This window comes from Crotalus tigris, unplaced genomic scaffold, assembly GCF_016545835.1.
Source record: "Crotalus tigris isolate CLP2741 ecotype Arizona unplaced genomic scaffold, ASM1654583v1 scf7180000017666.379230911805:20528666, whole genome shotgun sequence".
Classification (NCBI taxonomy): domain Eukaryota; kingdom Metazoa; phylum Chordata; class Lepidosauria; order Squamata; family Viperidae; genus Crotalus; species Crotalus tigris.
The window spans coordinates 10,693,322-10,754,269 of record NW_024096552.1 but is presented as its reverse complement, the minus strand read 5'-3'; the positions used below and the strand labels follow the sequence as shown (position 1 = coordinate 10,754,269).

At 38.3% G+C, this 60,948-nt stretch overlaps 1 protein-coding gene across 1 annotated transcript; it reads right to left on the bottom strand.

The window, feature by feature from the left end:
- Nucleotides 1-1,628: 1,628 nt before the first annotated feature.
- Nucleotides 1,629-41,004, bottom strand: LOC120305227 (cytochrome c oxidase assembly factor 1 homolog). Its single transcript, XM_039336690.1, has 5 exons — nt 40,695-41,004; nt 19,409-19,501; nt 10,977-11,128; nt 9,217-9,293; nt 1,629-8,608 (listed from the first exon to the last, which is right to left on the bottom strand). Exons 1-5 carry the CDS (start codon nt 40,732-40,734, stop codon nt 8,521-8,523), a joined length of 450 nt encoding a protein of 149 aa, XP_039192624.1. The 5' UTR covers nt 40,735-41,004; the 3' UTR covers nt 1,629-8,520.
- Between the last annotated feature and the right edge of the window lie 19,944 nt (nt 41,005-60,948).

Below are 60,948 nucleotides of genomic sequence, written 5' to 3'. Positions count from 1 at the left end.
GTGGCCATGGGCTGCGTAGAGCATCCATCCCCTCCACTCCTTGAGAGAAGCGTGAAAAGAATCTGGAAGTTGAGCATTCTCCGGTGAGGCAAACAGGTCTACAATCGGATGGCAAACCTGTCTGTGATCTCCTTGAAGAGATCCGGGTGCAACCGCCATTCCAAATGGTCCACTATTGACCTGCTGAAGTCCGCCTGCCGATTCACTTCTCCTGAAATATGCTCGGCCCTGATGGAAAGCAGGTTGGTCTCTACCCAGGAGCCCAATGCCCGAGCCTTCATCATGAGGGACCTGGAACGAGTGCCCCATTGCCAGTTCATGTGAGCCTTTGCGCTTATTCGATGAAATGGACAGCCATATCAATTTGTTACATAAATGTGGGTCTGCCTGTAGAACTATCTTTGAGTAAGACAGGTTTTACTAACTTTACATAATTTAGGAGATCAGTACACTAAATGTTTATTTAAACTTGAATACCTAAACATATGTTTATAAATACGATACATGGTTGATGTTAGCATGGAGGACAGGTACAAAGCTTCCTAAAATGGCAATATTTTGGCCAATTTAGTACACTTACGAACATTTTATTTTTTTTCCCCTTAGGGCAATTTGTATGTGCTTATACATATTAAGTGCAACACTGCATTTGTGTAAATATGTTATTTTCAAGTGCACAAAACTCAGTATTTCTCCTTCTAAAACTTATACAGATAGTCCTTGATTTACAAATATTAACTTAGTGACTGAAGTTACAATGGCACTGAAAAAGTAATTTATGATTGTTTATCACGGGATCATTGCAGCATCCCTATGGTCAATCAAAATTTGGATGCTTGTCAATTGGTTCATATTTACAATGGTTTTAGTATCCCACGATCATTTGATCTGGTTTTGTGACCTTCTGACAAGCAAAGTCAATGGGAAGATTCACTTAACAACTGTGTTATTAACTTAACTGCAGTAATTCACTTAACAGCTGTGTCAAGAAAGGTCATAAAATGGGTAAAATTCACTTAGCAACAAAAATTTTGGGCTGTACATTGTATGATGCATAACTACTCAGAATGTATTTATTAAAGATATTTCTATTTCACCACAATCCAAAAAAGGCTGTTAATGGTAGTTAGGGTTGGACTTGAACCTCTCCTGAAAATGAGAAACCTTTCAGAATAATTTTTTTATTAATATATTCTATGTCTTTATTAGGCATTCAAAATCTTAATTCATATTATTATAATAAATCTTGCCTATTAATTGTGGAAGAGGGGTACAGATGACAATATAGCAACTGAATACTGCTACAATGGTGTTGGGAGCAATTGATTAAAGGATTGAACAATAACATCACCGTTGCCTGGGGAACACCCAATTGGGGACTCCTTTCATGTACCCATTAAGATGCCCACCGATGTGGTACCCATCTATCTACTTGCAGTAGCCAGCTTATGAACTGCTGGGTCAGCAGAAGCTAGAGCATATGATGGGAACTTACCTCACCTCATGTCAGCAACAGGTTGCAAACATGAGCCTGCTAATCGTTAGCTCATGTCCTAATCAGGTGAGCCACTGCACTTTTAGCATTTGAATAGCTTTTTTAAAAAAAAAAATATGAACCATACACCAAATATTATATTTCAAAAATTTATACCTATTCTTTGACTGTACAGTGTATTGCAGTGTTGAAGACAAGTAGCTTTTGTTTATTTTTAATTATTTATTTTTATTTGTTAGATTTGTATACTCCCTTCAAGAACTCAAGGCAATATATACAGCACAGTCTCCTCCAGTTTTTCTACATTACATTTGTGTGAAGCAGGTAGGGCTGAAATAGCATGCTGGCCCAAAATTATTCAATGAGCTTCCATGGTTGAGAAGCGGCGTTGTCTTACCTGAATGCCTTTTCTTGGCATGACGATGGAGAATCCACCAATGGGTTCTGCTTGTCTTCTTCCTCTTGAGATGCCCCTTTCCCAGTCTTGACTGAAGCGAAAGCTGTTGGCTATGTAATCTTGTGTTGGCTCAATCTTCTCCCTGCATAGGACCTGACTGGCCCTAAGGGTGGGAGTGGATTCTCCATCGTCATGCCGAGAAAAGGTGCTCAGGTAAGACAACGCCCCTTCTCCAGCATGACGAGTGGAGAATCCACCAATGGGACATACCAAAGCCTCCCTATCCCTATGGGCAGGGGTCAGTCTGGGTCCCACTCTTTGAAACTACACTCTGGAGGACTCTCCTGCCAAAGGAGGCCTCCGCAGATGCGAACCTATCTAACTTGTAGTGTCTTATAAAGGGGGAAAGTGATTCCCACGTCGCCGCCCTGCATATCTCCTCAATCGGTGCCTGAGTCACCCAGGCTGCTGAGGTGGTAGCGCTGCGAGTGGAGTGTGCAGTGATTTGCCTGGGGACTGCTAATGACTGTCCCCTGTATGCCTCTGCTATGCACCTCCTAATCCATCTTCCGATTGTGGAAGCTGTGACCCTTTGACCTCTTGTGTGAGAGTGGAAGGAGACGAACAGGGCTTCCAACTTACGGAAGGGTGCCGTCAGTTTAATGTATCGTCTTAAAGCCCTGCGAACGTCTAAGGTGTGCCACTTGCACTCCAATTCATGGGAGGGCTTGGGGCAAAAGTCTGGTAGCACTACCTCCTGTGTTCTGTGAAACAGGGAATTGACTTGGGGATGAAGGAAGAGTCCAAACGTAGGACCACTCTGTCCAAGTGGAAGATACACAGATCCTTTCTAACTGATAGTGCTGCCAACTCTGAAATGTGTCTAGCTGAGGTAACAGCAACTAGAAAGGTGACCTTAAGTGTCAAGTATTGTAAGACGCAGGTCCGAACTGGTTCAAATGGGAGTAAGGTAATTGCCTGTAGGACCTTAGACAGATCCCAGGAGGGATATCTGTGGACTGCGGGTGGACTGTCATTTGTTGCGCCCTTAATGAAGGATCGTACCACTGGCCAGTGGTTCAGAGTTGCCATAGGTAAGAATGGTAGATAAAGCTGTCTGCGAATTGTGTTGAGCGCTAGTCCCTATCCAGGCCCTCTGCTAGGTAGTCTAAGATCCTCGGAATCAAAATACTAAAGGGGTCTAGCTGCTGTTTTGTGTACCAGCTGCAATAATTTCTCCACGTGGAGTCATAGAGTCTGTTAGTTGTAGACCTTCTAGAGGCCTGGATTGTCCTGATGACTCTTTGTGAAAAGGTTTCCTCCTCTAGGGTGCTCCGTTCAAGTGCCAGGCGGCTAATTGGAGCCATTGTGGCTTTGAATGAAGTAGAGCCCCCTGGTTGAGGGAGATTTGATCATGTGGAATCCTCCATGGTGGGGATGTAGAGAGACTTACGAGGTCTGCAAACCATGGCCGTCTTGGCCAATGTGGTGCAATGAGAATTACCTCTGCTTGTTCCTGCAATATCTTTCTGATGGTTGCTTGTATCAGAGGAAGTGGTGGGAACGCGTATAGCAGCCCCTCTGGCCAATGCCCTCGAAGTGCATCTGCTCTCTCTGCCCCTGGTGATAGAAAGCGGGAGAAGAACCTCGGGAGCTGAGCATTCTTGGGGCTGGCAAATAGGTCCAGCACTGGGTGGCTGAATCTCTCTGATGTTTCCCTGAAGAGAGCAGGGTGCAGACTCCACTCTGAGTGGTCTATCGTTGCCCTGCTTAGGAAATCCGCCTGATGATTTGCTTCTCCTGATATGTGCTTGGCTTTGAGGGAGGCTAGGTTGCTTTCTGCCCAGGTTCCCAGCGCCTGTGCTTTGGTCATGACAGCCCTGGATCGCGTGCCCCCGTCGATTGCCATGGGTTTTGGCCACCACATTGTCCATGAGAACCATGACATGCTGATCTGCTACTGTGTTGTGAAAATGGCGAAGGGCTAGGTGAATGGCTCTGAGCTCTAACCAGTTTATGTTGTGTTTTAGGTCCTCCCTTGACCATTGGCTCTGTGTCAGCTGTGATTGTAGGTGTGCTCCCCAGCTGAATAGACTGGTGTCCGTGGTCAGAGTGACCCGGTCGGTCTTCTTGAACATGTGTCTCTTTCTGAGCGCTGGAGAAGCCCACTACTGGAGGAATTTCAGGACCCCTGGTGGTATCTTTATTCTTTGGTTGGATGAGCTCATTCTCCTCTTTTGGAATGGGAGTAGGAACCACTGCAGATCTCTGGAGTGTAGTCATGCCCAGGGCACGACTGCAAGGCATGAAATCATCTTTCCTAGTAATTGGGAGAGTGTGGCCAGTGTTGTGGCTTGCTTCTTTCAAACCAATTTGACCATGGTTCGAATGCTGTCTTGACGATCTCGAGAGAGGTAGACCCTGCACTGGAGTGTGTCTATCAAAGCTCCAGGATGTAAAAGATGGGTCGATGGGACCGTCTGACTCTTTTGGAAATTTACTGAGAAACCGTGTTCCTGAAAGGTTGTTAGGGTTAGTGCTAGGTCTGACTATGCTGTCTGACAAAGACTGGATGAGAATGTCATCCAGATAACATTGAATACCCACAGGAATTGTTCGCAGATGTACCTTTGTGAATACTCTGGGAGCTGAAGAAAGTCCAAAAGGCAGGGCCCTGTATTGAAAATGCTGCCCTGTGTGGCAGAATCTGAGAAACCTCCGGTGTTCCGGAAATATGGGAATGTGAAGGCCTCTGTCAGATCTATGGACATCAGGAGGTCTCCCTTTCTGATGCTTGCTAATATTGACTGTAGGGTTTGCATTTTGAACTTTCTGTAAGCCAAGTGTCTGTTGAGGCTTTTTAAGTCTAGGATTGCTCTCCACCCCCCCCCCCCAAACTCTTTGGGACTATGAACAAGATGGAATAGAATCCCTGTCCCCACTGGTCTTTCTCTACCAGTTCTATGGCCTGGATGTCCAGTAGATGCTGGATGGCCTCCTTTATAAGGTTCCTTTTGGTTGGATCATTTGGAGATGGACAAGGAATGAAGTGGTTCAGGGGGATGAAATGAATTCTAGTGAGAGATCGAATCTGACGGTATTTAGTACCCAGAGGTCCATGGTGGTGGCTTGCCATTTGTGAGCGAAGAGAGCTAACCTGCCACCAATGGGGAAGTCCTCCCCACCGTCACTTGAATATTCAGTAGGGGCGACCTCCCGCTCCCTGAAAGGGCCGCTTTGATTGGAACTGTTCTCTGAACCGGTTCTCTCACCCTGTTGGTCTGACCTAGGCTGATAGGGGCAAAAAAGGAACCTTGTTCTGTGCCTGTGTCAGATCGAAAGGACAGTCTGCAGGGGTAGGAGGAGACTCTCCTCTCCATTCTCCTTGTCAGGTGTGCCAGAATCTTGCGTTTATCCTTGTTCTCTATCAGATAAGGATCAAGGGCCTCACCAAAAAGACGGCCGCCCTTGAAGGGGGCTGCCGCCAGTCACCACTTTGCCTTCATGTTGGCTCTCCACTGTTTGAGCCACAGCAATCTGCGTGCTCCGATGTTGTACGCTATTGCTCTAGCAGAATAGTTTGATGTGTGCAAGGATGAATCTGACATGAACTCCGCTGCCGCCACTAACCTTCTTAAGTTCTTGTGGGTTCTCTCCTCCGGTGAGATACTCGCCTGGAGTTGGCGCAGCCAGAGTAGTGAAGTCCTAGCGAAAAAGGATGTAGATATGGCTGCCTTGATTGCCCACGCTGAGGCCTGGTGTGCCCTGCGGAAGGTGAGGTCCATCTTCTTATTTTCTGATTTCAGGGCCTCCACCGCATCCCCAGGTATCGTGGATGGAGAAAAAAGAGCAGCTATGGGTTCATCTATTGTCAGAACCTCTATTATCTCCGACAGTGCCGGATCTATGTTGAACATTTTCCTGTCTGTCCCCCCCATTGGGAGGAAAGACTCCGGTGCCCCTATGTTATTCTGAACTGAATCAAAGAAGAGAGGGGGGCAGGGGATAAATTGTGTGTAAATGGGCTGTGAAAACACCTCGTTGTTCGTTACCTGACTAGTTGAAGATCCCTTCTGAGGAAGCAAAGCTCTCTAGATCTTCGCAGTGCTGCTGGCCTTGTGAAGCAGGGGTTTGAAAAGAGACGGGTTAAAGAGGCCCATGAAGGTGGAGGAACTTGGGATACATCCCCTTCCTCTGACAGCCCCTGATCCATCAGCTCATGGTCCTCCGCAGGAGACCTCCTGCTTCTGGAGGACCGGGAGGGGGAAATTGAGTCCTGATACACAGAGGCTTCCTCTTGGGAAAGATGGGAGCCACCCTTTGAAGCCACAGACCCTGTTCTGGAGCGATGGTATCTTGAAGAGGCCATGGTCTGAGCGACAGCCTGAGACTGCTCCATGATTGTCTGAAATACAGGTGCCTGTTTCCGTCCCCGAACCTCCAGGCTCCTCACATAGGGGAGATCCGCTCCCCTGCTCTGTGTCAGCCTCTGCTTCCAGAGGTTCCTGACTAGGCCTTCTCGGATCGAATATTTCCTCCTCCTTGTAACTAGATGGTTCTAGTCCTTCCTCCACTGAGCTTTGCCTCTTCTCAGCTCTAGAAAACTGTTTTTCCAGAGCCTGGTGACAACGTTTGGCCTCCCTATCCACTGTCTTAGAAGGTCTTTTACCAGATATTGCCCTGGCTTTGATCCTGCCAGCCGCCTCCTGCTTGGAAGATTTTTGCCTCTTATGATCAGGGGGGCTAATGGAGGCTTCCTGCTCTGACTGGATAGTGTTTGTGTCTGCCATTTGTCAATGGGATATATCCCGATGCAAGTCTGAGAGAGGAGGCCTTGTGAATTGTAGTCCTGGGCCGATCTGGACTGAGCCTTGCAGTTATTTTATTTTATTTTTTATTTTATTTATTTTTTCAATATTTAATGTTTAATATTTTTGGATGGAGGCTAGGGATAGTGGAGGAAGATTCTGACCTTGAATAGATTTCCTCAGCTCGGCTGAGTCCCCCGAGCTCATTAGAAGCCTCCTTGCTCTCTGCCTGCTGGCTGAGCTCCAGGAAAACAAAAGAAAGGCGTGTGGCAATTTAAAGCTCCCTGCTGACCGGCTGAGCTTGAGCTTGAGAGAGAGAGAGAGAGAGAGAGAGAGAGAGAGAGAGAGAGAGAGAGAGAGAGAGAGAGCTATTCAGCTGGACTAAAAGGTAGAGCCACGGGAGATCTGAGCTTCGGTAGACTTCGGGGAATCCCGCGGAATCCCGGTCCCTGTGACTGCTTAGATTTTAAAATCCTTGCTGTTCCAGAAGGAGGGGAACTAAGGTGATCCCTGTAGTTGGAGGTGTGGAGGGGGATGGTGATGGTGAATCCTTCCTTGATCCTGGAGCCCATGCAGAGCCAAAATGGCGTCCGGCTCTTTGTTCACCCTCTGGGATCGGCTGTCCTAAAGGCAAGCCTCGTGGCTGCGCTGTAATTTGCCACAATGAATTTGCTACAATGAAAAAGGCAGGGAGGGGTGTATCTCCAATTGTCCTTCGCTCCCCCCCCTTTGGGTGAAATTAATAGAAGCATACAACCTGATTTAAAGTCCTTTAAGTCTGGAGCCAAGAAAAACCTGTTTGTCCGGGCTTGAGACTAAGTCAAGACTGGGAAAGGGGCATCTCAGGAGGAGAGGCAGAGCAAAAATTTGGCTGACTTAGTCTACAGGCAGAAGACAAGCAGAACCCATTGGTGGATTCTGCACTCGTCATACTGGAGAATCTCCTGCTCTAACACATTGCCTGCTAAACCACACTGGCTCATTTATAAGACACCTGAAATCAAAAATTATTAGAGAAAACATTTTGGATCTTACAAAAATATAGGAGTACAGCACTTTTTGGCTACTAATTAAAGCAGTCATTCCTCTTTCAAGTTCCCACATCAGCTGAGAAAAATAGTTAACAATTTTAATATCCTATCTCATTAATATGATTTAGTATCTTTTTTCAGGCTCCCAGAGAACACTGCAGAAAATCATAGTTGCTTCAATGAATAGTAGACAGGTGCTGTGCTTAGACAAGTATGAAACATTAATCTCAAATTATTTTTAAGCATTCACAGCCCTAATACCTGGGGAATACATGTAAATTATTTTAAAACCATTCAGTATATAAAAATACAAGCCAATTAAAATCTAAATATGCCTTTATATGCCTTCAGTTGTTTTAGTCTAAACCCCAAAGAGTCAGTTAAGCAGTGTCACTTTGTGGCATTCAGGAAGTGTACCTCCTCAGTGATGGCTCCTGCCCATTGGAATTATATTTCCACTACATAGCTTCTATCCTTTTGACTTTCTGCAAGGATGATGGTCAACTTCATCCCCATGTGCTTTTTTTTACTGTGTCTTCTGTACAACTACATTCTTATCTCTAACATATGTAATTTTATTTTACATTTCTTTTACATTTGTAATTGTAAGCCATTCAGAGTAGTTCTGAAGGCAAGCAGCCTTAAACTTTAAATAATAAATGATTCATATGTTTTGGATGTTGGTTAGATTGTTTATGGAATTTGAATATTCTAATACAAATATAATAATAAAATGATGATGATGATGATGGATGACGACAACAACTCAGTTCTATATATTACATCTTTTTATCTAGAAACAGTCTTCATAGAAGAAACATACACCGGAATTCTGTGGCCATTGCAGAGCTGTAGCGTGACCTCCTGTAGATTCCAGCTAACAGAAAAATTTGTTAGAAATGATATAATTGAACATGGTAGAAATATAATAGTTAAGATTTTAATCTAGAATAATTCATTGCTGCAATCCTCCCAATACATCATTTGTTTTAGGTTATTTAGGTAAATACTATTAAGGATAAGGCATTAATTTTACAGAAAAGCTTTAAATTGTTGATACTCCTAATGAATTAATATTTTTTTAAAAAATACTTATTTTTGTATTGCCCAATCTGGTTCCCAATGGATAAATACCTACTATCTGGGGAAACTATACAGTCTAGATGCAAACCAGTGAGAACCTATGCTAGTAGATGGATGTAGTAGACTACTACATGAAACACTTTTGGAAGTCTATATTAGCAATCCAATTAACAACATGTCTTTATTTACATCAGCATTTTGTACTGGTTGATATAGAAATAGATTGCAAGATATACACAGTTCTGAATTTTATCAGTTTCATTACCCATTTTTTAATCAAACTGCAATATCTGTTCTAAAGCTATTAAATATAGTACATTATTTAATGTAGAATAACTATCATACACAGTATGATTGTTCAAATATCCAATATTTTTTAAAACACTATCTTTTAAAACTTACCTGTTGAGAGAAAAATCCATTTCTGAAATAACATGAAGATAACCACCTGACTTTTTTCCAGATAGTGGTATTTTTACCTATAAAATAAATCCTTTTGGTGAACTTTCACAAATGTGAATCTTTTTGAAGGTAACACTCTTAATGCAGATTTAAAATCTAGTGTCTGAAAAGTCTTAAGCAAAAGTTATCTTCATTCAATTTGGCACTTCTTTATACATGTACACACCAAGTTTATATGCACACTAATTCTTTAGCTGGCTGAACTACAGACTTCCTTTCTTCTTTTTCTTTTTATCTATCTATCTATCTATCTATCTATCTATCTATCTATCTATCTATCTATCTATCTATCTATCTATCTATCTATCTATCCTTTCCCACTTTTTTCACTATAATACATAACCCCAAAATGGAGCACTTTTCATGACTGCAGTGAGGACTTCCAATGCTACAAAAACTGTATAGATAATCCTTGACTTATTCATTTAGCAATTGTTCAAAGTTACAATGGCACTGAAAAAAGGTTTTCACACGTACAACTTTTGCAGCATCCTTATGGTCACATGATCAAAATTTGAGTGCTTGGCAACCAATGTGTATTTAAGATATTGCAGCATTCCAGGGTCATCTGATTGCCTTTACGACCTTCCTAGCTGGCTTCTGACAAGCAAAGTCAATGGAGGAAGCCAAATTCATGTAACAACTTCAGTGATTTGCTTAACAGCCAAGACAAAAAAGGTCATAAACTCAGGCGCAATTCACTTAACAACCACCTTGCTTAGTAATAGAAATTCTGATTCCAACTGCAGTCATAAATGGAAGACTATATGAAGATTTTTAAATCTTTCAGATTAATGGTGGGAATCGTGTCTTCATCGAGTTGTTTCCAAATGTTTAACAGCCATAATTAACACAGCTGATAGGGAGTTCAGAAACATTTGGAGGAATAAAAATCCTCATTCTTGAATTCTGATCTAGTCAAATCAGCACCTACTTCATCACATGGATATCTAGAGATATAGACAGAGAGGTTCTTCCCATTTGCAAATTATCCATCCATATCAGTTAAAGCCAAATTAGTCTTATATAGAATGAATTTATTGACTAAAGTCTACTCACAAAATTCCTGAGACCTAAGAAAAATAGCTTGCTTTGAATTTTTTTTTTTAAAAAAGAAATTACTAGGGGACATAGGCCAGGATTTTTTAAATGCAAACATATATTCTACCACTGAGTGGTGAATCTCAGCACTGGTGCACTTCCAATTCAGTTGTACCTAAAATCTTCCTTTTGGGATGGACAAGTTATGTTTAAAGAACCAATTTCATTTTCCTACAACTGCAAATGATTTTCATATACTTTGGCTATTATTGTTATTGTTAATTTTCTAATCAAATTAATATCAACTGAGTGTTGAATCCAATGATTTGGGTCCTAGCCAAAGAATTAAAAGTCATGGAAGTACTGCCATAAAATGTATACTGCGCAAAGGTAATCTTTTGCAAATTTAGGGACATTAAAATCAATATGACAGGTAATTTTTTATTACTACTACAAGTACTACTGTTTTCAATTACTAAATAATAGCTCAATAATAATTTCAAATTTTCAAAAATCCTGGAAATCTGGCTACTCAGCATAGTATCATTTTCTGCATTGACTTTAAAAACATCATATAAACCTAGTCAAACTGAAACTTTTGTTGTCATGACTCCTGTTTCCTTACTTCCCCATCAGCTCTTAATGCATCTGCTGGTTACCTGAGCTGTTGACTTATCAACGTAGTTGCTCTTGTCTCTCAAGCTGATGTAGTGAACTTTCAGAGGGGGAGCACCAAGTGCTTCTAGGGCTAAGGGATCTGCTTGAAGCTGCTTAAGAGCATCCTGATAGTATTTTGTTCTAGAGAAAACCCCTGAATAAAAAAGCAAAAAAGAAAAACAGTAAAAAAAAAAAAAACAGTTCTGGAGCTGAAGAAGCTTCTTAAATGAGAAGTGAAACTTTTTCAAGGAAAAACAAAGTCCAGTTGCCTCTTGAAAAAAGCACCTTTGGAACAACCATGACCTGGATAATTGAGAATCTCCATAGACATTTCCATTTACAGATGCTAAAAAGGTGTCCTTCAAATATTAGAAAATCATTATACATTGACTAAATGAGGTGTTGTTTATTACTCATCCATCCCAAATATACAGGGCCTAAGTAAAATAAGGATTAAATTGCTTACTTCCAGCTTGGAATAGAGAATTCAAAAATCTCTGGGTAGCTAAAGTCACTGTTGCTAATCACATTCTTTTCATTTCAGTTCATTATTTCATTGCCCTTTCTATCAAGAGTACCCTGTGCTGCTCTCTGCTTTAAAGTTCTCTATTCATATCTATAGGCCGGGAGATAATTCCCCAAGGCTAAGACTCAAAGGCCTCTCAGAAGTCAGGCAGAAATATTTTAGATGTATCATATGGAAAATCTCCTCATTCATGAAATATCTCTTAAGAAATGAGGCAGGGACATAGTACACCAACATCAGAATTGGATTTTTATTAATTTCTTCCACTATAACTAATGAAAAAGTAATGAATATAGCCTTGAAAAACAACATTTAGCACAAATGTAGACCCATGAGGTTCAGTTAGCCTGACTGATTGGTTGAGCAAAAATTCTAACCTGTACTGAAGTTTTAAAAATCTATTTGAGAGGAGCTTCCGGTGGGAGGCGACGGCGATGGCGGCTAGCTTTTAGCCGTCCAGCTGGGGAAGTGTTAGAGCCGCGGAGCGCAGCGCGCATCAGCTGGCCCGCGGCTCAGAAATCCCTTCCCGGGCAAAGGGAAGGGACAGAGAACGCAAGAGTAGAGGTAGAACCCCTGAACCCCCTCTGGATTTATTTCTAGAGGGGGTGGAAGGAGTGTTCCCTCGGAGCTCTTGCTGATCTCCGCCTCCCAGCTGTTTTTGCTTCCTAGGAAGCAAAAGAAACCGCCGCTTCTATCTCCGTGTTTACAGCATTTTGGTGAGTAATTTTTAAACGGACGGAGCAGTTTAAAGGATTTTTTGTTATATTTTAGGTGTTTATTTTTTTATCTTTTGATTTTTACTATTTTTCCTCCTTTTCTTTGTTATACTAGTGAAAGGATTTAAGATGGCGTTTTGAAAGTGTCGGAGTTTTTTTTCCTTTCTCTTTTGTTTTACTTTCCCTTTCTAAGGACTGTTTTTTGCTTTTGCTTTTGCTTTTGGTTTAGAATTTTTTCTTTTGAACTGTTTGCTCTTTTACTACTTATTCTTTGGATTTACTCTGGACTTTTAATGACTATAGTTTGTCTTTTTTTAAAAATTTTTTATTTTTTTTCTTTTTTTTTCCTCCTCCCTTTTTGGCTGGAGGGAAAAGGGAAGTGACAATTGTGCTTTTTAAAATGGCTTCAAAGAGGCAGCAGCCTTCCTCAATACCCAAGGTTATTTCTTCTCCTATAACTTCCACTGCACAGCTACAACAACAATCTAAACATGTACCACCGGCTCAGCCACCACCCTCCCCTCCTCTACCTGGACTTTCAGTACAAGAGGTTAGAGGCATAATGGGAGAGATTGTAGTTCAAATGAGAGAGGAAATGAATCAATTTGTTTCACAGATTAAATCAGAAATTAAATCTGATCTCAAAGAAGAGATAACGGGGATAAAGTCTAAATTGCAAGAAAATAATAATGAACTACGACAAGATATATTGGCAGCTGTTTCAGGTTTGGCTACTGTGGTGGTTAAGCTCGATGCAAGGCTTGAGGAAGTGGAAGACAAAGTTGACTCTTTGGATGACAAAATTCAAGACGTGGAAAGGAAGGTGGACTCCTCACAAGAAGATATTTTGATGTTTCAGTACAGACAGATGGAGTATGCCCTGAGGATTAGAGGCCTCAAGGAAGATATCAATCAAGATTTGGTGGAGGTGGTCCTTACTGATCTGGCGCTGGCCTTGGATATGGATAAAGGAGAATTACAGAGAGAAGTGGAAAAAATTTATAGACTCAACTCCTGGATTGCTAAGCAGAAGAATTTGCCTAGAGATGTGGTGATTTACTTTACAAAGAAGTCCCTGCGGAATGAGATTATACAAGCTTTTTACAACAAAAGATTTCAGATTGCCGCCCAAGATGTCATCATTCTAAAGGAAATCCCATCCAAAATTTTAAGAAGTAGAAAAGACTTTGCTTTTTTAACCAATGAGCTTAAAGCTAGATCGATGCCATTTAGATGGGAAATTCCGATGGGTATTGTTTTGAGCCATGCTGGGACACGCTACAGATTGAACACAGTTGATAAAGCTAGAGATTTTTATACTTCGGTCCTGGGTGCAGGCTCAACTTCATCTGGTCGGAAATCTTTGAGTGGTAAGGAAGCTGAGCAGCAATCTGAGGCATTAGATTTGGTTTCCGCAGGGATGATAGAAGCGGCAAAGCAACGCCAGACGGAGGCTAAAGAGCAGAGGATGACTCGTGCAGCCTATAAGCGTAAAGAGAAGGAGCAACGTAAAAAAGAGCCCAAAGAGAGTTCTCCTGGAAGTGCTTCACCGCCGGTGGGAGGAGCAAGACCCAAGAGTTATGCAACACATGCAGCTCTGTCAGATTTTGATGGTGTCTTCTCCAGGCTGCGTGCCAAGGGAGATGGCAAAGTTTTTGACCTGGAATGTTAATGGATTGAATTCTCCTCAGAAACGGAAAAAAATCTTTTATTATTTGAAGCAACATACCAATGATGTTATTTGTCTACAGGAAACTCATATTTTACTTAAAGACCAGAAATATTTAGTTAATGCTCGTTTGGGATCTCATTTTATATCTCCTGCTCCTGGGAAGAAAGGGGGAGTTGTTATATATGTTAAACAAAACCTACCAGCTTGTCTGGTAGAATCAGATCCCCAGGGGAGATATGTGATGATTGAACTTGGTATATATGGTAAGAAAGTACTTATAGTTGGACTTTACGCTCCAAATCAACAACAGGAACAATTTTATAAACAGTTACATCAAAAAATAACTTTGCTTGATTATAGATCAGTGGTATTAATGGGTGATTGGAATGGTGTCTTAGATACACTAAGGGATAAGAAAGGTTCCTCTCCTTTTCTTAAACAAGCAAGGCTACCTAAAGCCTTTTTTGATATGAAAGAAGACTGGGAATTAAGGGATTATTGGCGGGAATGTAATCAAGAGGAGAGAGACTTTACCTTTTTTTCTGATAGACACCAATCTTTTTCAAGAATTGACTTTTTCTTGATTACCACGGACTTGTATAATAAAGTAAAGAATGTAAAGATTTTTTCTAGATCACTGACGGATCATAGTCCAGTTTGGATGGAGCTGATTCAAGAGAAAGAGGAAAGAAGATCCTGGAGAGTTAATGAAAATTTGTTTAGACAAGAAAAGAATGTTCAAAAACTAAAGGAGTGTTTAAAGGACTATTTTGCTTTGAATATGTATAAGGAGACTTCAATGTCAATGGTATGGGACGCAGGTAAAGCATTTATGCGCGGTGTTTTGATAAAAATGAATAATTTTTATAAGCGAAATCAGATTCAGAAACGTAGAGAACTTGAAGATGAAATTAAATTAAAAGAAAGGGCTTTGATTTTAAATCCTTCTGATGAGAGTATTAAAGAATCTGTAAAGTTATTAAGGTCACAATTTAATATGTTGATAGCAGATCAAGCTGCAACCAACTTATTATTTATGAAACAAAATACATTTTGTAATGCCAATAAGCCTGGGAGATGGTTGGCTTATCAATTAAGAAAGAAACAGAGACAAAGAATAATAGAGAAAATAAACTATAAGGGTAAATTAGTTTCTCAGAAGGAATTGATTAAAAAATCTTTTTTGGATTATTATCAAAACCTATATAAATTTACTAATGTACAAATGCTAGATATAAATAAATATTTAGCTGAGGCAAGTTTTCCTAAACTGACTGAGGATCAGAAATATGAAATTAATGGTTTAATTACTAAGGAGGAAATTACCTCAGCAATTCAACAATTGAAATTAGGGAAAGCACCGGGCACGGATGGGTTAACAGCTGTTTATTACAAAGTTCTAATAGAGGAGATGATCCAACCATTACATGTTCTTTTTAATGGTATTTTACAGGGTTTAGAGATTCCTCCTTCATGGCGTAGTGCTTTTATATCATTGATTCCAAAGGAGGATCAAGATCTTACCCTACCAAAAAATTACAGGCCTATATCTCTTTTAAATGTGGATTATAAGATATTTGTAAAAATTTTGGTAAATAGGCTTATGAGGGTGGTGCATCATCTTGTGCATAAAGATCAATCAGGATTTATAACAGGAAGGTATATGAAAAATAATGTCAGACAAATTATTAATTTACTAGAATATTTAGACAAGAACAACCAAGTTCCTGCAGGGCTCATATTTTTAGATGCTGAAAAAGCATTTGATCAATTGAATTGGCATTTTATGTTAAGAGTAATGGAAGAAATGAATTTTGGTGAAAAGATATTACAAGCCCTTACGGTAATATATCAAAAACAAACGGCACAACTTATTGTTAATGGAGGTTTGTCGGAGGTTTTTACAATAGAGAAAGGTACTAGACAGGGGTGTCCTTTATCGCCATTGTTGTTTGTTTTAACATTGGAAATATTATTGATCAAAATTCGAGAGTCTCAGGAAATTAAAGGAATATATGTTAATAAAAAAGAATATAAGTTGAGAGCTTTTGCGGATGACTTGGTTGTTACTTTGTCGCAACCTGATTATTCTGTAGTAAACTTATTACAGTTGATTCATCATTATGGTTTGGTCTCGGGTTTTAAGATTAATGTAAATAAGACTAAAATTTTACCTAAAAATATGTCGAGTCAGGAGAAGCAGATTTTGGTCAACTTGACGGGTTTTGAGATTGTTAATAAGGTAAAATATTTGGGGGTGATGCTGTCTGTTTCTAATGCAAAATTATTTAAAAATAATTATGAAAGGTTGTGGGTCAGGGTACAGAAGGACTTGAAGAATTGGGAAAAGTTGCAATTATCCCTCATGGGAAGAATTGCAGTGATAAAAATGAATATTCTACCCAAGTTTCTTTTTTTGTTTCAAATGTTACCAATTTTGAAAAATGAGATTAATTTAAATGAGTGGCAGAAGGGTCTCAACAAATTTATTTGGGCAGGGAAAAAACCAAGGGTTAAGTTTAAAATTATGCAAGACTTCCGTGAGAGGGGTGGACTTAAGGTACCAAATTTGAAATTATATTATGATGCGGTGGTTTTAACATTAATTAGTGATTGGGTAAATTTGACAAATTCTGAGATACTTTACTTAGAGGGATGGGACTTACTTTATGGGTGGCATGCCTATTTAATATTTAATAAAAAAATAGATTGGGCTTTTAAATCTCATATTTTAAGAATTTTTTTACTTAGGATTTGGAGAAAATATTATAAAAGTGATTTTAAAGTACCATTATGGGCTATACCCTGGCACGCGATAGAAGGAATAAAAAGAGGGGTTAAAATGGATATGGTGTCTTATAGACAATTACTTAAATGGGATGGACAAAACTGGCAATTAAAATCACGGGAAGAGTTAGCACAAGAAAATTTTATTTATTCTTGGTTCCAATATAGGCAACTATTAGATAGAGGGAAGATGGATTGTAAGGTGGGTTTTCTTAGAGAAGATGAAAATCTTATTAAGCAACTGAAGGATCAAAGACAAACCCACATTAAGAGAATTTATGGGGTTTTAGTTGAATTGGACTCAGAAACGGAACTAATTAAAGATTGTATGATTAGATGGGCGCAGAATTTTGGTGAGCCAGTTTCATTGGACACCTGGGAAACTATTTGGGTCAGAAATGTCAAATTTACTCAAGCACAGAACTTAAGGGAGAATTTTTATAAAATGTTTTATAGATGGCACCTTGATCCACAAAAAATGTCTTATATGTATCCTGACGTGCAACCCAAATGTTGGAGATGTGGTTATAAGGAGGCTTCCTATTATCATATTTGGTGGTCATGCAGAGAGATAAAAGCATTTTGGATTAAAATATGGTGGAATATCCAGAGAATTTTTAGAAGGAGGGTAAAATTTACTCCGCAATTATTTTTGTTAGGTATTGTTACAGATTGTGATACAAAGGAGGTTGTATTGATGTTAAACTTGATCACAGCCGCTAGGCTGTTAGTAGGACAATACTGGAAGAAGGAATCTTTGCCTACATTGCAGGAATGGTTTCTTAAAGTAGCTTATCTGGCAGAAATGGCAAAGATTTCGGCTTTCTTAAAGCAACAAACGCAAGAGAAGTTTTTTGCTGTTTGGGATAAATGGATAAAATTTATACAATTTAGATTGGGTATACAAAAATATTATATAGTTTTTTCATAAGTTTTATTTTCATATATATTATAGATAATTTTTTTATATATATAAATATAAAGTTTTTAATTTAATTTTTATTTTTATTTTTTTAAGCCTATATTCTGCTCTGGGAAGCTCAGGGGGGGGGGAAGGGAGGGTTTTTTTTTGGGGGGGGAGGGTTGGGGGATGGGGTTTTTTTTTTTTTAATATATGTATTGTTTAGTTTCATTTTTCTGTATATGTTGTCTCTTGTTTTGTATTATTTTTCCTTTTTTGTAAAATTTATAAAACTTTTAATAAAAAAAAAAAAAATCTATTTGTAAGCAACTTTAACCCCTGAAACTAGTATTTATACAGCATGCCTTATTTTTTTTTAATTTAAGACACAAGCACTGTCAATCAGACACATATTCATACAAATTGGATTTGTAAATATCAGTGTTTCTTCCTTAGAAGCACCATTTACAAATGAAATGCTTTTTTTTTTATTGAAAGTTTTATAAATTTTACAAAAAGACAAAAACAATACAAAACAAAAAACAACATATACAGAAAAAAACTAAACATCACATATAAAAAAAAAACCCCATCCCCCACCCCTCACAAACACCCTCCCTTCCCCCCCCCTGAGCTTCCCAGAGCAGAATATAGGCTTAGTTAAAAATTAACAAATAAAGATAAGAAATTAAATTAAAAAATTTATATTTATATATATATAAAAAAATATCTATATATAACATTCTCTATATATAAAAATAAAACTTATGAAAAAGCTATGTGATATTTTCTTATACCCAATCTAAATTGTATAAATTTTATCCATTTGTCCCAAACGGCAAGAAACTTCTCTTGCGTTTGTTGCTTTAAGAAAACCGAAATCTTTGCCATTTCCGCCAAATAAGCTACTTTAAGAAACCATTCCTGCAATGTAGGCAAAGATTCCTTCTTCCAGTATTGTCCTACTAACAGCCTGGCGGCTGTAATCAAATTTAATATCAATACAACCTCATCAATGAAGTGCTTTTAAAATTAGGAATTGTTTCACCCCAATGGGATTGGCCTGCCTTACCTGCGCCAGCAAAAGGAGGGTATTCTGGACCCCATCGGTCAAGGAATTCCAACTGGCAGGTCCAGGAGAACCTTTTCTGCCATGTCTTCTGCCCTCTGGAACGTTGTGCCCCCAAGGTGAGCTCAGTTCCCCCCCCCCTTTGGCCTTCCAGGAGAGTCATAAAACCTGGCTCTGCCAATTAGCTTAGGGTCCTGATGGGGGACATTACATATTGGAGCTGGTTAGTGGACTGAGGAAGTTTTGCCTCCAATCTGTTTGCATCTTTGCTAACTTTAATGCTCATACTTATCATTTTAATATTTTATATTGTTTTTATTTTATTGCACGCCACTAAGAGTTGCCTGATGGCAAGATGGATGACATATAAATTTAATAAATAAATAAAATATTTGAAGGTCAAAATCCTCTAACTATTAGTAAAATCAGAAATGGTTTTGGCTGGATAGTATAAAAGAGGATTCTAAGTAGAGAAACACACAATATTTGATTGATCCTCATAAGAATAGGTAGGGATATTATTTTTAAAATCTCCCCATTTAAAATCTTACTACAAATAGAAAATCATATTTCCAAGGATAAATGATAGTTCAATTCTTTGTCCACTATGCTGGCTTTCTGTTTGTAAAAAATTTTGAGCATGGAGAAATGAGCAAGGATCCTATACTTATAGTTTAAAAGGGTACAGTTCAATTTATCAAGTTAATGCACAGACACTCCTTTTATAAATCAATTTCAAATTGTTAATTATGATGGAACTTACTTTGTATGTAGTAATATGTAAAAGCACCTGCTGCAATACACTGAACACCCATAAAGAGAGCCATTTGCTGAAATTTTCTTAAGGACATATTTCCTAGGGAGAAAAAAGATGAAAAACAAATTATTGTATATGACAAAAAACAGGTAATTATGTTAATGTATTTTCAATATTTGCATAAGACTAGCCGGAATAAAAGCCCTCCACATAGCATTCTGTATTGGTTCTCTCAGAGAAAATCCCAAAGAAAAAATGAGCAGGCCAAATCCATTTATAAATGTATTTCAGGGATGTCACTGTTTCACTAATTGTTGGGGATAATATGACATTCCTGTATGGCTAACAGTCAGAAATGTAGCCTGAGGCTCCTTTGCCTTTGAATAATATAGGAAAGCAGGGGGGACAAATATTATTCAGCCTTTGGAAAAAAGGTTCAATTTATTTCAAAATGAAATGTCACCCATTGCATAGGAATCAACTAGAACTCATAGAGGGAAGGGAAAGAAACTCAATGACATCCTTATCATGAAATAGGCTGAGTAGTTAGTGAGAGGAAAGATGGTCTCATTTTTGAGGCATTGAAATACAGACAATATAATAATGGAAGATTTTGCAATAAGTTTTCCATTCCATATTCTTCATTAAACCTGCCTATCTGTGCAAATCAGAGCTCAGATGAATATAGGCACTTTGGAGATTCACATTGATAGAATGATATGAATCTTAAATCATAATAATCAGAACAAGAACATAAAAATAATATGCTTCCTTTTTAATCCTTTGAGTGTGGATTTATGCCTAAACACATTGTCACAAGGCAGTGCTTTTTTCTAAAAAAAAAAAAAAAGATGCCGGAACTCACACACATCTTACAACCCGCCTTGCCTACCCTACAAGGTTCCATCCAAAAAAGGTGCTGGAACTCCGTTCTGGGCGTTCTATGAGAAAAAAAGCCCTGTCACAAGGAAACATTTACAAAATAGTAACTATAGTACAGTAATGGTGAACCTTTTAGAGACCGAGTGCCCAAACTGCAACCCAAAACCCACTTATGCATCGTCGGGTGCCGGGTGAGTGTGGCCCATTGGGTGGTTGTAGCCCATTGGATGGGCGTGGCTGCAGTGGTAACGGCAGACTGGGTGGGACTAAAAAGTTCAATCAATCAATTCCAACTTTGCAAGATCTTTTTTTTTTTCTGCGAGAAGTTGAAATTGACTGATTGAACTTTTTTTTTTGCACATGATGATGGAGGCCTAAAGCGAAAAGGTTTTATAAAACCCAGCTGAAGGCTTAGGACTGGGGAGACGGCACGAGTGCCCACAGAGAGGGCTCTGAGTGTCGCCTCTAGCACCCATGCCATAGGTTCACCACCACTGCTATAGTATAACAGTACATGTAAGAGAGTATTAGCATTTTAAAAGTTGTTCTATGAAGAGATAAATCACATAACCAATTTTGCATCTGAAGTTGCATGAGATCAGATTTGTCTACATTACTACAATTTTCAACATTCCACAACAGAGATTTTGTTGGAATATTCATGAGCAGGAAGAGTCATGTGGTAACTCAGTCAGCCAATGTGAAGAAAGTACTACTGAGTCTGTGCAAAAGGGTATTGAGTTAGGAGCTGGATTTCCAGTCTCAGGTTTGTCTCTGTATCTCTCTGTAAGAAGTCTTCATTTGAGCTATGTTGCTGTAAAGAAGAATATATGGTATTGTAAATATTTTAATATAAATATAAATAAGTTATTTTGAATCAGCTAAATGCAGTCAACTGTGAGAGCTTCTGATTTCTTTTTCACCAATAGAGAAATTAAAATTCTCTAACAGGTTATGGGCCCAGAGATTACTAAGGACTGCATTGTAATTTAAAGCTGGAAGAAATTGCATGTGTTTAGAAAGTATAAGAACAAGGCAGAATTAGCAGAATGGCTGCAATGGAATTTAAGGAAAACTGTGTGCCTCATTTGGGCTGGAAGAATTACATTGTGTGGGCTGCTAAAATGGAATGTTTGCTCAAAGCAAAAGAGCTGTGGTATATTGTAGAAAATCCACCACAAGTGTTTGCAGGTGCTGATCAGAACAGTCATGATCAAGCAATGGCTTATCTCATCTTGAATTTAGATGATGAACAATTTCTAAATGTTGCAAATTTAAAGACTGCAAAGAAGATTTGGTTGAAGTTGAGAGCTGTGCACGTGAATGTTTCTGCATGCAATATAGTGCAATTGTCAAGAAAACTTCACAGGGCCTGTTTGCAATCAGGTGAATCTGTGGAACAGCATTTAAATAAAATGCAAAGTTTATTTTTGGACTTAGAACAACGTGGGATTAAATTCCCTGAATCCCAGAAGGTTTTATTGGTGTTGAACAGTTTAGATAAAATCTTGGACACAGTTTCTGCCATATTTGAATGTAAAGAAGAGCAAGAACTAAATTTTGAGGCTTTAAAGACATGTTTGCTTAATGAAGAAAAAAGCGCCATTTTAGAAGCAGCCAGGAGGAGGTGAAATTCCTGAGGAGGGGGTCCAGACTGCAAGTCTCCGAAGAAGAAACATTTTGCAGGAGGAGAGCTAAGCAAGAAAAGAATTGCTACATTTGTGGAACAAACAACCATCTGAAAAGGAACTGTTTGCAAAGGAACAATTTGCAGCAAAGGACAACTGTGCAACCAAAAAGGACTGATTTGCAAATGGAACATTTTGTTGTTGCAAAAGTTTGCTTAGCAAAATACAGAGACAAGTGGTTAATAGATAGTGGGGCAAGTCAAACAATTGTTAATGACTCTGAATTATTTTGCAGGTTTGTTCCAGTAGCACAAGAAACTGTGGCTTTGGCAAATGGCCAGAAAGCAAAAGTCATCAGAAGAGGTGATGTAAAAATTCCATATTTGGAATCAAAGTTTACCAATGTGCTTTGTGTACCTGAAATGGAACATAATTTGTTAAGTGTGTCTAATTTAGACAAACAAGGTTTAAGGTCATTTTTGTAAATGGGAAGTATCTCATCAAAAGAAATGGGAATATTTGTGCAGAAGGCATAAAGGAAGATAATCTATATGTATTGCAGGGACAAAAGGTTCGATGTTCCCATATATTTAAGAATGTTGCAGAGCATGATTTATGTGTTCATCTTCTACAGAGAAGACTTGGACATGCAAGCTTTAAAGTTTTGCAGCAAATGCAAGATTTTGCAGAAGGGCTAAATTTGAAGGGATGCAAAACATATTTGGACTGTGCAATATGCAAAACATCAAAGTCAAAGGCATTCCCAGTTAGTAAATGTAGCACAAGACAAATAAAAAGAGCTCTAGAGCTGGTCCATGCAGATCTGGTGGGACCTATGCAAGCCAGTTTGGGAGGAGCAAAATATGCACTGATAATTGTTGATGATTATAGCAGGTATTCATTTTGCTACTTGCTTAGAGGTAAGACAGAGGTGCTACAACAATTCAAACAGTGGGTAAGTTTTGTAGAGAGAAGGTACAGACAACAAGTGTGTCAGTTGCAAACTGACAGAGGTACTGAATTTATGTCAACAAAATTCCAGCAATGGTTGGGGCAGTTGGGGATAAGACACAGACGTACAAATCCTTACACAGCAGCAGAGAACGCTGTAGCTGAAAGAAGGAATGGTGTTTTGCAAACAATGAAAGATTCATTATTGGAGGATTCTGGTATGAGCAGGTCATATTGGGGAGAAGCTATATTAGTAATAGTAGTAAAGTTGGAAGGGACCTTGGAGGTCATCTAGTCCAACCCCCTGCTCAGGCAGGAAACTCTACACCATTTCGGACAAATGGCTGTCCAGTCTCTTCTTAAAAACTTCCAGTGTTGGAGCATTTACTGCTTCTGGAGACAGGCTGTTCCACTGATTAATTGTTCTCACTGTCAGGAGGTTTCTCCTTAGTTCTAGGTTGCTTCTCTCCTTGATTAGTTTTAGATTATTGACTGCCAATTATATAGTTAACAGGCTGTGGAGTTCCTCCATTATTAATACTCCATATGCCATTCTATATGGGAGAAAGCCATCAGTGGCACATTTGAGAATTTTTGGAAGTACTGCATGGGTATATATTCCAAAAGCAATCAGAAGAAAGGGACAGCAAAAGGCAAGAAAGCTCAGGTTTGGGGGCTATGAACCTGGGTCAAAAGGATATCACTTTAGCGATGGAAGTAAAAGAATTGTAATTTCAAGGTCTGCTAATTTTGCAGAACAAAATTGGGACAGAATTAATGCAAATTCTTGGCATGTCTCACTTAATGACGGTGATTTACTTAATGACAACTCATCTAGTGATAAAAAATGATTATTGAAGATGTCAATGTTCAGGGAGGAGAGGCTGAACAAGACATGAAACCAGAAAGAATTGAGACACAGGAGCAGTTAATACCACGTAGGCCAGAGCGATGTAACAAAGGAATTCTGCCTGACAGGTATTCTGCCAGCAAGGTAAAGGTTTGCAATGTGTGGTATGAGCCAAGAAGTTATAAAGAAGTGTTGGCATTTCCAATAGCTGAACAAGAAAGATGGAAGGAGGCCATGGATAAAGAGATGAAATCCACAGGGAACCAAAGCTGTGGGTTGTAAGTGGGTATATAAGAAAAAGGTATTGTCAAATAATGATATACAGTATAAGGCCAGGTTAGTGGCACAAGGTTTTTCACAATTAAAGAATGTGCACTATGATGAAGTATTTGCGCCTACTGTGAAAAGTGAGAGTATAAGATTAGCACTGGCGTTGGCAGCGGCATATAAGCATAAAATCTGGCACTTTGATATTACAACTGCATTCCTCAATGCTGAGTTAGAGGAAGAAATTTATATGATCCAAGCACCAGGATATGAAATTGCAAAACCTAACTATGGTATATAAATTAAATAAGGCTATTTATGGGCTGAAGCAGTCAGCCAGAAACTGGAATATCTGTTTAGATACTGCTTTAAAGGATCTTGGATTTAAAAGTTGCAAAGCTGATAATTGTATATATATTGGACAGTTACAAGGAGAGAATTGTCTACTGTTATCGTTTGTGGATGATCTTTGCTTCATCGCAAAGGATGCAACACAAGTCAAAGAATTTGCTGATAAATTAGAAAAGAAATTTGAATTAAAGAATTTGGGAGAAATAAAAAATTATCTTGGTGTAGAGATACAGAAAAATGAAAAAGGTGGTTATATTCTCAAAGGAGAAAAATTGAGCAGTTAGTGGAGAAATATAATATGAAAGATTGCAATACTGCTCCCACACTCATGAATGCGGATTTTTATAATAGTTTAAGTGCGGACAAAGGTGAAACCTGTGATCAAGAGATATATCACTCGGCAATAGGGAGTTTGTTATATCTATCACAGTGGTCCAGACCAGACATAGCTTGCGCAGTAAGCATTTTGAGTCGTTTTACTGCTGCACCTACAAAGTTACGTTGGATGGGTGTAAAAAGGCTTCTCAGATATTTAAAGGGAACTATAAATTTGGGTCTTCAACTACAGATTACTGAGGAATTGAAATTAAAGTGTTATGTTGATAGTGACTATGCAAATGATATAAACACAAGGAAATCAAATTCTGGGATTATAATATTGTTTGGAGGGATTCTGATTGGATGGAAGTCCAGAAAACAAACAACTGTTGCTATTTCAACAGTGGAAGCAGAGTTTATTGCTTTATCTGAATTGTGTTCTGAAGTAACATGGTATGTACAGTTGTTGCAAGATTTAAATATTAATGTAAAAGAATCTGTAAAAGTATTTGCAGACAATGCTGCCTGTATAAAAATGGCAACTGGTGACAGGGTGAAGAACAGAAGTAAACATGTAGACATTAAGTATGGGAAGCTGTAAAAGGAAAATTGATTAGTTTACATCATTGTTCTTCTGAGGATAATTTGGCAGACATGATGACTAAACCATTGGGTAGTGTTCACTATGGAGAATGTGTTAAGTCAATAGGTCTGATGTCTCTTCCTGTCATGAAGGGAGGAGTATTGGAATATTCATGAGCAGGAAGAGTCATGTGGTAACTCAGTCAGCCAATGTGAAGAAAGTGCTACTAAGTCTGTGCAAAAGGGTATTGAGTTAGGAGCTGGATTTCCAGTCTCAGGTCTGTCTCTGTATCTCTCTGTAAGAAGTCTTCAATTGAGCTATGTTGCTGTAAAGAAGAATATATGGTATTGTAAATATTTTGATATAAAGAAGTTATTTTGAATCAGCTAAATGCAGTCAACTGTGAGAGCTTCTGATTTATTTTTCACCAATAGAGAAATTACAATTCTCTAACAGATTTCACTTGCTAAACAGCATAATAATGAAATAATCTGTTCTGAAATGGTTTATTTAATCCCATTAATTCGATCAAGATTTGCCTTAGAAGATATTTTCAAAAGATCATATGTTGGCATGATTAAGAAGCCCTGATTATTCTTAAAAGTGACAGTATTGTAGCCACAAACATTTTGACAAAATTATTAAATGTTTCTGAAATCTCTCTTTTTCTTACATTTCTCAGCTAAACTTGACTTAATCTACTGAGTCAGATTTTAAGTGAATAAAACAGGAGGGAAAGTGCAAATATTTTGCATATTTAATGTGAGAATGCTCAGGGATATGATCATCCATTGTTTTGCTCCTTCCAAGATGAAGTGTTGCAGCTTTACACATGCTTTTACACATTAGTAAAAATGCAACAATAATCTCTAAATATATAGCTTGATCTTCTTAGGATATTCCTGAAAGAATAGGTTGCCATGGAAAAAAATCTATGTGGCTGCCAAAGTTAAAAAATTAGTCATAGTGCATAGTGCATAGTCAATCTATCAAATCTAATGACATTATAGCATATCTTGTCAAGCTCCGCTTAGGAAGTTCTTTAATTGTCTTGATTAAGAAGAATTATTCTGGAATTTAGAAACAGTTACATACATGAATATTTTTAAGTTCCTTTAGAATAAGTCTGAAAAAAAGGCATCGTATCTTCCTCTTCTACTACTAACCGGTATTACCCAATTTGGTGTTCTCCAGATGTATTGAGATTATGACTCTCAGAATTCAAGACTGGCTTTGTGAAAAATTATGAACCAGAATATTTTGCAACATCCATTTTAAAAAAATGTCTTCCGTCTGATGCAGCCCTAGCAACTGGAAAATAATACTCTAAACTGGCCAAGAAATTGTTCTCTATGTGTTGAACATCACATCTAGAAAGTAAAATTATCCATTCCTGCTTTAAATTGTGAAAACAACATATACTGATCTCTATTCTATTAACCGCTTGAGCTTTCCAAGGCTACTTTTCCTCTTTTAACCAGGCCTATCTCCTTCCCCTTTATCTGAGTTCCAGGGTGTCTGGGAATAATTGCTCCCTCAGGTAGAAAGCATTCTATATGGAGTAGGTGGTAAAACTATTTCTACCTTTTCCTGAGTGGGGAGATTGACCAATGGTTAGACTGATTTGCAGCACTTAAGGTGCTTCAGTTAACTAACACTGAGCAGTATATCATTACCCAAAATATAATTTGGGTTAAAAATACATTTGAATAAATTAAATCCAAAAATGTGCAATATTAACAGTTATGTAAATCAAAGTCATACATTCTGAAAAAACACAATCAGCAATCAAGTAAAACAACAATTAGACAAATATAAAAAATCCACTTTTTAAAAAAACATATGAAGACAAATATACAAAGCCTGGGCATAAAAGAGGATAAGACAACAACAGAGTCATCTAAGCATGTCTCTGGTAATCTGAGACACTAGCACTTTGAATGAACTTTTGAATAACCTGGGAAAGGCTCATAGCTGTCATGGAAGCCATAAACTATAGAGCCACCTCAAACCCCATTTCAAGATAAGGCAGCTTAAAGTGTCCCAGAACCACCTGCCAAATCCAGAAATAGAGTGAAAGGAGTGTAAGCTGAGAGGCCGCTGTGGGGGGGGGGGTGTGGCACTATAATAACAGCCCCAACTGACCTCTATAGCCCAACTTAATGAACAACTGATGATCTGTGGGGTAGGGTCCCTGAAAGTTGTAAGAAATTATGAATTTCTCTAATGAATTACTCCCACTCTTGTCACAATGCAATAGCAATAGCAGTAGCACTTATATACCACTCCATAGTGCTTTAATCACATACCTAACCATCTGAGTCCTCATTTTACTGACCTCAGAAGAATGAAAGGCCAAGTCAGGTTTGAGTCCATCAGGATCAATCTTCTGCTGTGGGCAGAGTTAGTCTGCAACACTGCATTCTAACCACTGTATCACCATGGCTCAATTGTGACTCAACTGGGAAAATTTCGGAAAGAGCAACTTCTATTTTAGAATCCACATAGGTCTCAGTAATACAGACTTGACTTACAACCACAACTGAGGCCAAAATTTATGTTACTTAGAAATTTGTTGTGAGTTTTGCCCCATTTTATGACTTTTCTTGCCACGTTTGTTAAATGAATCACTGCAGTTATTAAATTAGTAATACGGCTGTTAAGTGAATCTGGCTTCCCCACTGATTTTGCTTGTCAGAAGAGCACAAAAGGTGATCACATGATTCTGGGATACTGCAACTGTCATAAATATGAACCAGTTGTCAAGCATCCAGATGTAAATCACGTGACCATGGGGATGCTGCAATGGTAACGTGAAAATGTCATAAGTCACTTTTTTCAGTGCCACTGCAACTTTGAACGGTCACTAAATGAACTGTTGTAAGTCAAGGACTACCTATATATGCCAAGTCTGTCATCTCATTAATGATCAAATCATTGATGAGAAAGGCCTATTACAGACTGACTTGGAATTTAGTGGAAGCAGCTGGAGGCCAGCAATGGGGCTAAAGTCAGGTAGCTGGAACATGGAACTGTTATGAGACAACGGTTTTGCAATTTCTGAAGGTGGCCCACTTTTGTTTCTCACCATATCTCCCCTTGCCCAATACCACTTAATTCTATGGTCTGCTCTCCCACCAATGGCATCACCATCCTCAGAACCAAGCTCAAAGAACTCAGTTTTCCTTATCAAGGGAAACCATGCGCCTTGACGTTGATCAGCTTGAGGTTTATCAGAGACGACAAGATATTCAACTGCAACCTCTCTACACACTACAAAACACACACACACTACAAATATTATAACACTTTCATACACATAAACACATAGTGTTTCTCTCCTCTGCCACTCTTATCAAGTGTTAAAGAATGTTCCCCAATTCACCCCCAGCAATTCCTCCCCAAAACCACTCTCCTTTGCTAAGATTGAGTCTCAACCTTTTCTTTCCAATTCAAACCCGCAAAGTATCTTTTTGACTGCATTTCTTCTTCAGTTAGGAGTCAAGATGTAAACTTGGGTATCATCAGGGCACTGATGATCCTATGCCAATGGATGATATCTTACTGTGGCCTCATGATAGAAGGATCAGGGAGATGCCTCTTCTTTCTCCATGTTTGACTGAAATCTGAATGAGGCAAAACAAGAGCCCTCCTGTTGCCAGTTCTAAATATTTTAACAAATGGCTCCTGGTTCCCCCTTTAAACCAAGGTGGCTTTGCTCAGATGTATTTAGAATAAACTCCAATGTTAGAATAAAACAAAAAGAGGAGTTCTATTTTAATAAGCACAACAAAGAACCTCAGGAATAAGATAACTAAATATAATAAACAGCAATCCATAATCAACCAAAAAACAGACACTGCTGTATGCACAAACCAATGTATGCAAATGTGTGTTTCTAAGTCCTAAGAACGCTAATTTCAGGTTATCTACTTCATGAAAGTTAAAAATGTACTGATACTTTGTTGGGGAATAAGGAATGAGGAAAGGAAACTGAATGCTCCAGAGCTACATTATTTTGTACATCTCTACCAAGTAAAACTTCTACTCATGTGACAGACTGGATAAGAACTAAGGCTGAAAGAAGCCATTTATTCAAAGTTACTTTGTGATTCATGCCGGAGCAGAGATTTACAGCAGGTCCGGGTAGCTCCAAGCCTATTCCTCACCAGGCAAGATCAGATTTTTACACAGGTTTGCATTTTTTATCCAACCTTTTCACTACCATCCTTAAGGTGCTGCATAAGGCCATTATTAGAAGTAAGCAGTGTAAGTTGTTAGAATTGTTTTTGCTGAGCTCCAAACACCTGATGCTCTTGCCAACAAGGTGAACAGCACCATAGCCATGAAAATTTTAGCAAAAGCATCACTTTTTCAATAGGACCCAGAATAATTTCACATATGTTTCATAAATTACTATTATTTTTATTTTGTTATGAAATAGCACAAAACTCAAAAACCACTCAACGTATTTATTCTGAAACCACATCATGTAAATATTATGCAAGAAATTAGATTAAAAATAAAATTAAACATGTATAGATGTAAAAAGAGTGTTCAAATATACTTGTACTCACTTATTTTCAGTATGAAAAGTGAAAAATGTATTATTTATGTCAGAGTGCAAATGTATCTGATTTTCTGATACAGATAAATGCACAGCACATAAGAAAGAGAAATTGCCCTAATATACATAAGTCTTATTTGGTTATTGGTTTACAATACATTCTGGCAGTGCCCAGTCCCAGTAGCAGCACCTAACCAATATTGGCTGATCTAGAAATACTAACAGATTGAATGAAGAAATCTCACGGGCAAGATTCACACATAGTGCTAAGCCATAACAATAGTTTATTTCAGTTGTGAGAGTCTAGACCAGGGATAGGCAACCCTGGCTCTTTTATGACTCGTGGACTTCAACTCCCAGAATTCCTGAGCCAGCATAAAAGAGCCAAAGTTGCCTACCCTGGTCTAGACCTTATTATTTACGGTTTAGGAAATCTCATTCTTGGTTCTGCTCCAATGATTTTTTTTAAAAAAATATTTTATATATAATTTGTATTAATTTTTAAACAAGATAAATACTAATGCAAACTAATATAGAAAGGAAAAAAAAGAAAAGAAAGCAAAGAAAAAAAGAAAAGAAAAAATAATTAAAAATAGAAAAAGGCAAAAAGATATAAAGTGGCTTCAGATATTCTTCACAGTAATTACATCTCTATCTCTAAAGTGACAATTTCTTTCTATAATCTATTCTAAATCATCAAAGCTATAAATTATAAGTTCATTGTTATAATTTTAAAGCAAAAAGTCTATAACAAATTTCCAGTCACCAATGTAGAGACTGTCGTTCCCTAATTAAAGGTTAGTTATGCTAATTGACAAGCCCTGTCAATTTCATCAACCATTCCTGTACAGCAGTTAGTGTGACAAAACTTTCCATCTCTGTGTATATTCAATTGCCAGATGCAGTTATTACATACTAAAAGAGTCTTTCATGGCTTACTTTGTTCTAATGATTTTCAACATTGTTCAGCTTCCTTCAGTGAGCTCCTATTTCATAATCCACTTGAAAGCAAATCATTGCTTTATGTCTGCTTCTCAAACTCTTTCCCTCATTATCCCAAACTCCTTATCAGAAAATCCTTTTAACTGCTTAACAGAAAGTACTGAGTTAAATGTTCCTGTTGTGATTAGATGATGGGTCTGTGTGTTGTTACCCAAGAAAACCTACTTTGACCCAATTCTGGATGATTTTCCCAGGTTTAGGAAACACTAGGTTTATTAGTATGCTTTTGCTGTTTGCAAAGCAACATGTTCCAAAGCTTGGGCCTCAGCTGTCCTCAATTCTCTCTTCAAAAGTTTGTCCAATAATTGCTCAGGCTCTTGGTTGAGAAATCATACCTACAACTTTTCAACCGAGTCTATTATCATGTTGTTTTAAAGTTTAATCTTAAATGTGTAGAAGCTCTGCCAAATGGCTTAAACTCCCAAGTATATTCGTTATTTCTTCTCCAAGTGAATTCTGCCATTTTTTCTACTTCTTATGAAGCAGAACCTGTACAGAACCCAACAAAAGCAGCCATTGTTTTTCCTTGCTCTCTTCTGTGCTTTTAAGGTGCTTTTCTCCACCAGCTCCACTGACTTTTAGAATAATGCAGGACATATGGGGGGGGGAGGTTAAAAAAAAGTCATTACTGCCATTGCAGGATGAAACTCCCACCATCCTTTTTTACATGCAATATGTTTTACATGCAAAAGAGATGGGCTCTTTGTTATGTGCTTGTGGGTGACATTTTTGTTTTTTACATGAGATAGTTTCTCTTTATAGATATAATAAACCTAATCTGATAATTTCCTTATTAATAGTACGTCACTGAATATACCCTACAAATACCACACACACAATTAGCATACTTATATAAAAATAATAAAATATAGCGTTTGGTAGCGAGTATGCAATGTTTCTATATTTCAGATTCAAACTACCATTTTCTTCCCTTTGAGGAATTTATAATATTTATGAAGAAAACATGGAATCTTGGAATATGTGCAAGGTAGCATTTAAGATTGACAAAGATTTCTGTTCTAATACATCCATTCTCCTCAGCAGAACTCTATTTTCACCCCAATGACTCACATAGATCTGTTCCTGACAAGGATTTGCAAATATTATTATCCTCTTACCATACAGTACAGGTAATCCTTGAATTACGAGTGTAATGGAGCCTGCCCATTCCACTCGTAAATCAAAACTCATAGAGTGAATCTTGTTCAAGGTATGAGATCATTCCCTTTCTCATTAAAACGCACATGGCTCGTTAAGTGAATATGAGGTATCTCAGGGTGGGAAGGCCATGGAGGGCCTAGTGCTGGAACAGGCCCCCAAGGCCTCCCTGACCCACTAACCTACCACATGCTTCCCCCTCTCTTCCTGCCATGCCAGATTCACCTGGAAAAGATCTGTCTCCTCTCTACCACGGTTCCTGCTGCCACCCAGATTTGAGGCTGGGGAACGATTGGGCTGGTAAAGGCCTCCGGAGCCTGGAGCCATGGGGGTGTGTGAAAGCCTTCCCCGGCCTTAGATCCGGGCTGCAGAACCCTTGTCAAGGCCTCTGGAGCCTGGATCAGGCCACGAAGGGGTCGCAGAAGCCTCCCCTGGCCTCAAATCTGGGCCGTAACAACCTGAAAAAACTCAGAATGGGCCGCAGCACCCTGGAAAAGGCCTCCAGAGTCCGGATCAGGCCACAGGGGGTCTCAGAAGCCTCCCTGGCCTTAGATCTGGGCCACAGCATCCTGGAAAAGGCCTCCAGACTGGATCAGGCCATGGAGGTGTGTGTGGAAGCCTCCCCCTGCCTTAGATCTGGACTGCAGTGGCCTGGAAAAGGCCTCTGGAACCTGGATCGGGCCATGGGGGACACAGAAGCCTCCCCCAGCCTTAGATCTGGGCCGTAGCAGCCTGGAAAAGGCCTCCAGAGCTCCAATCCAGCCTCCAGAGATACATAGAAGTGTCCCCCCCCCCGGCTTTCATTCTGTTCTCTTTTGCAGAGAACAGAGGCCTAAAGTACCATGAGAGCACACGAGATCAGTAGTGTGAGATCTCGCCCTACTGATCTCGCATGATCTTGTGTTACTTTAAGCCTCCATTCTCTGTGAATGCACTGAAGGCCTGGAGCAGCCAAGAAAGCGAAGGATCTCGATCTTCACGGGGTGAGTATTGAAGGCCTAGTACCTAGGGAGACCCGGGTAGGGGTGGAGAGGGAGGGAATAACCAGGGCGAATGTTGCAGAGCCACTGCAGTTGCTCGTAAGGGCGAACAACTGCAGTGGTGCTGCAATATTCAGAATTTCAGGACTTGATCATAAGCACTAGGGGGCGCTCATCATGTAACTTTGAATAAACATTAAGTGAATGCTCGTAACTCGGGGATTACCTGTACATAATTTATTTTTATTTCCAAATTATGCAAAATATTTCCCCTGATCTAAAGTTTCTCTGAATTGCAAAGGATTTCTGAATTTGCATAGAAACTGGAAACTGAGTTTCCCTGATCCAGAATCTTAACCACTATGGTTGCCATACAAATAATGGGAGAATAAAATCCATATCAACTAATCCATATGGATACTAATTATTCTGCAAGACATGACTTCTACCTTATCAATTAACTTCAGGGTTTGGAAGGAGGATGGTGAATTTAGCAACAGACTTCAAGTGAGTTTGCAATATTTGTGCAAACTAAAGGTTTGGGTTTTTCAACTCTAAAGCAAACTTCACCTTCAAGGTGGTGGAACTGCACTACAAAGATGAAATTCATCATTAAAAAGGAAAAGTACATCTTTGGATGACAGTTGATTCATCAGACCAGGAGGATTTTAAACTAAAATATGGGGTGGGTTATCAAAAGATCATTGCAAAATAACTTAATTTTTCTAGCCACCCATCTCAATCAATGACTCTGAGTGGCTAACAGTTCAAAACATATAATACAGTTAAAAATAATAAAAACATTTTAAAATAATAAAAACCATCCAGATTAAAAGAATACACACACGTACACTGATGATTTGCTGATGATTTAGTGTTTATCTTGGAAGAACCTTTAGAGATGTTTCCTAAATTATGGGGAAAGATGGAAGAGTATGGAGAAATGGCAGGACTAAAAATAAATAAAGAAAAAACTAAAGTAATAGTAAAGAACCTCACAGATAAACAAAAAAAGCAAATACTAGAGAAAACAGAGGTACAAATAGTGAAAAAAGTTAAATATTTAGGTATTCATCTTTTGGCTAAGTGTTCATCAATAAAAGAAGACAATTATACAAAATTATTGAAGTAAATAAAGCTAGACTTGGAAAGATGGAAAAATCTGCAACTGTCAATATTAGGAAAAACTGCTACAGTAAAAATGAATGTGTTGCCGAAAATTTTATTTCTATTTCAAATGATTCCGATAAAACTTGAGAGAAAATTCTTTCAAGATTTAAATTCATTAATTTTGAATTTTATTTGGCAGGGGAAAAAAGCTAGAATTAAGATAAAAACATTACAGGATGCTAAGGAAAATGGAGGTTCTGGGTTGCCGGAATGGACGTTGTATTACCAAGCATCTGTGTTAACATGGGTGAAAGAGTGGATAACACTTAGAAATAAAAGGTTGTTGTATCTAGAGGGACATGATTTACAATTGGGGTGGCACGCTTTCTTATGGTACGGGAAAAACAGAGTTCATAAGTACTTTCAAAATCATTTTATAAGAAATGCCTTGTCAACAGTATGGGAAAAAATTAAAGCTAAAATATATTTAAAATTCCAGGGTGGTTATCAACGATGGAGGCATTTATACATCTGAACTTGGTAGACTTTGAAAAAATATGGACCTATAAAGATATTCTAAATATTTATTATTATTATTATTTTAGACCAACAAAACAAAACACAACAAACATTTCACACATACATACGTAATATATCATTTTTTGTTAACAGCAGTTTGTAACAGTACTCTTCTATTCTTTACATTTCCCCCCCTCTTTCTTCTTTGAAATATTTGTCCTATTGCCCCATTGTTTCTTATTTACATTTTCCTTCTTTCATATTCTACTACTTACTAGGAATCCAACATTATTCATTGTAGTAACACTCATATTTTTTATAAGACTCGACTGGAATTCCATCTAAGCATGGTGATCATACAAATATTCTCATATTATTTAGTGTATATACTGTTTTTACTCTAATATTATTTCCAACATTAAAATTCACCCCTTTTCATCCAAGTATATTTATTTAATTTTATTTTTCTTTGACACATATAATAATTCCTCCTTTCTTGTTTTATGCTAATATTGTGTATAATGTTTCTAAATTTACTTTCTCTAGTAATTTTCTATAATCCTATTTTCCTAAAGATACATCACATCTACATCCAATTTCCTTAAATTGTTAAACGTCTAAACTCTTTTTCTTGATATATTTAATCCATTAATATTTATAGAAAAGAGCTTAATTACGTCTCCCATTTTTAACTTGATCTATTTTTTTGTTTTTATTTTGTTTTATACTTCTTATCTCTATAAGTCTTCCTTTTGCTTCTCTTTCTAACCTTTCTCTTTCTTGTAACTTTTGTATTTCTCGCTCTCGATCAAAGTTATGATGAAGATCTATTAGAAAATATTCTAAATATTGATGGGAAATTAAAATCTAAACAAGAACTGGAAAATCAGGGAATTAACTTGTCCTGGTGGGTACATTTACAGAGACAAAGTAGATATGAAAAAGATGTAAAAATATATGGATTTTATAAGGATCAAACTGTGTTTGATAAGATTTTGTTAACCTCAGATGAGAAATTAATTAAGAAAATGTATAACTTTTTGTTAACTTTGGATATGAAAACAAGTGAAAGAAACAAGTGAAAGAAACACTGACAAGATGGGCGAAAAATTTTGGCTATAATATAGAATTAGAAAAATGGCAAATGATATGGGAGAGAAACTATAAATTAACAATGTCAACTTCATATACAGAAAATCTGTATAAAATGTTTTATAGATGGCACCTGCCACCAGCAAGATTAGCAAAAATGTTTAAAAATATGTCAGATAGATGTTCGAAATGTAAACATAACATAGGCACGTACTATCACATTTGGTGGACATGTGGTAAGGCAAAAGCCTATTGGAGAAAGATACATATGTGGTTAGAAAAAATACTGGGTGAACAAGTGGATTTTAAATCTGAACTTTGTTTATTCAGCATTATGCCTGAAAAGACTAATAAGCAGAAACTATTATTAAATATTAACATATTTAATCTTACACATCACCACAGCAGCGAGAATAATTTTTGCACAAGACTGGAAGAATGAAGGATTGCCATCAGAAGAAGAAATAATCAGGAAAATACTGGAATGTGCAGAGATGGACAGATTAACTATGAGGTTGAAAGATAAAGAAGATACACACTATTATCAAATTTGGGACCTATTTTATTGTTGGCTAGAAGAAAGGATGAAGGATTAGGAATTGAACATGTATTAGCATAGCAAACTCGAGACAACTTGTTGATTGGAAAAATTAACATATGTTTATGAAAAAAAAATACTATCTATCTATCTATCTATCTATCTATCTATCTATCTATCTATCTATCTATAAAAAGACATGGTGAGTTCAAATCCTGCCTTGGCCATGAAAGCCCTGGATGACTTTGGGCCAGTCATTTTCTCTCAGCCCAACTCATCTCACAGGGTTATTGTTGTGGGGAAAATAGGAAGAGGAAAGTATGAAGGATATGTTCACTGTCTTGAGTTATTTGTAAAAAAATTAATAAATAAAATAAAAAATAGAGATACATTAGAGTGCATAATGCCGGCCTTGAAATATAATACATAATGATTCTACAAGCACAATTTATATAATACACATACTTTTTAAACATTTCATACATACAGATTAAAAAAGCATCTGGCCTTCAACATTAACTAGAAATAAAAAATCCAGTGTTCTCAGAACACAGCATCAGCTGAAAAGCTGCCATGTTCTATGAAAAAATATAAACAAAAGTATGACAAAGAAAACATGAATCAATATACTTAATATAGGTAGAGTATCTTACCTATATTGTTATTGTTATAACACCCACTTTCAAGCTCTCTATTTTTACATAGTAGGAAAGAAACCCAGAAATAAAAGAACAGCTTAAATCAGGGCTTTTCAACCAATGGTACATGTACCACTGATGATACATTGTCACCAGGCAGATGGTATGCGACCCTGCCTAGCCTAGACAAGTGTAGTGGAGAGAAGGAATGAGCTAAAGTGGCGGAGCACAGGAGCTGCAGGACTCCTGGGGTGAGACAAAGGCCTCAGGATCGGCACTTCCGGCACACTGGGAAGAGAAAGGAGGAAGTGGGCGGAGACAGGAGAGGATATAAAAGGAGGCAATTTTGGTGAGAGAGGGAGAGAAAAAAAAGACGCAGCCTTGGAGGGACTTCTGGTCCTGCGCATCAGTGCAGCAGTCAAGAGGTTCAGGATTCCGTGCCCTTCGGCTAAGTTTCTTCCTGTTAGGGGACCCTAAATGGGCCAGAAGCCACCCCAAAGAAGAGCAAAGAAGGAAGGAAGTCCCGGGGATGTCAGAGAGACAGCGGTTGACCTGATCCGTCCAGGAGAAGCCTTCCAGAAACCAACAGGAGAAAGGCTAGCCTAACTTCAAAGTCCAGCCCAAGCTGCAAGCAACCAAAGTCAAAAGCACTATTGTAAGCTGATTGTAAACAGTGCATTTGAATCTGGATAAGAACATTGATTTTCTCTATCCTACTTATCAACTTTCCTGAAGAAAAAAAAAATCCCAAGAAGCAAAAAATATCTGAAAGTGAAGGAAGGGGATTTTTGCCCCACCCTTTTACTAACGGAAGCGGCGAATTAAATCTTTTATGGAGGACCAAAATATATTGAAATGAAATGAAATGACTATAAAACCTAAATTCGAATAAGTTTGAAATTACTGAATGATTAAGATTCTATTTTAAAGCAATTTGTTCATTTTGAAAATTTGAAAAATAAACCAGTGCTGACATCTATTGGTGGATGAAGACTACGACAGCTATGGCTTTCATGCAGGACTTGGCAAAATCTGGAAAAAACTAATCTCTACTTGTGACCTTCAAAGCTCTAACAATAGAGAACAGCTGTGACAAAAAAGAAAACAATCTGGGCTGCAGACAAAGTGAGACTTACAAACTTCAGGGAACAAAAAAAAAAAACTTTTTTGAACTTTCTGGATTACAAGTATCTATTTAACTCTGACCCCAAAGCTATTTGCAGAGAAAAGAAAATTTGGATTCTTGGTCATCATGAAAAATCAGAGATTTATAGAAAGAACCTATCAAGAAAAAATAAATACTTTTCAAGAGGAGACATGTGATATGTTGCAACTAATTCAAATAACAATGATTTCAAACCACAAAGAAATCCAAAATAGCTTTGAAATTATAAACCAATTCATCTCCAATTTAACTTTACAACAACAACAAAAAAAATCCTAGGAAACAACAACAGAGAAGGAACAGATAAAACAGACAACTGAATACAAATTTGAGGATAGAGACTTAAAAGTGGAACCTAACAAAACAAAGAAGTATGATTTAACCCAAGTGGAAAAAAATTACAAGAAATACTGGATTTGGAAAAGACAACTTATACTTTAACACCACAAAACAAATTTGAGGATAAGAAAAGAGATTGGGCAAAATGGACTGCAGAGATGCCAGGAAAAACACTAGAAGTGGAGAGACAAAAAATGATAAGAGAAGGAGAGAAAAAGAAAAAGATTTTCAACAAAAATGAATGGGCAAATGTCTCTCCCAAAGATATTGTACTTGTCTTACCTTTTATATCTATAGTAACACCTACAAGAATATGGAAAGCTTCTTTGATTCAGCAGAACATATTGGGCAAAAGTGAAAATTAAGAAAATAGACGATGGGGCCTATCAGAGAGAATATTTAAAAAAGAAACACCTGTTCAAATCCATTGGCATCCTTCAGTCTCGAGACTATGGTATCGTGCTCTGGAGAGAGGTCCTAAGGCAGCATCTGGTGTAGCTAAAAAGGCCAATTCGAGATTGGCAGTCTCTTTCACACTGAGGACAGATACAATCTGTCCCCTGTCCAGCCCCTAGATTTTGCTGGTTCTGGGACTGCCTCTTTACCTCAGCCTGCCGCACGAGTGTCTCTTCAAATTGGAGAAGGCCATGCTGTGTCTTTAGCCTCCAGGCTGAACGATCAGAGATCAAGGATTCCTAGCTGTTAATGTCCGTTCCCAAGGCCTTTAGGTCTCTCTTGCAGATATCCTTATATCGCAGTTCAGGTCTCCCTCTGGGGCACTTTCCCTGCACTAGTTCTCCATACAGGAGATCTTTCGGAATCCGACCATCAGCCATTCTCATGACATGCCCAAGCCAGCGTAGACGTCGCTGTTTCAATAGAGATTCCAGCACATTCCAGGACTGTGCTTGTCATGCCACGTGATACCGAGAATACGTCGGAGACAGCGCATATGAAAAGTGTTCAGCTTTCTCTCCTGCCATACATGAAAAGTCCAAGACTCACTGCAGTACAAGAGTGTGCTCAAGACGCAGGCTCTATAAACCTGGATCTTTGTATCCATACTCTTTTTGTAAGTTTGGAAAATGTGGGGGCTGCTTTACCAATACGTTTATTTAGCTCAGTATCTAAAGAGAGAGTGTCAGAGATAGTTGAGCCAAGGTACACAAAGTCATGGATAACCTCCAATTCCTGTGCAGAGATTGTAATACAGGGAGATGGATCCACATCCTGAACCATGATTTGTTTTTTTTTCAGGCTGATTGTTAGATCAAAGTCTTGGCAGGTCTTACTAAAACAGTCCATAAGTTGTTGAAGATGTTCGGCAGAGTGAGCCGTAACGGCAGCATCGTCAGAGGAAATCCCATAGGCATTTCAGCTGGACTTTAGACTTTGTTCTCAATCTAAAGAGATAAAAGAGTTTTCCATCTGATCTGGTTCAGAGATAGATACCCTCTGTTGCAGTTCCAAAAGCATGTTTCAGCATGACAGCAAAAAAGACCCCAAATAAAGTTGGCACAAGGACGCAGCCCTGCTTCACTCCACTTCGAATGTCAAAGGAATCTGATGTTAGGCCATCAAAAACAATAGTGCCCTTCATATTGTCATGGAAGGACCTGATGATGTTGAGGAGCTGAGGTGGACATCCAATCTTGAAGAGAATTTTATATAAGCCATCCGTACTAACCAAGTCAAAAGTCTTCGTAAGATCTATGAAGGCTACGAAAAGTGGCTGTCTTTGTTCCCTGCATTTCTCCTGCAACTGTCTAAGGCAGTGATGGTGAATCTTTTAGAGACTGAGTGCCCAAAAACCACCCTGCCCACCCGCTTTACTCCGCCTTTTGCCCTGTCCACCCGCAGGGCCACCCACCGCCTCCATGGTCTGCCGCAGATTGCCCAGGCAGCCCTTCAGCACCATGGTGGCCATGCCCTCTGCCCGTGCCCTGCAGCATTATTTGCATGCGATGGGGTGCGAGGACAGAGTCTTGTCCCTGCTGCCCAGCTGCCATGTCCTAGGATATGCTGCTCTGCATGGATCCCACCCAGGGGTGACTCTCCTCTGGGGGGGCTGCTGGTGAGGAGGGGGCCACGGGGGGAGAGGGGGCTGGGGCAACAGCACATGTGCCCACAGAGAGGGCTCTGAGTGCCGCCTCTGGCATGCATGTGCCATAGGTTCGCCACCACTGGTCTAAGGGAAAATACCATGTCAATGGTGGATCTGTTGGCTCGGAATCCACACCGTGATTCTGAATAGACTCTCTCTGCAAGCACCTGGAGCTTCTTCAGTACAAGACGGGCAAGCAGCTTCCCTACAACAATAAGAAGAGAGATGCCACGATAGTTGTTACAATCACCTGTCGCCTTTGTTCTTATACAGTATGACGATATTTGCATCCTTCATGTCCTGTGGTACTCCACCTTCCTTCCAACAAAGGCAGAAAATTTCGTGCAATTCAGTGGGGATGCTATCTTTGCAGCACTTCAGGATTTCAGCAAGGATGTTATCTTTCCCGGGTGCCTTGCCGGAGGCAAGGGAATCCAGGGCCGCATTTAATTCTTCTAGAGTTGGTTCACTGTCGAGCTCCTCCAAGGCAGGCAGGCACTGTTCGAATATGGTTAAAGAAATAGAAAAAATTTGGATATGAATTTGATTTTAAGAGGAAAGAGCCCCTCAAGTAACATAGTACTTTCTTCTTCTTCTTTCTTTTTATTTTATTTCTTGATATGAGTAATATAAAAGAATTGGAATGACTTATATAAAGAAAATGTTTTAGATATCTAAAGGTGATTGACTTTAAGAAAATTACAATGGATTAAAAATGTTTTGAATAAGAGTTAAAAGACTAGAGGACTAGATTTATTAAATGGAATATTTAAAGATTAAAGATATTTTTAATTATGGTAAAAAAGAATGAATTTTTTTGGAAATAAATATGTATTAGCTTTTAAGAAATAGGGATTTTAAATAGCATTTTTAAAAAAAATTATTCTTTTTTCTTTTTTTAGTCTTATTTATTCCTTAAGAAAGGTAAACATATTGGGTTGGCTTATATGAGAAAAAATAGACTTAAATGTTTAAATGTAATTAACATTGAGAAAATCTTAACCAGTAAGAACATTTTGAACATTGTGGGAAAAACAAATGTAAACAAGAACTGTAAACAGGATCTATGATGAGACAACTATAATGACTAGATAGAAAAGGAATATTATATTGATGTGATTATTATCTGTAGAAATATTAGAAAACTTTTATACTTAATTGTCATTCACTAAAATAACAAGAATTGTATTAACTTAAGGTTGGTAAAAGAGAATATTATGGGAAAAAGAGGAAATCAAGTAAAGTTATTATGTGGATTATAGATTATAGAAATCAACTGTTAGTGAATGTTTCTTAAATGTAAATCCAGACAACACAGTTTACCGAATATTAAGGTGATTATGTTAAAAAATTAATAAAACATATATTTTTTTTAAAAAGATGCAGCCTTGGGAAGAGGAGTCAGCTGGACCTGCATTGAAGAGAAAAGAAGGAGGGGGGGAGAGATGATAAAAAACAGGCCAGAAGGGAGACAATCTACAACTTTATGGCAGCCATCCGTGCCAGGCACATACAAGTGGCAGCGAAAAACAGGAAGAAACGCCTTCCACAAGAATGAAGAAAGGCAGAATCCGTTGGAGGTGACCAACAATTGGCCCTCACCCACTTCACACACCCAGCTCTGGGGGAGGGGATGCAGTGAGTGACATGAGAGCCCACTTTACCTGCATCGTGCCATCCAGTCCCCAGCCTGCCCAGTTTCAGCAGGCAGCAGTGCACTCTCTTCATCACATGAAGAGGCTGGGCCGGGTGAGGAGAAGATGGCAAGAAGCTGAACCTGCCTGGGTATGCCCAACAGAAGGAAGGAAGGAAGGAAGGAAGGAAGGAAGGAAGGAAGGAAGGAAGGAAGGAAGGAAGGAAGGAAAGAAGGAGATGGGAATGAGAAATAGAGAGGCAGGGAAGGATGGAGGGAAACAGGAAAGAGGTGGGGATGAGAAGCAGGGAGAGGGAGGGAAGGAAACAGGAAGGAAGGAGATGGGAATGAGAAGCAGGGAGGCAGGGAAGGAGTGAGGGAAAGGAAATGAGGAGGCAAGGAAGGAAGGTAGGTTGGAATGAGAGAGAGTGAGGGTCTGAGGAAATCTTCCCTTAGCACTTGGCCACAGCAGCCCTGCTGCCTTTCGTTACCCCTTTGTCCCCTCCTCCTGGCCTATCCTAGTGGTCTCCCATACTATCACTAAGGATACTTTGGTTGCAAAGCTGGGTCTCCTCACATGGAGAGGAAGTGGGCCTCCCTCTGACCCATGCACTTTGCCCTCCTGAGCAACTCACTAAGAATAACCTGGTCAAGAAGAGCAAGCACAGCAGCAGCAGCCTCAAAGAAATAAACACAGCCGAGCACCCATTGGGGGAAGTGGGGCTGGACTGGGTTGCACTGCGGAGTCCTGATGCCCAGGAGCTCGAGGGCTGGGCTGGGCTGGGCACTTGCCCTCCACTGCCAAGGGCTCCGGGCAGTCCATGCACCATCTGGGAGTCCCCCCATGGCCCAATAGGGACGGCAAGGCTCCTCTGGTGGACCATGCCCCTGCGTCCACCCCGTCCCACCTCCCTCTACCAGAAACCCCCAGATCCCCCCCCCAGTTTACCTGCCCCACCACAGGTGCCCCCTGATCTGAGCAATGTTCCACTGGCCATGCCCCCCCAGCCCCCTGATGGTAACAATGCTAATGTGGCCCTCAATGAAATCAAGTTTGACACCTGTGATATAAAAGAAAGAGGGGGGAAAGGAGAGAATATAAAAGGAGGAGGGGGGATAGTAAAGGATATAAAAAGAGGGGGAGAGAGGAGATGATATAAAAGAAGGGGGAGAACTTTGTTAAATGAGTTTTACTCCATTTATGACTTTTCATACCACATTTGTTAAGTGAATCACTGCAGTTATTAAATTTGTAACACGGTTGTTAAGTGAATTTGGTTTCCCCATTGACTTTGCTCATCAGAAGGTTGCAAAAGGGGATTGCATGACACTGGGATACTGTGACCATCATAAATATGAATCAGTTGCCAAGCATCCAAATGTAAATTATATGACCCTGGGGATGCTACAACAGTCATAAGTGTGAAAAATGATCATAAGTTACTTTTTTCAGTGCCGTTGTAACTTCGAACAGTCACTAAGTGAACTGTTGTAAGTTGAGGATTAGCTATACTTTTATCAATTTTTCCCTTTTTTTATTTTTGTAATCAAGTTTTTAACACCTTGTTGGTGACTGCTGGTAGTCGAATATTGCCATACCCTAAAAGTGGTACAATCTGTGAAAAGGTTGAAAAGCCCTGGCTTAGAAGAGGGTTGATTCACATATGCTTGCTTATTATTTGCATGGCTTAAAGTTTGTTATATCAGTTAGTACCAATGAGTAATTATTGTGATGGGTGTAAGGTATTAGAGCGATTAAATTTTATCTGTGATGTTAAGATATACATTTTACTTACAATTTGCCAAAAGTGAATTCTTCAGGGAAAGTAAAATACCTGAATTTTAACTGAGTTCTTGTCAGGAAAATAAAGAAAGGAAGATGAAGGAGCCATGGTCGCGCCCTGGTTAGAATGCAGTACTATAGGCTGACTCTGCATTGTCACTGCCAGGAGTTCAATCCTCACTGGCTCAAAGTTGACTCAGCCTTCCATCCTTCTGAAGTCAGTAAAATGAGGACCCAGATTGTTGGGGGCAGTATGCTGACTCTGTAAACCACTTAGATAGGGCTGTAAAGCACTGTGAAGCAGGATATAAGTGCTACTGCTGGTGCTATGTTCCACAGGCTTTTCATACCTGTGCAAATCACTTTCTTGTTACATGCTGGTACAGAGAATAGATGAAAGAGAAGTGCAATTTTAATGAATTTTAAAAAGCACTATTTCTCCCAAACCTGATTTTCTTATTTGTAAGGAGTCCTTAGTGCTATCTGACCTGGGTTGTTTTCTTGTAGATATTTCTACTAGCACTGATGATATTATCTAGTTTGGGTAATAAAATGTCTGCAAGAAAACATTCTGGTTGAATTATAGGAATGGCTGGCTGAGTGCAGTATTTATGAAAACAAACATGTGGTTAGTCTTACTTGGAGCTGTAAGTAGGTAAGTTTGAATCATTCTCCATTTTTAACACACTTGACCACCTCAATACATATGTGAACCAAACTGAAATGACCTATATTGCATAAGAAATCAATTTTAACACAATGGACTGTGTTTCTTTAAACAATGGGCAAAGGGTCACATGTTAGAAAATATTCTTCTAATTCTAAAGCATTAGCAACAAAACATTGCAAATACAAATAAGGTTCCAATAAAGGAGAATATTTGTAGCTCAGGGTTGACATGAGGGATCCCTGGTGCTCTCTGAGCTTGATAGTTTTCTTGCAGACATTTCATTATCCAAACTAGGTAACATCATCAGTACTAGTAGGACCTATTACCTTTCTTTAAAACTGATTCAGACCTATTATCTACTTGCAGTTGATCCAAAAAAGACCAACAACATGTTTATTTTCATAAATGCTGTAATCAGCCATTCCTATAATTCAGCCAGATTGTTGTCCTAAGCCTGGGAATCTTTCTAAGTCGGTGTTTGAGGAACATCGTTGCACAGGTAATGCAATAAAAAGGGGAGTACCTACTACACTCTGGATTGGGCTAACCTCAATAGCTTACTGCATAGTACCTGAAAAAAGCTTCTGTCTCTGAAAAAAATGTTTATCATTCCACTGAACAAATATCCTGCAACAAAAAGAAACAGTTTAATTAATTGTTCATCATAGGTATCTGGCTCTCGTGTGTTTGGTTAGTACATTGCTTACCCTTTCATCTTGTTACTTTACAGAACTCCAGGTGCACTATCCAAGTGAGCTATGCCAAGAGGCAAAAAGAGAGAAACACTTGTGCTTATTACCTATTGGCTCTGGTCTAGGGCATTTACTCTTCTGAGCAGTTTGCAATGATTTTTCTTCAGATTCACTCTTGTGTATTTAATAAGCAGTGTGACATGCAGGTATTAATAAATGACAAACATATTTGCATCGTGAGAAACCACATTGCAGTTTAAATTGCTTATTTGAAAAGCGTAAGAGCTAGCCAAGCCAATTCTGGACAGAAAGTTAGTAACCTGTCTTGCCAAAGCCCAGCAGAGTTTTCTAAGTGCACCATTTAAGCTTCTTCATCTCATCCAATGATCCTCCTGATTTCTAGAAAAAGAGCTGAATGTTCTTAATGGCTCCTCTGACATGAAAGCCTTCCTTCAGGTTGTGACTTTTCTGGTAAAGCTCACAGAATTTTATCAGTTTCAAGGTAGAATAAACTCTGCTTGCCATGGAAATGGGACAGGTATTCTCTCATAACAGATAATAAAATTATTATTGTAAATAATGAATATGACCATGGTTTAACATGCACAAATGGTTTGAGAACTATAGAAAAGAGAGAGAAACCCCCCTCAGAAATAGGACAGGAGAAATAGTTTTGCAAACAGGATGCAGTTGCAGTACACAAATAAAAGATTGATAAGTGTGTGGGAAAATGCACGCGCAGCAAACTGCCATGCTTTCCCCCCCCCACAAACCTCATAACCTTTTGATACCCTTTGTCCCAATGAAGCAGCCAGAAGGTCATCCCCTTTTGACTTAATACCTCACCTACCTAAATAGATAATATGCTTAAGTTACTTCCTATCTCTTCCTGCCTTTGTCAGTTCTTTCTCCTTTTGATCTATCTGTATTTGTTTTTACCTGGTCTCTGATCAGGTAATATGTTACTAGAAAATAGTTGCTTATATGAAGGAATTTTCCAATGAAGAAACTTTATGTCAGCATCTAATGGTTAAACTTATGAATGTAAAATGTCAGCATTTAATGGTAAAGCCTATATATGTAAAAAGTATATAAAAACCAATAAACACACAGAGACTCTCAAGCTGTGACAAGCAGCTCTGCAGCAGTTTCAAATCTCTGCTCAAGACATGCCTGAGTCTTTTTCTTAGCGTCTTACATCTGGCGCCCAAACAGGGACATCCCCTCCCGAGGGAAAGCAGCAACCAACATACTTACAGTCGTCTGGAATAGACCCCTTGGTGCACCTTCTCGTCTTCTCGTCCTGCGAGATTTTCAAACTGTAAGTATGAGCTGTGATATATCTCACTATCAGCAAAAGCATGTAAGAGAGTTAAAGTTTCTCTTACACAAATCAGGCATGACAATGCCTGAAAAGGAGTTTAGGAAGCTAGTGAGTGAGATAGGGAAAAACTGTCCTTGGTATCCTGAAAGGGGGACGCTCCAATTAAGGATTGGGAAAGAATAGGTAACACTCTTCATCAGGAACCCTGAGCTCAGTGGATGTTTTCAATTGTTGGCATCAATGTCACCACGCAGTGGAAAAATATGGGGCTGATGCAGTACAATTAAGTTCTACTCCCTCTCCAGGTTTTGATCATGAAAAGGTTTTAGTTCCATCAGCTCCTATATCTTCCACGATGGATGTGACACCTTCAGAGCAAAAGAATTCTAGATCTTATGTTTCCATTCGCCATGTATTGGAAAATCAATTGGCGAAAGGGGAGGGAGATATGCAGGAAATAGCAGATATGCCCAGTTTGTCCTGTACATTTGACTGGGCAGGTAGATCCGAATGGAGCCCCAGTGGTTGAGTATCGACCACTTTCTTATGCAATCTTAACAGAATTGCGTAACGGTATAAGAGATACTGGGTTAGGAAGTTCTTATGTGCAAGGTATGTTAAAAGCAACAATGAGGAATCATGTTTTGATACCAGAAGATTGGAAAACAACAATTCATATGTTATTAACACCAGCTCAGTATGTGGTATGGGATAGTGAGTTTAGACATCAATGTGCATTAAGAGCTGCAACTCCCAGAACAGTTATATAGCTCTGGTGATTACACTCCAGTGGATGCACAAATTGTTTTGCCTATAGCTACTCTTCAAATATCCTCTGAATGTGCTTACAAAGCTTTTGGATGGTTTTCCTATAACTGGAAAACCATCTCAAGCATTTTCAAATATTCGTCAAAAGGCCAATGAACCATATGCAGATTTTATTAACCGTCTGCAAGATGCCTTGAGACGACAAATTGATAATCCTGATGCCCAAGCTATATTACTTATGAAATTGGCTAAAGAAAATGCCACCATTGAATGTAAACGGGCCATCATTGGATTGGGAGCAAAACCAGATTTAGCAGAAATGATTAAAGCATGTCAGGATATAGGAACTGTTTCTTTTCAAACTAATTTCTTAGCTGCAGCTCTTACAAAAACTCAGAAACCTCAGGGGAAATGTTATAATTGTGGTAAAATTAGACACTTTAAACAGGAATGCAGAAATCCTGGGGGAGGAATGTATGCCTCCCGACCATTTAAAAATATTGCTAGGAGGCGTCCAAAAATAAAATGCCCTAAGTGTAATAAGGGATTTCATTGGGCTGATAAATGCCGGTCGGGAAACTTCAAAACAGGCCGGTCTCTGGCCCTGGTCCAAACAGAGACCCTTCAGTAATTTCATCAACAATTAATAATACCCCTGCAGCCACTAGAGGGAGTGCTGGGATAGATTTAATTATCCAACAAGAAGTGTGTTTCAAATTTCCAGAAGAAGTACAAGTAGTTCCTTCACAACTTTCTGGACCTCTCCCTTCTGGATATGTTGGATTAATTTTGCCTCGATCTAGCATGGGAAAAAAGGAAATTTTTGTAATACCTGGAGTAATTGATTCTGACTATAAAGGTGTCATCTTTATTCAATTATGGACTAACATGTCACAGACTTTGCCAAGCAATACTAGTCCCGCACAATTACTCCATTTGCCCTATTTTGTCCCTGCAGGGGGTCGTGATAGGGATCGAGGGGACAGCGGGTTTGGTTCCACGGATCCCATTGTAATTGCATTAATCACCCCAATCACCACCCAGTGACCCCGTCAGACAGTCTTTTTTCAGGGTAAGCCTTTTGAGGGCATAATTGATACAGGGGCTGATGTTTCAGTAATTTCAGCTAAAGATTGGCCTGTGTCTTGGCCCACTGACCCATGCCCTAGTGTCTGGGGTGTAGGAGGGCGACAAGGTGCACGACAAAGTACATAATTTCTTTCTGCAAGTCTTTCCAATTCTACTATAATTGTTCAACTTTGTCCTTTCATTCTTGACATTCATGTCAACTTATGGGGATGAGACTTGCTTAGTAAATGGGGGGCTACCGTCACCTTCAATGAATAAAATGTTTGCCTTACCCCTAACTTGGTTAACTACTACACCTGTTTGGGTGGAACAATGGCCTCTTCCTCTGTACAAATTACAGGCCTTAAAAATTCTTGTTCAAGAACAATTACAAGCCAAACACATTGCCCTTCCACTAGTCCATGGAACACTCCAGTTTTTGTTATCAAAAAGAAAAGTGGCAAATGGAGATTCCTACACGATCTCCGTGCTGTGAATGCATGTATTCAGCCTCTATGGGAGCTCTGCAATATGGCACCCCCAATCCAAATTTAATTCCACAGGATCATCAATTGATAATCATAGATCTAAAGATTGTTTTTTCTCCATACCTCTGTGTATGGCAGACAGAGAAAAATTTGTTTTAACAGTACCAGCTATAAATCACACTGAACCCACATGCCGTTACCATTGGACTGTATTACTACAAGGAATGTTGAATAGTCCCACTTTGTGTCAATATTTTGTAGCCAATGCTTTGGCTCCTTTTCGTAAGCATCATCCAACAGCATTAATATATCATTATATGGATGATATTCTTATAGGAGCCCCTTCCATCCCATCTTATTGGCTTTCTGAACTTCAAGTAGATCTAGCCAACAGTGGATTACAAATAGCCCCTGAAAAGGTACAGCTTTGCTCGCCATATGTGTATTTAGGACACAAACGTCTCCAAAGTTATTCAAGTCCTAATATTACACAGTTTTCTTTACCTTCTTCTATTTCGCTGGTTAAGCTACAACAAATTTTGGGCACTATTAATTGGGTAAGACCTTATTTTTGCTTACCTACAGGTCTGTTAAGCCCCTTATTTGAGTTACTCACCCAGGGCAAATCCCCTGCAGATGTAATCTCCATTCCTTCGGCAGTGCAATTTGTTATTAAACAAATTAATTCAATTATAAGAACTAAATTTGTTGACCGTATTCCTGTTCTTAATTCTCCGCTAACCTTATTAATCTTCCCCACTGAGAAATTACCTACAGCAGTCCTTTCTGCTATAAAGAATAATCAAGTTTATTGTATTGAATGGCTCAACTTACCAAACACTCCTTCCCATAATGTTTCACCCATTTTTCTTGCTATATCAGATTTAATAGTACAAGGCCGTTTGCGGGCTCTTCAACGCACTGGCACATACTTGGTGGACATTTGTATCCCTGTTGCTAAATCTAATTTTGAATTTGCATTTCAGACATGTCAAGCTTTATAAATTGCTTTGATAGACTATATAGGGAAGATTTCCTATCATTTACCTAAAGACCCTCGCTTTACATTCTTAATGACTTCCTCTTTTCACATTTCCTCTATGCTTTCAAATCAGCCTTTATCTGATGCTATTACTGTATTTTCTGATGGCAGCAAGACTAGAGGAGCAATCACAAATCGAGATGAATCAACAGCGAAATGGCACACTCTTTACACAGCTGTGCAACCCATACTGCAACGATCGGAACTTGCAGCTGTTATTCTTGCTTTTCACACTTTTGCTCAAAAACCATTTATTCTCATTTCTGATTCTCATTATGTCTGTCAACTTATTGTTAATTTACCTGGTGCTTATCTAACACCCAGACTAGATGTTAATTTATTATCTTTGTTTTTAACTTTGAGGCCTTTATTACAGGATCGTACTCATCCATATTTTGTTTTACACATTCAAAGTCATTCCTCTTTACCTGGACTTCTCTCTGAAAGTAATGCTCAGGCGGACACTACTGTTCACATCTTACCCATTTTGTTTTCTGATCCCTTTTATAGTCACACTTTTTTCCCTCAAAATACTCGTGGCCTGGCACAATCCTGCCATATTCTTCTAAGCCAAGCGAAACAAATCATTTCCGTTTGTCCTCAATGTGCAGGTCTATCCCCTATAGGAGACACAGGTGTTAACCCATGTGGTTTAGAAGCCAATCAATTATGGCAAATGGCTGTTACTCACGTTCCATCTTTAGCACCTTGTAAATATCTCCATGTTTCAATTGACACTTTTTTTGGTGCCATTTGGGCAACCCCTCAACAGGGAGAAACCTCTAATCATGTCATTTCCCATCTTATGGCTGCTATTACAGCTTTGGGAAAACCGGCTGTAATAAAAACAGATAATGGCCCAGCTTATACTTCCACTACCTTCCTACAGTTTTGCACTACATGGAATATTCTTCTTCGCTATGGCCTTCCTTATAATTCTACTGGCCAAGCTATTGTGGAACGAGCCAATCGTTCAATTAAAGAATGCTTACTTAAACAATTAAAAAAGGAGGGATCAAGGGTACCTAATTTAGCATGGATAACTCATCAAGTCAATAAAGTCTTAATAACTTTAAACCAGCTAAATATTTTTTTTCAAAACACTACTTCCTACCAGCGTCACTTTCAGCAAAAAGCTGTGCTCCCTAATCCATTGGTATATTATCGGCAATTGCCTGATAAAACCTGGTTAGGTCCAGTTCCCTTACTAACATGGGGACGAGGCTGTGCTGCTGTGCTTGCTCCTACAGGCCTTCTCTGGATTCCATCCCAGTGTGTGCGACCAGCCAAAGATGTTGTGGCATCGGATCCAGAACTCAATATTGGAAATGAAGCAGGTGACTCTTCAGACAGCACAACGTCCCTTTCACTCTCGCCATCGCAGTCGGCCAACGATCTGGGACGATGTGAAGAACCTAACATCCAAAGCGCAGGAGGTTCTATGGCAACAGGGAAAAGAACCTACACCAGAGAATTTATGCACTGCCATATTTGCGGTTTTGACTGCAAATTTCTTAGTCATTCTTTGCCTCTCTTTCCTTCTTAATTGCCGTGGGGGGGGGGCTCAAGCTCTCCCACCTCATCCTTTAGAATCATGAATGAAATATAATATTTGGGTGCAATTAGCTAATGTAACACAAGTGACAGACTTTTGTCTTTCTGAATCATATGACATGGAAAATCTACTCTCTACCTGTCTTATACCTGTGTGTGTCCCAGCTTCAATTTTATGTGTTGTTTCAATCTTTCTGATCAATCTGGCGTTATTCAAAAGCAAATTAATGTTTTACATAACTTGACTTCTGATTTAAAAATTGATACCTTAGGAAATTGGTGGAATGCTCTATGGTCATGGCTTCCCATTGGCCTTCTCGGAAAGATTGTTCAATATCCCATTATAATAGTTGCTATCCTTATCAGCTGTTGTTTATTTCAATGTCTTTTCTCTTTACTTAATAAGATGTCTTGCAATCTTCCATACTAAACTAAGACCCACTAACTACTCCAGCTTAGGATAATGTCCTCACTAATAAAATAGAGAAGAGTGAGATGTGGGGGAAAATGCACGCGCAGCAAACTGCCATGCTTTGCCCCCCACAAACCTCATAACCTTTTGATACCCTTTGTCCCAATGAAGCAGCCAGAAGGTCATCCCCTTTTGACTTAATACCTCACCTACCCAAATAGATAATATGCTTAAGTTACTTCCTATCTCTTCCTGCCTTTGTCAGTTCTTTTTCCTTTTGATCTATCTGTATTTATTTTTACCTGGTCTCTGATCAGGTAATATGTTAGTAGAAAATAGTTGCTTATATGAAGGAATTTTCCAATGAAGAAACTTTATGTCAGCATCTAATGGTTAAACTTATGAGTGTAAAATGTCAGCATTTAATGGTAAAGCCTATGTATGTAAAAAGTATATAAAAACCAATAAACACACAGAGACTCTCAAGCTATGACAAGCAGCTCTGCAGCAGCTTCAAATCTCTGCTCAAGACATGCCTGAGTCTTTTTCTTAGCGTCTTACAGATAAGTCACAAAATGACTGGTGGAATCATGTCCACAAACAGCTACAGCCCTATTTGCTGTTGTGTAAATCTTCAACTAAGTCTTAAGATGGCAAGGGTGTGAATTGTGACTAAAGTTCTTAAGTTGGGCAGGACAAGCAATTTCATTCCTCATTAAAGATGTTGCCAGGACTTGCCCTTCTAAGATGTAGTTCTTCTGACATGTGCAAACTAGTATTAATGAAGGTGATTTTTTTTTCCAGTGCAGATAAGCCTAAAAGTTGCCATTATCTTCAAAATACAAACTCTACATTTAAAGTTTTCATAAGGAGCCAATCCATAGGCTAATCCATGTGAGTTATGTTTACATTGAAAAATGGTATCCAATGTTGCATGAGACTCACTCTTTAGGAGGAATAGCTCTTAGTAGCTCAGCTACAAAAACGGAATCCAATAGTTAATACACATTTAGGTTAAATTATGTTTCATTTTCATATAGTAGTGATTCTCTCCTTTAATTTAACAAATTCCCTCCTTTAAATGATCTAATTTAAAATGAAAAGTCTTTCAGTGGAAAGGATTCCAGATCTAGATTAATTAATAAGGTGATTATTTGGGGCACATGATCTAAGTTCATCTCCATCCTTTTAAATGCCTCTAAAACTGGAGATGGAAGAAGTATCAATTTCCAATGGTAACAAGATCCACTTGAAGTCATCTGATGAAGCAACTCTTTTAAAGAAAATTCATACATGCAATTTCATTAGCTAGCAACACTGGCAGACATTTATGAATACATTATCAAAAACTAACCACATGAACCCCTGGCACTCCACAAATTTGAGTGAGGTTTCAAATAATAAGTTTTCACAAAACATACAAAAATGACAGTAAGTAAAAAGGCATTCTCTAAAAACTGAGGTCATTCCAGTTCTCTTGAAAGCCAAGAAAAGCAAGTGTCATACCAAGAAGAGGCTGGTTCTGTACTTGCTGTAATAGGAAATGCTATAACTGAATTAAATATTGATATATTTCAGTTCTGCATTCTCTTTTGAACTCAGGCAAGATTTAGAGATTTTCCTTGGCATTTCTTTTTACTTGGCTGTGGGCTTCATTTTCAAATTCTTGTGGCACACTCTGTTTTTTCTGGGAATGGGGTTACTTATATAGTACAATTCCAATATACATGTTATCAATCAAGGCAGTTTGGGTAGCAGATCCCTAGGATATGATGAACTACCAGCCAGTTTCTAAATCATAATACATATGACATCACCGAGGAAAAACAAATTAAACTGAGATTTCAGCTGAATCTTTTGTACTAAGTGGGGGCTGAGATGGATGGGGAAAAGAAATAGGCTGTCATAAAGATACACAACCTCCTGCTCCCATGGTTTTAAAAAGGGAAGATCCATTATTGCTCATTGTCTGTTATTACAACATTTGGCTAATAAATGCATCTGCAATACATAAATCCCACTTATTAGAGTCTTTATAGACTTCAAGGGAGATTTTCAAGTTTCTTTCTCTGGGAGGATGTCCACATTTTTAATCTTATATAAACAGGAAAAAGAGGGAGATAGGGATGTTTATAGGATCTGTTTTTGTTTGACTTTTGTATATTTTGTATACATTATATAATTACAGAGCCTTGATGTTCAGGTCTTGAAAGGACATTCTTCTCATCTACATTTGTTAATGTATTTTATTGTATTCACCTGATCACCAAAACACTTCTGCACTTTCCCTTCCCCCCTTTGGTTTCTTCAACACCTGCTTCTACCATATTGCTCAATACCCATAAGATTATACCTTATCACTACAATCTACCTATCCACCCATAGCTTACTAAAAAGACATCTGTGACAGGAGTATAGGGAACATTTTTTCATTAGAGACATAAAATTAAGACAGTGTTTAGTTTAAGTTAGCAATTTTCTTTCATGTAGAATCTCAGAATAATTATTTAATGTGTTCCTGTTTTGGCTGAACTATGTACATGCTGTTGTTGACTACTAGAGTGCTTTTCTTCCATCTCTCTTAATAGGTGGATATGGAACACACAAGAACATTATTGGTTTTAAGCACTATTCATTAATACTACATTATGTTAATTATTAAACTATAATTGTGTTCCTGCAGCAGTCTCTACAATTATGAAGAGAGAATTTGTGAGTGAATCAAACAGAAAATGCCAGTGTGCTTGCATAAAAAGCTTATTGAACATGTAAAAATATAACAGTATATACATAGGTGGTAGAAAGTGAAATGGGTAGAATAGATTTGTAGTTATGATTGGGAAGCTAAGTTTAGAATGAGTTGAGGTAAGTAAAGGCTGTTTAGAACAACAAAAGACATTTAAATATATTCAAAATAAAATAAAAATTAGCAGGATACCAGTTACTTTCAGCAAAAGTTATGTACCATACAAGAATGTGCTGTACCTGTTCAACCAGTACCACAAAGTTCAGACAGATTACAGGTTGTATGTCTAAAAGGGAAAAAAAGAACTAAACAAACAAAAAGACTTGCAATTATAATTCCCAGTTTGTTCTTTTACTTTTATCAATCATTTTGTTCTCTTGGGAACCATTATGTTTTTGATAAAATGTTGGCAACCCAACCCAGCCAGTGCAGCAAATACATACTTATTTGGTCATTCCAACTGGCTCTGATTGCTCCTAAATAAGATTGCTAGGATTATGCTAGGGATATAAGGGAGGTATGTGAAATGTTACTACATTTTAGAATGTGTGTTAGCAGACAACTAGCAATATTATGGATATCTTGTCTCTTATATGATTTACCTAATTCTATAACATTTTATCAGCAAAAAGTCAGCATGATTAAAACATTTGTCAAGCTGTTCAATTAATTAACTAATTAATTTAAAGAACTTGTATTACTGCCTATCTTTTATAAAATCCTAAGTGGATTTGCAAAAACCTATAAAAACAAGGAAACAGTGAGAACAATTAACAGTGAAACAGCTTGCCTCCAGAATTCATGGGCGCTCCATCACAGGAGGTTTTTAAGAAAAGGCTAGCCCAGGGGTTCTCAACCTTGGTAACTTTAAGACTTGTGGACTTCAACTCCCAGAATTCCTCAGAGCTGGCTGAGGAATTCTGGGAGTTGAAGTCCACAAGTCTTAAAGTTACCAAGGTTGAGAACCCCTGGGCTAGACAGTCACTTATCTGAAATGATATAGGTTCTTCTGCTTGAGCAAGGGGCTAGACTAGAAGGTACCATCCAGCTCTATTCTCTTCTATCCAGAAACAAAGACAAGGATGAAAGAAACAATGTAATCTACAAAACCAACTATAACAATTGCAACAAATTCTACATGGGACAGACATCAGATCAATTAAAACCAGGCTCCATAAACACCGGCTGGCAGTTAAGCGCCACGATCCCAAATCCTTAATCTTTACCCACACGGATACATCTTACAAACCTTCAGAATCCAAATCAATCACACAGACAGCCAGAGACAGCACCGACCCTCAACCAACCCACATAAGCCCTCCTCCCACGTTCACTTCCTAATGACCATGACCTGATGTAACCTCTCCATCACAAGACCCATCCCAGACCCTCACTTGACACACCTACACCTGAAGCCCTTATAAACAGAAGAACACTGACATCCCCTAAATCAGGGCTTTTCAACCTTTTCATCCATTGTATTATTTTTAGGATATGGCAATATTCGAGTACCACCAAGCAAGGTGTCAAAAACTTGATGACTTAAAAAAAAAACCCAACCTGTTCAAAGTTGCAATTGCACTGAAATGACTTATGACCATTTTTCACACTTATGACCATTGCAGCATGCCCAGGGTCATATGATTTATATTTGGATGCTTGGCAACTGATTCATATTTATGATGGTCAGTGTCCCAGGGTCATGTGATCTGCAACTTTTTTACAAGCAAAGTCAATGGCAGAGCTGCTGATGGCCAAGTGCTAAGGCAGGACTTCCTTCCCTCTCTCCCTCCTTTCCTGCCTCCCTCTTTCTCATTCTCATTTCCTTCTGAAGGAAGAATTTGAACCTCTCCCCCATATTTTCCCTCTTCCATATACTCATCAAACAGATGAGTATATGGAAGAGACAGAAAAAACAAGTTGCTGAGGGAACTGCTTAAAAAGGCACATTCCCCTTTAAGAATTAGCTACTGGCTAGAAAGGAAGGTTAAGGAGCCGGCAGCCGGCACTTAAGGAAGAAAAAAGGCAGCATCCCCAAATGGTTCCACTCATAAATAAAGAAATGCTACAGGCAAAACCAGGAGAAAAATACTTCAAAATCCCTCGCAGTGACTTCCGGTGGCTGCGTTGGTGTTGATGGCAGCTGTTTTACAACTGCCTCTCCCGGGAGATTGTAAAAGCCAGTTAAACAGCGACGATCAACTGTTTTATGGCTTGAAACCTTCTTCCCGGGTGAAGGGAAGAAGGTGAGCTTTCTCCTGGATAGGAGTCGAGCCTCACCAATCTCCCAGGGATTTTTTCTCGGGAGGTGAAGTGTGAGAGCTCCTCCAAAGTCCGGGTGTTGCTCCATTTCCTGGGATGTCTTTGTTCTCCGAAGAGAACGAAGCCAGACGCCGCCTCCACTGCTGCTTTCCTAATGAAAACTGTACGTTATTTTTAAAGCAGACAGAGCTCTCAGGAGCTTAACTTAACTCAGGGAGAACTAACATCTTCTCCTGTTACTATTTTAACAAACTGCTGGAGTCAAGAAATATGGCGGAGGAATATTGTTTCTTTGTTACTCTCCTTGTTTGAACACTTTCACTTTCTACTTAATGGATTTGATTTGTTTAAGAGAATTCCTTTTCTTAAAGAGTAAACTTCTTTTTTTGCTGTTCTTGTTCTTTTTATTTTTATTAGTTTTTAATTCTTTTAAAAAAAATTTTTTTCTTTTGTTAAAATGGCTTCAAAATGTCCTGGACCTGCTTCTCTTCCTAAAGTTGCAACTCCTTCTTCAGCAACTCAGACTGTACAACAACAACCCAGACCTAAACTTTCTCCACCCTCACCACCACCTCAGTCAATAACACTTAAAGATTTGCAAGATGCTTTGGAGAACATTTATGAGAAAACTATACAAAAGACAGCAGAACTTATAGAGAAAAAAAATGACCAGATGAGGGTAGATATTATTTCTGCACTTGAGGGGCTTGCTGGACTTGTAGAAAAAATTGATGACAGGGTGGATGAAGTGGTGGGGAAAGTTGAAATACTACAAGATAGAGTTGATAAGATAGAAGATAATGCAGACAATGGACAGAATGAGATTTTAATGTCACAATATAGAGAAATGGAGTTTGCTTTGAGAATAAGGGGTTTGAAGGAGAATGTTCAGGAGAATTTGAAAGAAGAAATTGCAATAGAATTGGCTTCTGTTTTGGAATGCGATCCTGAAGCAATGTTGAGAGATATAGAAAAGATTTTTAGAGTGAATTCATGGGTCGCAAGACAGAGGAAGTTACCAAGAGATGTGGTGGTTTATTTTGCTAGAAGATCATTGCGGAGTGAAATTATTCAGGCTTTTTATAAGCACAGATTTCAGATTGCAACTCAAGATGTGATAATCTTAAAAGAAATACCTTCAAAAATCCTTAGGAGAAGGAGAGATTTTGCTTTTTTGGCTGATGAACTTAAGAAGCAACAAATTCAATTCAGATGGGATATACCTATGGGGATAGTGGTGACCTATCTTGGTTTATGTTATCGTCTTAATACAATTTCTAAAGCAAAAGATTTTTATATGACTGTGTTAAAAGCAGAGGCACCACCATCTCCAAGATCAAAAAAAGATGAGAGCAAGGCAGAAACACAATCAAATCTAGGCTTAAAGCCACTCCCAGGAGAAGAGTTATTGATTGAATCTATTCAATTAATTGATGACCCAAAACAACAGAGAATTACACATGCTGCCTATAAACGTAGGGAAAGAGAACAACAACAGCAACAAAAGGTTGATGATGGATCACACTTTACTTCGGAGCCAGTGGGAGGAGCAAGACCAAAGAAATCATTGACTGCAAATCTAGAGGTTTTGTTCCAAAGGCTTCAACCTGCCAAGAATGGCAAAGCTTCTAACCTGGAATGTTAACGGGCTAAACACTCCACAGAAAAGAAAGTTTTTTACTATTTGAAACAACATAAAAATGATATTATTTGTTTGCAAGAGACTCATATTATCTCCAAAGATCAAAAATACTTGTTCAACCCCTGGCTGGGGGTACATTTTATAGCTCCTGCATTGCAGAAAAAAGGAGGTGTAGTTATATATGTAAGAAAAGAGCTTTCACCAAAATTAATTGACTCGGACTTACAAGGCAGATACGTTATTATTGATCTTTTAATAAATGATAATAGAACTCTTCTTGTTGGATTATGTGCTCCCAATCAACAACAAAAATATTTTTACAAGATGATTCATCAGAAACTAATTTCTTTGGATTATAAATCAGTTATTATGATGGGAGATTGGAATGGTGTTTTGGATCCAAGCAAAGAGAAGAAGGGTTCTTTTAAAATGTGCAACCAGGCGAGACTTCCTAAAGCTTTTTTTGATTTAAAGGATGATTTGGAACTCAGAGATATTTGGAGATAACGTAATCCTCAGGAAAAAGATTTCACCTTTTTTTCAGACAGGCATCAATCTTATTCTAGAATTGATTTTTTTCTAGTTACTAATGACTTTTCTTTCAGAGTGAAGAATACCAAGATATTTCCTAGAATTTTTTCAGATCATAGTCCTGTATGGTTGGAAATTTCTTTGGATAAAGGTCTTGGAGGTTAAATGAGAATTTATTTAGATATGAAGAGAATATACAGAAATGCAGAGGTTATTTAAAAGAATTTTTCTCTTGGAATATGAATAAGGGCACCTCAATGCCAATGGTTTGGGATTCCAGTAAAGAATACATGCGATGGATTTTGATCTCTGAATAATGCTCATAGACATAAACAAACTGAGAAGCGTAAAGAGCTGGAAGATGAGATTAAATGTAAGGAAAAGATTTTATTATTAAATCCAATGGATAATAATTTGAAAGCTTCCATAACTCTGCTTAAGGAACAATTTAATATGTTAATAGAGGATCAGATGGCAATTAATTTGAGGTATATGAAGTATAATACATTTTGTAATGCAAATAAACCTGGTAGATGGTTGGCTTATCAATTACGTAAGAAGCAGAAATCAAGGATTATAAACAAAATAACTTATAAAGGTAAAGAAGTGTATCAACAAAATTTGATTAAAAAGGCTTTTTTAGATTTTTATTCTAAGTTATATACTAGTGAAGTTATACAAATTTCAGAAATAGAAAACTATTTACAACAAGCCAATTTTCCTAGACTTACGACTGATCAGCATGATGGGATTAATGTTTTAATTACTGCTGAAGAGATTACCTCTGCAATTAAACAATTAAAGGTTGGTAAGACGCCAGGCACTGATGGATTAACTGCAATTTATTACAAGATGCTGTCGGAAGAAATGATAGAACCATTGAAGGAACTTTTTAATGACATTTTGTTGGGAGCAGAGTTACCTCCATCTTGGAAAGGGGCCTTCATATCATTGATTCCAAAGGATGACAGGACTTGTCCCAACCTAGAAATTATAGGCCTATATCTTCGTTAAATACGGACTATAAGATTTTTGCAAAGATATTGGCAAATAGACTTATGCAGGTTTTGAAACAATTGATTCATACTGATCAATCGGGATTTATAACGGGAAGATATATGAAAAATAATGTAAGACAATTGGTTAATATAATAGAATATTTGGATAAGAATAATCAAATTCCTGCTGCTTTAATATTTATAGATGCGGAGAAAGCGTTTGATCAATTAGATTAGAAATTTTTATTGAAAGTGGTAGAGGAAATGAATTTTGGAGATAAATTTTTGTGTGCTCTTAAAGCTGTGTATCAGCAACAATCAGCACAAATTATAATTAATGGGGGATTAACAGAGCAATTTAAAATAGAAAAAGGTACTAGACAGGGTTGTCCTCTATCCCCTTTGTTATTTGTATTAACTATGGAAATCTTACTTATTAAAATTTGAGAATCCCCTAGATTAAAAGGAATAAAAATAAATAAGATTGATTATAGGTTGAAAGCTTTTGCTGATGATTTGGTGGTGACATTATCTTATCCAATAGATTTAGTTAATGAATTGGTTGAAATTTTAGCACAGTATGGACAGGTCTCTGGTTTTAAGGTGAATAAGAATAAAACTAAAATTTTATTGAAAAATGTGTCTATGAAGGGAAAAGATACTATAGCTGAAGTAACAGGTTATGAAGTAGTTAATAAGGTTAAGTATTTAGGAGTATATATTACAACATCTAATGGGAAATTGTATAAGAATAATTATGAACAATTGTGGATAAAGGTACAAAAAGACTTAAATGACTGGCAAAAATTACAATTATCATTGTTGGGGAGAATTTCAGTAGTAAAGATGAATGTTCTACCAAAATTTCTTTTTTTATTTCAGATGTTACCC

What these genes read in the sequence shown, in the direction of transcription:
- LOC120305227 (XM_039336690.1), bottom strand. Translation starts at nt 40,734, where the DNA reads ATGCAAATATCGTCATACTGTATAAGAACAAAGGCGACAG. An exon ending in TTGATAAGTCAACAGCTCAG is followed by an intron (nt 9,294 to 10,976) that starts GTAACCAGCAGA and finishes TTTATTTTATAG; the next exon opens with GTAAAAATACCACTATCTGG. An exon ending in ATGGATTTTTCTCTCAACAG is followed by an intron (nt 8,609 to 9,216) that starts GTAAGTTTTAAA and finishes TTTTTCTGTTAG; the next exon opens with CTGGAATCTACAGGAGGTCA.